Below are 72,089 nucleotides of genomic sequence, written 5' to 3'. Positions count from 1 at the left end.
CAACTTTTCCTGCAGTGCTGGTCTGGTGGTAGTGAACTCCTTTAGCTTTTTCTTATCTGTGAAACTCTTTATCTGACCTTTAATTCTAAATGATAGCTTTGTTGGGTAGATCAATCTTGGTTGTAGTTCCATATTTTTCATCACTTTGAATATTTCTTGCCACTCCCTTCTGGACTACAAAGTTTTTGCTGAGAAATCAGCTGACAGTCATATGGGTGCTCCCTTGTAGGTAACTAATTGCTTTTCTCTTGCTGCTTTTAAGATTCTCTCTTTGTCTTTAACTTTTGCCATTTTAATTATGATGTGTCTTGGTGTGGGCCTCTTTGGGTTCCTCTTGTTTGGGACCCTCTGTGCTTCCTGGACTTATAAGTCTATTTCTTTCCCCAGGTAAGGGAAGTTTTCTGTCATTTTTTCAAATAGGTTTTCAATTTCTTGCTCTCTTTCTTCCCCTTCTGACACCCCAATAACACAAATGTTGGGCATCTTGAAGTTGTCCCAGAGGCTCCTTATATTATCTTCATATTTCTGGATTTTTTTTTTTTTGCTCTTCTGGTTGGGTGTTTTTTGTTTCCTCATATTCCAAATTGCTGATTTGATTTTCAGCGTCCTCTACTCTACTGTTGATTCCCTGTAGATTATTCTTCATTTCAGTTTCTCTAGCCTTCATTTCAAATGGATACTTTATTATGTTATCGATTTTCTCAGTTATTTCCCTAATAGTATGCTTAAACATCTTTATAACCAAAATTCTGAACTCTGTATCTGTTAGCTTGCTTGGATCTATTTCATTTAGTTCCTCTTCTAGAGATTTCTTCTGTTCTTTCCTTTGTAACTTGTTTCTTTGCCTCCACATTTTGGCTGCTTCCAGGTGTTTGTTTTTATGTATTAGGTAGAGCTGCTATGTCTCCTGGAATTTGTAGAGTGACTTTGTGTAGTAGGTTTCCTGTAGGTTCCAGTGGCTCAGCCTTCCCAGTCACCTGAGCTGGGACTTCTAGGTGCCCCCTTGTGTGGGCTCTGTGCACTGTCCTGTTGTAGTTAAGTCTTGGTTGCTGTTGGTGTCACTGAGAGGAATTGACCCCCCTGGCCAATCAGCTGTGAGGACCAGCTGCAACTACAGCCAAAGAGATGCTGTGCTAGAGACACCCCTATGGATCAGGTTTACTTCAGTGGGGCTTTGGTGTTCACCAAGTGCGCTCCTTGAGTGTGTCACTTGTGGATGTGGAAGGGTTGTAATCCAGCGTGGTCGAGTCTGACCACCAGATGCACTGTCTCTGGTGCCGCCCAGGAGGTGCAAAGTCAGCCTCTGCCAGTGCCTTGCCCAGGGCCACCCAGCATGAGCTACACAGCAAACCGTAGTTGGCTGTTACTTATGCTGGGCTTGGAGGTATCCAGGAGAGGCCAAGCTATGAACCAATGCAGGCTGCTGCTAGTGCCAGGCCTGGGGCCACTTATCAAGCCCTATGGGGCACGCTGCTGCTTGTTTGAGAGATTTTAGGAAAGTACTAAGCATGAGGCTTGAGAGGCCCCTTGCACAGAAAATCCACTGAAAATGGCCTGGATGACCTTGCAGATAGGGAGGGGTGGGGCCTCCAGAAATCACCAGGGAGGGGCCAAATGTGTGAGTCAGGTGCTGGAGATTCAAATGTGACACCTGGCTGCTGGCTCTGTGGGGAGAGGGCTCACCAAAGGCGCAATGGCCTCTGCCAGCTTTTCTGTCTGAGAGAAAACTGCCCCTCCAGCTTTCACCCAGATTTCAAGCAGGCTAGTTTCTCCCCTAGCATCCCAGGTTCCTTTCCAGCTGCTTCCCTGTGCTGGGGCTTTGAGGGAGCATGTCTGAGTGAGCCCATGTGAGGGCCCTTTAAGAAGAGCTGCCTGGGACTCCTGCACCCTCCGTGACCCTCAGCAATAGTCCCCGCTGGTTTTCACAGCCTGAGATTGTGGGGACTTCTCTTCCTGGGCCTGGAGCCCTGGGCTGAGGCCTGATATAGGGCTGGGATCCCTCACTCCTCCGGGCAAACCTCCGGCATCAAGATGTCCCTCAGGGCTTAAACCACAGCACCAGGTGTGGGCCCATGGCCGTGTCTCCTGGACCCAGCCCCGATCCACCCATGTGTCTGCCCCTCCTCCCGGTCTCAATGCTTCTTCAGTTCCCTGGTTGTGGGGTTTCTGTTCAGCCAGATTTCAGGAGGTTCCGAGCGATGGTGGTTCTGTATTTTAACTGTACTTTTTATGTGGTTGTGGGAGGTGGCGGGTGCAGCTGTTACCTACGCCACCATCTGGTTTCTCCTGTATTTCTTATTAACTTAAAATAAGATCTAAATACTTGATGAGGTTCTACTTTAATTTTTTATAAATATTTTACAGATGGTGGTTTGTACTTCACAGTGCATCACATCAAGAAGTTCATTCCTGGCTGAAAGACTTGCAGTGATGCTGAAATAGATCTATAAGTTAAGATGGGAGCATTCCAATTCTCTACTGTGTAGTCCTCCATCAAACTTTACCCTAAAGGGTAAGAGAATAATCAATGACTCCAAGAGAGATGGCTAAATAGTAATTTTCTACTTTTATCATTTCTTCTACTGTTATTAACTATAATTCTTTCATAAAGAAGAACTTTACTTAATCAAATATATCTAGTTAGATATTTTGCCAAGCAATTTTTACAGGAAAGACAGGAAATGTTCTTTTTTTCATTTTAATTACTAGTTTCCAGAATAACAAATTAGAGCTCTTGCTATCTCCAATGATTAGGTCATGTTTTCTTACCCATTCAGCTACCCTATGTCTTTGGATTGGATCATTTAATCCATTTACATGTAAGGGTATTATCGATACATATTTATTTATTGCCATTTTTATTCTTTATGTCTATGTTCCTCTTTCTCTATTTTCCTTCTTACAGTAATCCCTTTCACATTTCTTGCAATGCTAGTTTTGTGGTAATGTATTCCTTTGGCCTTTTTTCCTTTTCTTTTTTGTTTTGTTTAGTGTTTTTGTTTTTATTTTGTCTGGGTAGCTCTTTATTTCACCTTCAATTTTAAATGATAGTATTGTTGGATAGAGTATTCTTGGATTGAGCTCCTTGTTTTTAATTTCTTGGAATACTTCATGCCAATCCCTTCTGGTCTGAAATGTTTCTGTTGAGAAAGCAGATGACATTCTAATGGGAACTCTATTGTAAATAACTTTTTATATCTCTTTTGCTGCCTATATGATTCTTTTTTGTCAATAATGTTTGTAATTTTAATTATTATGTGTCTTGGTGTGAGTCTTTTTGGGATTCATCATGATCGGGACTCTCTTTCTCCTAAACTTTTGTGACATTTTCCCTTCACCAGGTTAAGTAAGTTTTCTGTCGTTAAACAGATTCTCTATCCCTTGGTCTCTTTCTTCTCCTTCTGGTTCCCCTTTGATGCAGTTATTGTTATGTTTCATCTTGTCCTAAAGTTTCCTTAAACTTTCCTGCTTTTTAATTTTTTTTTCTCTTGCAATGGTGTGTTTTTCCGACCTTGTCTTCCAAATCAGTGATACATTCCTCTGTTTCATTCAATCCTCTTTTCATTCCTTCCAGTATATATTAGATGTTGGATATGGAATTCTTCATATCAGTCTAGATCTTGTTCATGCTTTCTATTTACTTTTTCATACTGTTGTAGTTTCCACTAAGTTTCTTCAAATTCATTCCATTCCTTGAGCATCCTTAACATACTTTGAACTCTACACCTGATAAATTGTTTGCCTCCATTTCATTTACTCTGTTTCTGGAGTTCCTTCCTTTTATTTCACTTAGGGGTTGTTTCTTTGTCTCCACTTTTTAGCTCTCTCTGTGTGTTTGTTTCTATGCATTAAATAGAACTGCTATGCTGCCCAGTCTTCATGGGGTGGCCTTATGTAATAAGTGTCTTGTAGGACTCAATGATGCAGTCTCTATGATCTGCTAAGTTGGATACTCTAGGAATGTCCCTTGTGTGGGCTCTCCTGTTGTAATCAGGTCTCGATCATTGTTGTCCCATTCATGGGTGAGATCTCCTTCAGGTTGGCTGGCTGTGAGGCTCAACACTAACCATGTGTGAGCTTCTGTTCATGTGCTGACAAAACAGAACAAAACGCAACAAAACAAAAACATACAAAAACCCCAACAACAAAAACTACCACAAAACAAAAGAGAATTAGGAAAAAGAAAATAGAGCAAGAATAATAAAAGAAAAGAAATATAAGAAGAGGAAAAAAGGGTAAATAAAAGAAAATTTGAAATTAAAGAAGAGAGAAAGATAAGAATAAAGGATAGGAAAAGAAAAAAGGTATAAAAGAAAAGAGGAAGGAAAAAATTATGAAAAGTTAAAAAGAAGAGAAAAAAGCAAAAAATTAAGGCGAAAAAGAAGAGAAAGAAGGAGAAAGAAAAAGAGTAAGAAAAAGAAAGAGAAAAATAAGAGATATGAAAGAAAAAGAGAGCCAAAAATAATAACAATGCCTTAAAAAATAGAAAAATAAGGAAAATAATGCAAAATAAAGTGAAGTAGAGTCTGTTGGCTGAGCACCATTTAGTGCCTCTCAGGAGATCCCTTTTGATCCTGCTCTTATGCTGACAGGCTGTTTTGTCTGCCATTTTGGGGTCTCTCAGGAGGTATCTTATTTCCCTGGTTAAATGTATAACTAGGTGTTTTATTTTTGATGCTATTGTAAATGGGATTATTTTCTTAAATTTTATTTCTGATAGCCTGTTATTGGTGTATAAAAATGTAAACAATTTCTAAACATTTATTTCATATTATGCTACTTTACTGGGTTCATTTATCAGTTCTAGTAGTTTTTTGGTGGAATCTTTAGAGTTCTCTCTATATGGTGTCATGTCATCCTCAAGTAATGACGGTTTTCTTTCTTTCAGTCATTATTTGTGGATGACATGACATTATATAGAGAGAACCCTGTATAGTAGGTTGGATGCCTTTTATTTCATCTTGTAGTCTGACTGCTGTGACTAGAACTTCCAAAACTATCTTAAATAAAAATGGTGAAAGTGAACAACCCTGTCTTGTTCTTCTTCTTATGAAAAACACTTTTAGTTTTTCTCTTTTCTTGTCATATATAGCTTTCATTATGTTGAGGACTTTTCCCTCTATTGACACTTTGCTGAGTGTTTTATTATAAATGGGTGCTGGACTTTGTCAAATGTTTCCCTGCAGCTATAGATCATATGATTTTTCCCCTTCATTTTGTTTACCTGATATATCACATTAAATGATTTGTGGATATTGAACCAATCTTGCATCTCAGGAATAAATTTCACTTTATCATGATGTATGATCTTTTTAATGTATTGCTGAATTCAGTTCGCTAATATTTTGTTGAGGATTTTAGCATCTATGTTCATCAAGAATATTAGCCTATAATATACTTTTTTTGTAATGTCTTTGTTCGCCTTTAGAATCAGAATAATGGAGGCCTCATAAAATGAACTTGGAAATCTTTCCTCCTCTTGAATTTTTTGGACTAGTTTGAGAAAGATAGGTGTTAATTTTCTGAATGTTTGGCATAATTCACCTGTGAAGCCATCCAGTCCAGACTTACGTTTGCTGAGAGTCTTTTTTTATTACTGATTTGATTTTATTGGTAGCAAACAGTCTTCAGATTTTCTGTTTCTTCTTGATTCAGTCTTTGAGGATTGTGTGTTATAGGAGTTTATCCATTTCTTCCATATTGTCCAATTTGTTGGCTTATAATTATTCATAGTATTTTTTTTATAATCCTTGGAACTTCTGTGGTGTTCATTGTCACTTCTCCTCTTTCATTTCTAATTTCATTCATTGGATCCTCTCTCTTTCTCTCTCTTTTTTCTCTGTCTTTCTCTTTTATGAGTTCGGTTAAAGGTTTATCAATCTTGTTTATCTTTTCAAAGAACCAGCTCTTGGTTTTATTCATGTTTTGTATTTTTTTAGACTCTACCACTTATTTCCTCTCTGATCTTTATTATTTCCTTCCTTCTGCTCACTTTGGGTTTTGTTTTTTAGGTTTTTTCCTAGTTCCTTTAAGTGTAAGGTTAAATGTTTATTTAAAATTTTTCCTTTTCTTGAGGTAAGCCTGTGTTGCTATGAGTTTCCCTCTTAGGGCTGCTTCTGTTGTATCCCATAGATTTTGTGTTGTTCTGTTCTCATTTTCATTTGTCTCAAGGTTTTATTGATGTCTTCCTTGGTCACACTGTTAATCCTTTCATTGTTTAGTAACATATTTAGCCCCTAGTGCTTATGTGTGTTTGAGTTTTGTTTTGTAATTTATCTCTTGTTTCATACCATTGTGATCAGAGAACATGCTTGGTATAATTCCAATCTTCTTAAACTTATTTAGACTTGTTTTTGTGGCTTAATTTCTGGTCTATCCTGGAAAATGTTCCTCATGCACTTGAAAATCATGTATATTCTGCTGCTTTGGTAAACATTATAAAAATATCCATTAAATCTATCTGGTCTAATGTGTCATTTGAGATAATTGTTTTCTTGTTGATTTTATGTCTGGAAGGTCAATCCATTGATGTCAATTGGGTGTTAAATATTCCCAATATGACTGTATTACTTACTGTTGATCTCTCCTTCTGTGTCCATCAATACTTGCAAGTTGGATGAGGGATGATAGCCATCCTTCTAGCCTCATGGAGTCACCAATATGGAGTGAGTGGTGTTCACTAGGTTAATATAGATTCAAATTTGGCACCAGTGCTGGGGCTGAGTCCATAGCAAGAGTCTCAGAGTATATTAAGGCTAGATGCCACCCAGCTGGGGCCTGCAGAACTGTCAGTGGGGTGGGACCTCAGGGAGTCATCATGGTTGAGCTAGTAGAGTTCACCATGCTAATGAAGATTCAAATTTGGTCATATGTGGGCAAGGCTCAGTATAGAGACAATGGCAGCCATCCTTCTAGTCCTCACCTTGAAGCCACACAACTCAGTATGTCTTTGGCACCCCTGAGCTTGATGGAATTCCTTGAGAGTTTCTTAAGAAAGACTGCAATGTGGATCTATGCTGGTTGTTGCTGACAGAGCTTGGAGAGTTGGGTAGGGTGGGGTCTCAGGGATTCATCAGGGTAGAGCTAATGGAATTCATCAGGCTAAGACAGAGTCAAATTTGGCCCATGGGGTGAAGGGGACAACACTAGGACAATGGTGGCAGTCCCTTCAGCCCTTGCCCTGAAGCCACAGTTCAGTTTCTCTCTGTATGTATTTGGCACCCACCTTATCTTGACCAAATTCTTGGAGAGTCTTTAACAAAGACTTTAATGCAGGCCCAGGCTTGTTGATGATGAGAGAGCCTTGGGCTGTGCATGACTTTGGTAGGGCAGGGTCTCAGGGAGTTGTCAGGGTGGAGCTAGTGGAGCTCAACAGGCTAGTGTAGATTTAAATTTGACCCTTTGAATAGGCCTCAACTCATGAAAGTTGGCAGGGCAGCTAAATATAAGAACAATGATAGCCATCCCTCTATCCCTTCCCCTTAAGCCAAATGACTCAGTTTTTCCCTGTATGTCTCTGGTCTCCCTGAGCCACTGACTGTCCCTGCACCAGAGGCCAAAGTGAGTGCCTGTAAGCAAGTTTTGGTGTGCTGGCCCTTTAAGAGCTTACCTTGGTTTCTAGCAGTCTCACCTGGATGGATGGAATTCCCCTGGTTTAGCCGGATGTTATGTGGGCTCATCTTCCCAACACTGGTATTGCCACTTCTAGAGGGGACCTCTATAGTGAGGTCCAGATTCTCAACTGCAAAATGTAGACGAGGGGCCAACTCATTTCACACCTCTGACCCTCTTACCAGTCTCAACATGGCTTTTTCTTTATATTCTTAGTTGTAGAACTGTTCAGCTAGTGTTCAGATGGTTATCTACGTTGATTGTTCTATAATTTAGTTGTGATTTTGATGTGGTCATGGGAGAAGATGAATGTAGTCAGTGTCCATTCACTCTACCATCTTGATTGGATCCCATCTCTAAGGTTTTATTATTATTATTTTGTTAATCCTCACCCCAGGATATTTTTTTCCATTGAATTTTAGAGAGAGTGGAAGGGAGGGAGAAAGGGGAGAGAGAAAGATGTGAGAGAGACACATCGATTGGTTGCCTCCTGCATCGAAACTGCAACCCACTTACCAGTTGACTGGGAATCAAATCCACAATCCTTTGGTGCACAGGCTGCTGCTCTAACCACTGAGCAACGCCATCCAGACCTAAGGTCTTATTTTAATATTACTTTGTCATCTTCACAAGATATTGAAATAACCATCATACCTGTTATTAAATAATGAACAAATAATTATTAATTCATTCAATAACTATTTCTCTGCTCTTTACATGTGCCAGGCACTTCTAGGAGCTGAGCTAAGCAAACAAAGTAACTTATCCCATAGAGTTTGCATTTTAGTGGAGAAAGACAGGAAACAATCAAAGGGAAAAATATAGAGAAAAATGTCAGATAGTGGCCAGTGCCATGCAGAGAATTAAAGTATGGCAATGTGATACAGTGGGTCTGGGGGAGTATTTTAGAATGAAGTAGGGAAGAATTTCTAAAGAGGTGATAGTTAAGCTAAGATCTGATTGACAGGAAAGAAGTAGACATGGGAAAAGCATTTCCGGCTGAGTGAATGACAAGGACAAAACCTCCAGGTTAGGAACATACTTGATAAAGTCATGGAACAGAGAGAAGGTCAACATGGCTGAAGTATAGTGGGCCAGGGGAAGATGATTGAAGATGAAGTCAGAGAAGAGGGGAGGTGATTTTATTTTAAATGTTAGGAGAAGCAATGTACGTAATCATATATGCAAAGCACTGACAAATATGACATGATATATAGATAGATCATAGATAGATCAAAGATAGATATAGATTAGATAGATGATAGATAGATGATGATAGATAGATAGATGATAGATAGATGATAGATATGTCAATTAAGAGATAAATCAAGAATAACAAAGATGGAGGTGAAACTGTCACATTATTATTGAAAATGCTGGTATTGGAGAATATGTCTTCTGCAGAGAGTACGATTTATTGTTCCTGAATATCAGAATTACAGACTTAACTGTCTAGTCACAGTGGAGATGGAACAGGGCAGACAACGTCCCTGTAAAAATTATACAAGGGATCAGAGGCAGTAAAGTGCAATAAATAAACATATGGACCTTGGAGTCAGACTGCCTAGGCTCAAATCTTGCTTCTGTAATTTACTAGTTTTTTAATGTAAGCTCTGATCTCAGTTTCCTTACCTATAAAATGTGGATCATAGTAATACTACTTCATGTAAGTGATTACACCATAATGTTTTCTGCACCTTGTTCATTACATACACAAAATATATATCAGATATCTTTCCATATCATTGCATTAAGGTCTAACTCATTTTTTTCACTGTACCAAAGTCATATCCTAACTTCATTAAAGGGTCTGTGCCACATAGTCAATATAAAAATGCAAAAAGACCCATCAGTTTAATAATAACTCATTTTTTAATTTTAAAAAACTGGTTATTGCATTCCATGGATTTATTAAAGTTTATTTAATTAATTTTGCTTTTTCCTGATTATCATCTGGCTGGGACCATACAGACTAGGATCATCTAGACTGGCTTCTTTCACTTAATAATATGCATTTAAGTTTCTTCCACATCTTTTCATGCTTGATAGCTCATTTCTTTTTGACATTGAATAATATTCCACTGTCTGGATGTATCAGAGTTTATTTATCCATTTACCTACTGAAGGACTTTTTTTTTTTTTTTTTTTTGATATATCTTTGTTGATTTCAGAGAGAGGAAAGGAGAGGGATAGAGAAATAGAAACATCAATGATGAGAGAGTCGTCATTGATTGGCTGCCTGCTGCCTGCCTCCGATAGGAGATCGAGCCTGCAACCCGGGCATGTGCACTGACAGGGAATTGAACCCTGATCACCTGGATCCTAAGTCGATGCTCAACCACTGAGCCACGCCCGGCAGGGCCTGAAGGACATTTTGTATGTTTCTAGGTTTTAGCAATTATGAATAAAGCTACAATAAACATCTGTGTGCAGGTTTCTGTGTGGACATATGTTTCTTTTGGGTAGATACTGTGGAGGACAGTTGCTGGATCATATGGTAAAAGTATATTTAGTTTTATAAGAAACTATGGAACTGTTTACCAAAGTGGCTGGACCATTTGGCATTCCTACCAGCAATTAATGAGTGTGTCTGTTGCTCCACACCCTCACCATCAATCATTTGGTGTTGTCATTGGTCTGGATTTCGGCCATTCTAAAGGTGTGTAGTGGTATCTCACTGTTGCTTTAATTTGAAATGCCCTAATGACATATGATATAGAGCATCTTTTCTTATGCTTATTTGCTTTTTGTTTATCCCATTTGGTGAGGTATCTGTTATGGTCTTTGGCCCATTTTTAAAACAGGTTGTTTGTTTTCTTATTGTTAAGTTTTAAGATATTTTAGGCAAGTGGCACCCTTAGCAGTTCTAAATAGGGAATTCTTGTGATCATAGAGTTAAAAGCCTGTGACATCAGTCAACAACAATGCAGAAATCCTAAAGTAGCAGAGTCATGGGCCTTGTTCTCTGAATGCGACATGGCAAATATTGTTAGGAAATATCATTAAACTGTATTCAAAATTGCTCTCAGGCTAATTAAAATTTTACAGCAGTTTTTAACCAGGGTGATTTTTAGATGTAATTTGAAGGCATTTATGCCCTAGTATGTAAGTTGGAAATTTGAAATAAAAAGTCTAGTTTCTCTTTGAAATTTATTTTACCTTAAAAAGTTAACAGAAACAGCACACTCTTTAGTTGTGTGGTTTGATCACAAAAGATTTACTTTTCCTGTTCTACCTCCTACAGTTAAGTAACACTGATTTAATAACACTGCAGTGAAAGCTCATTATAAAAAAATATTTGGAAGTTTAATGTTTAAAAGATTGTTTTGGATAAAACTAATCAATATAGAACTCAAAATTCCAGGGAAACAACAAGAAAAATTGTTTAGATTCCTGGTTATAAATAAAAGTGTATGGTGACAGAAGGAGACTTGACTTTGGGCGGTGGGCACACAATGCAATATATAGATGGTGTATGATACAATTGTACACTTGAAATCTATATAATTTTATTAACCAATGTCACTGCAATAAATTTAATTAGAAAAAAATAGTGATTCTTAATGTTTTGGGATTAAGATCCCATTAAAACCAGAAATAGCTGCAAAAACACAGATCTATATATATAAATAAAACTTTGTCTACCATTTTAGTGTTCATGGACTCATGGTTTCCCATACATAGTTACACAGCAAAAACCGTATCTTAGATGATATGATATGTTATGGGGGTTAATTTGGGGGAGGAGGGTGCTTTTATCAACATACCTGTTAACTAACCTAGCCTTCTCACTCCCTAATGAATCTGGCCTAAACTCAAGCTTCTCCTAATTCAAATTACTAAATTTTCTCAACATACTCAAAAGTAGTTAAACCAGGAAAGAAAGTGTTGTTTCATAGTTACTAGCCATAACCCCTTGGTAGCACCATCATTTCCTGTACTGAGTGACCCTGGTTCCTAAAAATAACTCCAGTGCTATTCAACTGTTTATATTTGGCATAGTCTTCATTCTTATTTAGGAAGGCACACTCTCCCCTCCAGCCGAAGAAACTCAGTGTCTGAACAGAGCTGCCTAAAAACACTGTTCCCTTTGGGCTTTTAAAAATGTTCAGCATCTGAATGTTGGCAGGGAGTGCACACACCCAGTGGAGGCAATACTCCATGACTGGACAGGAGAAAAGGGGGCTGCTATATATGGAAAACAAAGCAGAACCAGTTGAGGCAGCCTTTCATAAGTGACCCATATTCAAAGCCATAATCCAGCAACTACTAACGATCTAGAAAAGGAAAAGAGTTAATGGCTAGCCTAAGCTAAAAGGGATACACTGCGAATCAAGCCAGACTATTCTGACGTTTTCCACCTTATTTTTAAAAAGCCTCAGGGCAGGCTAGTCAAACTCACTGACATATACCATACATACAGAGTTGGTGGTTGCCTTGTAGCAAACTGAATTTTTTATGGTTCCTCTGTCAATTATATGAGGATGTTGAGAAGTGTTCACTAAATCAAAGCTCTCAAGCCAAAAATTAAAGGTTGCAAAATAAATAAACTTCCTGTTTCTCCGCATTATGATTATTTGCATGTTATTTATGTATTTAGAGACAGAAGGAGGAGTAACTGGAAGGTTTGTCTCACACTTTCTTGTTCTTCAAAAATGTCAATGATTCCCAAGGCTGCATTTTTTTTTTTTTTAACTAAAGCACACATATTCACATTTATTTTTTTTTTAAGAAATTTTTTAAAAATATGTTTTTATTGATTTTAGAGTGAGAGGAAGGGAGAGGGAGAGAAACACTTGACCAGATATTGAACTGGTGACCTCGTGGGGCATAGGACAATGCTCAACCATCTGAGCCACACAGGCCAGGGACAGATTCACATTAATAGAGAAAGTTTAGTTTCTTTAAAAAAAAGGAATGGGTTATTTATGGTTTAGAAGCACCTCCATATCAGCATGATAAGACATTACCAGAGACTTCTATTCCTTCCATCTCCATCCACTCATCTTTTTCTTTTTTTAATATTTAAAGGAGTTGTGTTCAAAGCAGCTGGAGGTGGCAGTTGAGAAAAATACTTCTGATCACTCTGTAGAAATAGTTCTTAGGAAAGTACTGAAGACTTATCTAGCTATTGTCAATCAGTTTGCCCTGGAAGCCATAACATACATTTACATTATTTAAAACCAAGCCTTGTTAGTCAGCCAAGCAATTTTCAAGATTTTCCCTAATTAAATCTCCTGGTAGGAAAATTTCCTCGCATAGGGACTGCCTAATTCAGCACACTAATCCCCACAGAGCTTTTTTCTTTATCAGTTTTGGAATTGGTCTTTACCTATATACGTGGAACCTAGTTTGCAATGTTTCCCTGTGCATCCCCTTCGAGTTTCTAAAATTACTCTTCTTATTCTTCATTGTCTGGAGACTCTTATTTATAGGGTGACTATATAATCTATCCTCCATATGAGGATGTATTTTTGAAAATGAAAAGGAGTGCTATTAATAATTATGTTTGGACAACAGACAAACTGGGGCTAGCTTGGGCATAGTGGGACACAAAGTCACCATTTATTTAAAAATGATCTGGTGTGGATTGTGCCAGAATGTGCCAGTCTATGGCCAACACCAAGAAGAATTTGGTCTTGGGTGTACACTTCTATTCTCACAATACAGGTGTAACTGAATGAGGTAATATTTTAAAGGCTCAGTGCCAAGAGTGGTAAAACCACAAGAGAAGGACAGCTATCCACTCCTGAAGCTAACACTGGCTTATTCTCACTCCCACTGTTCAAAAGGGATAATCAGGGTTCTAGTGAAGCCTTTAGCCATTTCGTACTTGACTAAATATTAGTAGTTCCTTTCATTTATGTAAGCTTATACTTTAATTATAAATAGAAATAGGAATTAAATACTGATTGAAATGAACCTGAGCATTCAAAAAGTATTTGCTGGTGAGCAACTTTGAAACTTTACTTTGGAAAACAGTAGATGAATTAAAGATAGATTTTGAAAAGCGCATAGTGGTATTGTGCTAAAACTAATAGAAAGGTCAACTTTTAAATATTTAACATAATGACTTATGGGATCGCAGAAGAAACTTTTTAAAAAAATATTTTTTTATTGATTTTAGAGAGTGAGGGAGAGGGAAGAAGAAGTAGAAACATTGATGAGAGAGAAACATTGATCAACTACCTCCTGCACACCCCCTACTGGGAACTGAGCCCACAACCTGGGCATGTCCCCTGACCAGGAATCAAACTGGTCACCTCTTGGTGCATGGGACAATGCTCAACCACTGAGCCACACCGGCTGGGTGGCAGAAAAAACTTTATAATAATTGGGAGACAGTATAGGTAAAGTATGATTTGTCTTAAATTCAAGGTACTAACAGATGTTTTATTATGATTTGATTTAGCAATGAGACTTGCACTTTTCTACTTCCTAGGATTTCCTCTTTAGTCTGGTAAGCCTGACCATCCTTGTTGAGAGTGTTCATAAATTTTATAGTTAGACAATTGTCCATCGATTAATATTTAATCACAAGTAGAGTCATACTCCTGACCAATCACTACTTTTCTTAGAGAACATGTTTCTTTAATTTCTCTTTTTCCAAAAGCTCATGACTTCTGTACACAAATTGCTTACACTTCAGTTTAGCCCAATGCTCTGGCCTGGTTCAAGGGGAGCAAAAGGATTCATTTATTCATTAATCAAATATTAGCAGAGCCCCTATTATGTGTCCTGGAACAGTGTTTGACTCTGAATTAAAAAGATGATTAAACTCTCCTTCAACAAATTTTGTTTAGGGTTGTGCAAATGTAAACTTCATAAAATTCTTGTGGCAGATTGTCTCCTCAAATCTCCTACAGGGAAGAAAATTCTGGGAAATGTAGTGCAAATCAACCATGGATCAATTATGTGTTTTGTTTTGTTTTAACTGATCTCCTACGCTGAGATCAGGTCAATCCTGATTAATTTTGAATAGTGGTATAGCCAATATCTTTATTTATTTAGACAGAATTTAACAATTTGTTTGAACATATCACCTAATATTTTGTCTTTTTAAAATTTTTTTACTTTCTTTAAATTGAATTTATTGGGGTGACATTGGTTAATAAAATTATACAGGTTTTTGGTATACAATTCTATAATACATCATCTGTATGTTGTATTGACTTGTGTTTACCATCCCAAGTCAAGTCTCCCTCCGTCGCCATTTATCCTCTCGTTACATTCTTCTACTTCCTTTTATGCCCTCTTTCCTCTGGCAATCACCACAGTGTTGTCTATGCCCATAAGTCTTTTTTTTTTTTTTTTTCTTAATCCCTTTACCCTTCTCAGGCAGCCCCCAACCCCCTTCCCTCTGACCACTGTGAGTCTGTTCTCTGTATCTATGAGTCTGTCTTCACTTTGTTAGTTCATTTTGTTCATTAGATTCCACATATAAGTGAATTCATGTGGTATTTGTCTTTCTCTGACTGGCTTACTTCACTTAGCATGATACTCTCCAGGTATCATGCTGTTGCAAAATGTAAGATTTCTTTATTTTTCACAGCTTATAGTAGTATTCCATTGTGTAAATGTACCACGGTTTTTTTATCCACTCATCTACTGATGGGCACTTGGGCAGCTTCCAAATTTTGTCTATTGTAAATAACACCGCAATGAACATAGGGGTGCATGTATTTTTCAAATTATTGTTTTGGGTTTCTTTGGATATATTCCCAGAAGTGTAATTTCTGGTGTTATACCCAGGTTACACGAGACTAATTCATACAGAGACCAAATTGAGTGTTTGGAGATTTATTTAGCCGGCAGCTACGAGCGGGCTCATGCCCTAAACAAACTTGCAGTCCCGAACAGTCTTTGCAGGGAGACTATAACGGCATAAACCACATTCTTGGTTGGGAGGGGGTATGCAGGTGCAAGCTAGTGAAGCAGTATACAGAAGCTAAGATAAGCATTAATCAACCTTCTTTGGTTAGCTATTCTCTGGAATTTTGTGTGTTGCAATCTTTTACACAGCACCAATAAAGGAGAAGAGGTCATTGTTTCTACGTAATAAATTTTGTTGCTCTTATCTATCTTAAAGTAGCTGTTGTCAAGGCTGAAATGGGAGTGCTATACTTTACTGGGTCATGAGGGAGTTCCAGTTTTAATTTTTTTGAGGTAACTGCATACTTTTTTCCCACAATGGCTGCACTAGTCTGCATTCCCACCAACAGTGTCTGAGGGGTCCCTTTTCCCCACATTCCCTACACCACTTGTTTATTGATTTACTGATGATAGCTATTCTGTTTTTGTTTTTTGTTTTTAAATATATCTTTATTGATTTCAGAGAGAGGAAAGGAAAAGGAGAGAGAGAGATAGAAACATCAATGATGAGAGAGTCATTGATCAGCTAGCCTGCAACCCAGGCATGTGCCCTGACTGGGAATTGAACCCCGATGGCCTGGAACCCAGGTCCATGCTCAACCGCTGAGCCACGCCTGGCTGGGCAATGATAGCTATTCTGAAAGGTGTGAGGCAGTATCTCACTGTGGTTTTAATTTGCATTTCTTTGATGATTAGTGACATTGAGCATCTTTTCATATGTCTATTGGCCATATGTCTGCCCAATTTGGAGAAGTTTCTATTCAGGTCTTTTGCCCATTTCTTAATTGGTTTGGGTTCTTCTGGTGTTGAGTTTTTTAAGTTCCTTATAAATTTTGGATATTATTCCCTTATCAGATGTATTGACTAATATGTTCTCCCATTCAGTGGGCTCTTTTCATATTGTTGATGGTTTCCTTTGCTGTGCAAACAAAGGAAAGTTCGACCTAATCCGGTTTGTTTTTCTTTTGTTTCCCTTGATGGAGGAGATATATCAGAAAAGAATATTGCTACCAGAAATGACTTTTAAAATCAACAATGTTGAGGTCTGGTGGCAGCTTTACCATTGGGATATTAATATGATGACATTATGTAGCCTCTTAAGCTTGGTCATCCATGAAGGAAGTGGGGAAAATCATGCTCATTTCTTAGAGGTGTTCAGAGATTATCTAACCAACGGATTTGATTTCACTAGTGAGCAATGTGCAAATGTTCCACAGGTGGGATTAGTTTATTTTCTTGTGTCTAAGATTGGCAGCCAAATGGGGATCCCAGCTTCTACTCTTGGGCATTTGAACCACTACTTTTCAGTTTCACAGACCTCATAATTTGAGCTCTGTTCCCAACAGTGTGCTGCAGCTTGCCAGCAGCATATTCTGAATTAACTAGGTTTCGGTATGATGGTGGTTGGTACAGGTTTCACTCCTCTTATCAAAATGTGCCCAGCCATTCTCATAAAGAATGTTACCCTTCCCTTTTAAATGTTCCTTCTCCAGCCCCTACATCCACTACTAAAAAAAGTGAGGATAAACACAAACTCTATTCTTAAGGGTGAAACTTCCTTCTCAACCCTGTTTCCCATAAATGGGCTGCCAGATTAATCTAAAAAGAGCAGCTGCTGCCCAACTTAGCAGTTTTTCTCTAAAACGAATTTCCTCCTCTGCATCTTTCTTGGCACCCATCTCCTTTCCAAGCATTCCGTTCTCACAGACACAAATCAATAAAACGATCACTCTGGAAAAACCATATTGGCTTAGCTAACTTCCTTCCAAAAGGGAAACCCTTGGGCTCCACGAAGCACTGCAGGATAGGGGACCATCTAGATGTTCCTGGAACTCAGGGCGCTCCCGGGGCAGCCCTAGGCAAAAGGGACCGTTGGCTGCACAGACCCGCGGGAGAGCCGCGTCTCCTCTCCGCTCCGGGAGGGCAGTAAGGCTCTCCAGAGCCTTGGGCACCCCCGACACCCCGCTCCTCCGGCAGCAGAGGAAACCGAGGGACCGCGCAAGCTGCGGCGGAGTCCGGGCCGCTCCCCGCCCTAGGGCCGCTCCCGACCAGCGCGGGGCCTTTCCCTGGACCTCGCGCTTCCTGCCGCCTCCTCCGCGCGCCGCCTCCCGCCCGGGGCGCGGCTGACGCGGCCGCGAGGAATGCGTTTCCGGAGGGAGGGGACGCGGCGGCAGCCGGACGAGCGGGCGGGGCGCTGGGGAGGCAGGGCCGAGGGGGTCGTTTCTGGCCCCGGAGCGGCTCGGGCCGCGAGTCTCCGCCTCCCGCCCCCGAGGAGGAGGAGGCGAAGGAGGAGGAGGAGGAAGAGGAGCAGCAGGAGCCGCCGCCCTCCGCGGCCGAGACCCAGAGGCAGCGCCAGACTGTGGGAGAGGCTGAGCGGGAGCCGCGGAGAAGCAGGCCCGAGCCGAGCGCGCGGGGCTGGACGCCGCCCGGAGAAGGTAGGGGCCTGGGGTGGGCGGCGGCCTCCGGCTCCGGTGCGCCGGCGCACCTCGGGTGTCCTGCGGAGGCCCAGCAGTGGCCTTTGTGATGGACGGCGGGGCCGGGTGGTTACCGCGACCGGAGCGGAAGTGCGGGCCTCCCGCGTCCTCTCGGACTTTCTCCGCCGCCCCCACTTCCCGGCCGCGCGAGAGCGCTGAGCCCGTCCCGCCGCCATCCGAGGGCAGGGTCAGCGGCATGGACACGGTCACTTCGGGCCTTTGGGGGTTGCTTGCGGAGTACCCGGACGCCACACCGGCCACTCTGACTCCTGCCATTCCGAGCGGTCGTCGCGGGACGCGTGGCCCGGGCTCTGGTGAACTAGGGGCCTCGGGCGGAGTGCTTTTCATCGGCCGACTGGGCGTGTGCTGGTGAGGGAGCGAGTGGAGGCCGCTTCAGCGCTCACTGGGTTGCTGGCACTCTGACCCGTCCGGACCCCGTCTTTGCTCCGGTCTGTGGTCGACTGCTTTTCCTTTGCGCAGCCTTAGTTCAGTGGTTAGCTTCCACGATAGGGGAATTGTTCAGCCTTTCTGGGTGCAGCGCCTGTGGCAGCCCTCCGCTTGGACCGGGTGAGTGGGCTGGGTCCGGCCGGAGAGGGCCCGGAGGGCCGCGGGGGAAGGCGCAGTGTGGGCGCACGGGCTTCCCGTTTTTCGCTGAGTATGTGTGAAAGCCGCGCTGGATTGTCTGTCGAATGCCTCGGGCTCGGTGGCGGGCGCCGGCCGAGGCCCGACCGAGCGCGTTCTTGCTGGGCGGCCCCCGGCTCTCCTCGTGATTTAATGCCTGAGGCGGCCCTAACCCAGTATACTACGTCTCGTTTCTTGTGCTTCGTAATGATAAGTGGTGTTTTAAACAGTACAAGTATATTATGCCCAAGCAGTTTTTATTTTATCCAGTTTGTGCTTTTGAGTCAAAACCTAGCACTAATTGGTGTGATCACTGGTAAAGGACACTTTTCAGCTTCCGTTTCCTCATCTCTAAAATGGGAACAAAAATACCTACACTAATAATAAAAGTAATAATTACGATAATAACGACAGTGAGGGCCATGCTTAGCTCAGTGTACATAATATATGTATTTTCTTATTTAATCCTGGAACCCATCTAATGAGGTAGGTGCTGTTTTATCCGCATTTTACAAATGGACTGAGGCACAGGGAGCATGAGTAATTTGCATGTGGTCTTCCAGCTAGAGTGGAGAAACAATGGGGCCTAGTTCCAGAGCCCTTGTTTGAATCACAGGTTACAGTATAGTTGTGAAAATCAGATGTAAAATGTTAAACACGTTGAGTAGATGCTCAAAAGTTGACTCCCTTTCATCCCTTCTTGGTATATTAAAAAGATTTTTAAAACTCTCAGAATGTAATTTATAACCTTAGGAGTAAGGTTTCTTTGAGTCTGCATACCACATAGCTATTTAGGTGCATAGAATTGCTTGGCTGTTTTTGACTGTTTTGATGGCACAGAAATAACGTGCTAAGTGAATTTTGATTAGACATCTTTCTTGAACTGCATATAGCCTTTATAATAGATTGCACAATTGACTACTTTTAGGAATGATTAAGAAATTTTAATTGGAAGTTACCTGGTCTACATTTGTGGACATCGAGGTCCAGAGGGGACAAGGACTCATCTAAGAGTCCCACTATAATGTTCATATTTTCAAATAATGTTGGTTCATTGACCAATATTAAATGAGTGACTGAAGATGATGTGATAAAGAGAAAAGAGATGAAATAAAGTGGTATTTTGATTACAGGCATTTGAGGAGAACGTCATTTTACTTATTCTAAAGTTCAGTTTAAAATGGAAGATGTTATTAGAATAGTAGTTTTAAAGACGGGATGTGGTTAATACTTCTGTAAATAGAAAGCAAATAAATTCTGACTTAAGTCATCTATGTTGACTTCACAGACCTCAGTTTTTAACTTTTTATAATGTTGATTCTTTTAAAAAGAGTAAGTTGTATGTTAAGTTTATTTTGTAATCTCCCTCAGCTTTCTGCACATGAAAAGTATAGAATCAAGAATATTGAAAATCACTGGATTTAGTAATTTTTAAAAGCTTCTTAACTTTCTGGTCACTAATCAAAATCTGCCCTCATTTACCCTCACTGAATGAATACTTAGTTCTATATTGGTGTCAATAAATTCCTAATTCTTGTAGTGACTCTGGGGATGGAGATCTGGTCACTTTATAAAATGAAAATTAATCAAATAGTTTAATATCCTGCTGGTTTTCATGGAATGCTTGCCACTTAATATCTTTATTATTTGGCTTCTTGCCAAATAAAATGTGGCTCTTAGCCGGGGGAAGTAGTATAATATTCTATTTGAGGAAAACTTTAATGTCCTATAAGTGCACTGGTTTACTCTTAACTAGACTCCTGTAGTGATGGGACTAATTTAAACATGTAACTGCTAAAAGTTTCACCACTTTGTGGCCTGAGAATTTAAATTTCTGAATGGGTAACAAGCTGAACTTACCTGAGAGGATTCACATGGACTGTTGATGGGAAGTTAGGATCTGTCTTGTGGGTAACATCCTAGAGGATTATATTGTGCAAACATGTAAGTATCTCCTGGTATTAGTAGGTTTGTCCTGACTTTGGTTGTATATTGTGGGATTTTTGTCTTTTGTGTTATTGCAGAGGTGGGAGTCTTGGGTAGGGAGGATGCCTTGACAGGGATAAGGGTAGGGAAGAGTAAAGGGTCCTGAAATAGTAACAGGATCTATAGATGTAGAAAACTGAAAAATATTACAGTATGTACCTTCATTAAAGAAGATGCAGCCCATAAAACCCAGAACATTAGCAGCCTTAGAATATTTCAGTAGGTAGTGAAAAAAATGTGGTATCTCTTTCAGGAGCTGTGTGCAAAAGGAGCCAAACTGATAAATTTCTCATCTTTTTGAAGGTAGCTAATTCTAAGACTTTTATAGAGTTAAGTTTTAATAATAGAATAATAAAATGGAGGTTTTTAGAAGTCAGCTGCCTTTAAACTTTACTTTTTGTTTGTGGCTTTAGAAGATAAGGTTAACTATACAGTATTGAGCAGTATGTCAGAGCATGTGTATATCATCTCATCATGAAATATGTGTGTGGCTATGGCTTTTTGGAGTACAAGAACTACTGTATTTAGGAGGGAGAATTGATAAAATTTGGTATCTGAGGTAAGAGAGATGAGAGAAATCCAAGTGACACAGGTTTCTGGTTAGATGGTGCCATTGGCCAAGATAGGCAATATGACCACAACGGGGTGGGTGCTGGTTGACTGAGGGAGGGGAAGTGATAAATTTATAATGCTGAGGTTTTTTTTAAGGTGAGCATGTGACATACATAGGTAGAAATGTTTAGAGTGTAGAATGGTAAGCTAAAGAAAAAAAAAGTCTAGCCGGGATATATAGATTTGGGAATTCTTAGTCTATAAGTGCTAGATGAAGCAATAGGCTGCAGGTTAAAATACCAGTGGACACCATAGAATGGAAAGGGGCCAAGAAGAACCTGGGAACACTTAGCAGTTGAGGTCTGGGTAGGTGCAAAGGAGTTTAGAAAAGCGTTTTCTTTCCCCAGGTTCTAATTCCTTTGTGTGGCAGTTTAGCGAGTGACTTGGGTATTTGTGAGTTTTCCCTTTGATTGGCATGTATGAGGGAAAGACAGACTTATTAGTCTTTTGAGACAATTAGAGAAGCAGTTTGATGCAATCAAAGTTTCTCGATTGTGAAGGGGGAAACATGGGTTTCAGTGCAAGCTCTGCCATTGACTTTCTCTGTAACCTTAGTGGAAATACTTCACCTTCTAAGGCTTCAGTTTCTGCATTTACACCAGCAAGTAGTAGTCTCTACTTTCCCTCATTCTGTGAGTTGAGGGTAGCTGCTGCTTGACTGAGTCCTGCAGAGTGCAGCTCTTCTCTTTCTCCCATGAACAACCAGTTTTTTGTATCATCGCCATAGAGGGGGGAAGTGCTGTGCCAAGTTATCATTTAAAGGAATCCTGCCACCTTGGGCAGTGTGTCTCAGTTGGTTGAGCATTGTCCTGTACACCAAAAGGTGGTGGGTTCAAATCCCTGTCAGGGCACATACCCAGGTTGTGGGTTCCACCCCCAGTCCAGTTGCATGATGTTTCTCACATCCTTGTCTCTCTCTCTCTTCCTCTCTCTAAAATAGTTAACAAACAAATAAACAAAAACAAGCCTGCTACTGCTGACCAGCCAAATCTGTAGCTCTGTTGTACATTACATTTTAATCTGTATATTGAGTGCCAAGTTTCCTGAAAAATGCTGTGCTGAGTGGGTATAGAGCAAGAAGTTGACATGGACCTTGCTGTTGAGCATATTGTGGATTTGGGAGAAGTTGTGTTCAGTCTAGGCAAACATAATAAATACCAAATAATATTTTACTCAGTGCACCATACAAAATAATATTTTCTAATAGATTTTGAGAAAAAGATCAGCACTGGAGTAAGTGGTTTTGGAAGGTTTTATAGAGGAGCTTGCAATGTTATGAGCAAATATATGGATGACAGATGGGTGCTATATTCAAAAGACAGTGTAGTAAAGCAGAATCTAGTCTGGTTTAGCAAATATTGTTTGACTACTTTTAAAATTGAAGACCTGAATACTTTTAAAATTGATTTTTTGTAACTTTGTAGCATTTTAGATAATGCGTTTATACTTTTTGTGTAGAGTAAAAGGATTGTGTTGAATAAATCTGGGATTAGGATGCCAAAAAAAAAAAAAATTGAAGACCTGGATTCTTGCCTTCCAGTTCTAGTCTGGTGAGGTTCATAGACAGAAATACAATTAGTTATAATAGAAGTTCTATAATAGAATTAAAATAATACTTTATTATTGAGCGTTACTAAAGGTTTGTCATTCACTATGCTAGGCATTAGGAAGGTGATGTTTTGGGATCACAAAGAAAGGAGTAGTTAATTCTGCTTATTGTGGTTGGTGAAGAGATGAAGAGCCAAAATAAAGCCAGAAAGGTAGAAGAAAAATTAGGATTTAATTTTGTTGTAGGGAATGTAGTTTCAGTGAAGTGATGAGGAAAGTATTTACATGAAAAAATTTGGAGGAATGCACCGTTTGAAGTATGCTAGTCACATGTCAAGTGGTATGTTTATTGAATGAATATGTAAATGACTTAGCTTTCATACTCTGTGAAATTAGGAATAGTAATTTTTTAGCTCTCAAATATTGTTCAGTTTATGTATGATATATTTCATATGATTTCAGTGCTGCTTAAGAGGGGTGGTGGTGGGTCATATTTGATTATTGGAGGAAGAGGTTGTAGTTTGAAAAAGTGCACTTAATGTTATGCTATATTAGGAAAACACAGCAAAAAAAACCCACAGTAGGTTTTAAAAGACTGAGCAGTCTTTTATTAAGTAGTCACTCAGGTTCTTATGTTTAGAAGCCTGTGACCAGTGAGTGAATAGGAAACTAAGAAGGAAATTCAGTAATCAAGTAAACTGTGATCTGTACATTAGTATAAATATATGTGTTTCTCAGAGCTTTCACATTCATGGTCATATTTTATACTTATAACAGTTCCAAGGTAGATATTATGCCCAGCTTAGTGCTGAGTAAAATGAGAGAGTGATTTCTCCCTATGTTTAGTTGGTTTTAAAACATTTATTATACGTTTAAACCACATCTAGCACTGCTTTTTCTACTCCACTACAGGGCAGAGAGGAAAAGTGACAAATGATATGGTCACCATTTATTAAAGTTTTGATCAAATAAGAATTTTGGAGTGGTCTACCTAAAAAAGGTGGATAAAATTACATAATTTGGGAACATAGTCTATAGTTCTCCTTAATTGAAATTATGTGGAAGAAATCTTGTTTTCAAGTGCTTACTGATACCACTAATCAGAATGGATAACCTTTTTTGCTAGACCCATTAACAATTATTTTTGTAAACTTGCGTCAAAGTAAAATTTTCCAACTTTACAGTTACTGACTTTTTCTTTTCCCCTCATAGGGAAAGGCAACATCTATAGACATAGCAAAAGTATAAAGAAGGAACAGCTCACTAGGCTGGTTTGAAGAATATCAATTGCTTGGTAATGTCTTACTTTTGAGTGGAAGGAGGACCAGCCCTTAATAAAATCTTTTATAGCTTTGTTTAAAGTGTTTATTTTTCTGCTTGTATTTCAAGTCTGCCTTTCTGCAGTCTTGGAGTTTATTTTGTGCCCCTTCACCAATTTTTTTAATTTAATGCTTTTTTCCCCTTTACATAAGACTGTCCTTTTTCTGGGAGTGGTGGTGGTATACCAGTTGTCTATTTATTAGATAATCATTGATTGTATACAAATGTATCTAATTGTTTTGTATTATTTTGAATTCTGTGTGGCTTAAGCCTGCTCTTCTTGTCTTATTGATTCTGTTCCCTGTATTTGTAAGTTCTACAGAGGATTTCTGTGCAAATTTCCTTCCTTAGCTCTGTATACTTTTCCTCCAGTTTTGTGGTCTTACTGTTTTTTTTTGATCATATAAGATCTACTTGAGATTTCCTAAATTCCTTGAAGAACGTAATGGATTTATGTAGAAGATTCTTCACTTACTTTCATTTTTTGTCCTGTCAAAGTTTTTCCTAGTTAAGTTTTATGCCCTTCCCTCCCTGCACTTTCAGTTATCTTTGAAGCTTTTTATTTGCCAGTATGCAGCATATCCATTCTTTATCTTTCCCTTGCACTTGTGGTCTGGGTAGTGGGTGGTAATAATTGATCTTCCATATGCTCATTTTCCTGGAGAAGGTGGGTATTTTGTCTTCAGTCTGTTATTCTATAATTAAAGTGTGTGGTGGTGTTTTGAGCTGTTCTCAGGTTTCACATTATTTTGGGCACCTGTAGCTTTGGAGTCGAAAAACCTTTGTTGTTGGAGCTCATTAGTCTCAGGCTGATACTACCATTGGGTAAGAAGGGGTCTGCTCATAAAAAGCCTTTTTTCTTCTGGGTGGGAGTATTGAGTTTTAGGGTTTTCTAGTTCAGGGTACTGTTCTTTTTATCCACAGTGGATGGAAAAGTACTTCAAATGAGGTGTTAGTTGCATCTTTGCCTTGGAATACATCTTCTCTTTTCTGTTCTCTATTTCCCCCCCTCCTTCTTCATCCTTTCTGCTAAATTTTTGTTAATCATTAATTCTAATCTGTTATTTGGGCTGTAAACACCTCCATGGTCACCACCACATACCTTTTCCGGCCAGACAGGGGGCAAAAAGTTTGAGTTTTAATTGTTCTTCCTGTAAAGGGAAAGGTGCTCTCGCCCTGGATGAATTTGCCCTCAACTCTCACCCTCACATTTGATGGTATAGTTAGAGATCAGTAAGATTTCTCAGAGTTCCCTGTATCCCATCTCATTGCTTTCTGTGTGGGGGCAAGTGGGATGAAAGCAGATCCTCCAGCCCCAGGCACACCTTCAGATGACTGTAGCCCCAACTGCTGGCTTGACTGCAGCCTGGAAGAGACCCTGGGCCAGAACTACCAGCTGAGATACTCCTAGATTCTTGACTCTCAGGAACTACAAGATATAACAGATGTTGTTGTAAGCTGCTAAATTTAGGGGCAGTTTGTAACAGTAAATAACTAATGAGAGAGGCATTTTCCACAAAGTAAGAGAAATTAACAGTTGCACCTGATATGTGGCATCTAATGAACAAAATAAACAAAATAGAAACAAATTCATAGATAGAGAATAGACTGACAGATATCAGAAGGGAAGTGGTTGAGAGACTGGGTGAAAAAGGTGAAGGCATTAAACGGGAAAAAATACTGCATAGACACAGACAACATATGGTGATTACCAGAGGGAGAGGGTGATAATCCTACTTAGGTGTGGAACCTAAAATTCATGCCTAATTAATGCAATAATTAGCATTTGATTAAACATTATTATGTATTATAATAAGGTTGTGATAGTGTATCAAAATAAGTACTATATGAGTGGTAGTAATAATCCACATTGTCTGTTTATAATTATGATTGAAAAAAAGCTAAACATTTAAACAGTTACTGCCCAGCTGGGCATGGCTCAGCTGTTGAGCATAGACCTAGGATCCAGGCGATCGGGGTTCGATTCCCTGTCAGGGCACATGCCCCAGTTGTGGGCTTGATCAGTGACTCTCTCATCATTGATGTTTCTATCTTTCTCCCTCTCCTTTCCTCTCTCTGAAATCAATAAAGATATATTAAAAAAAGATAAACAGTTACTTCTTTATTCAGTTAAGTTGTTGTTGAACTCCAGCTATAATGTGTATTAATAATGATAACAAGCAGTACTTAGGCAGTACTTAAAATATGCCAGAAGTTGTTTTACATTTATTAACTTAATTAAACCTCACATAACCCTATAACTTAAGGAATGTTGTCTCCAGAGGAAAGTGAGGCACAGATTAAATAACTTGCCAGTATCACCTACCTAGTTAGTCATTGATCAGGGGTTTGAATTCAGGCATCTGGCTCCACAGTCTACACCAGTGATTTTCAACCTTTTTCTTCTCATGGCATACATAAACTAATTACTAAAATTCTGCAGAACACCAAAAAATATATTTTTTGCCGATCTGACCAAAAAAATAGATGTAATTTTGATTGATTCACACTGGACAGCTATTGTTGTGTTGGCTGTTTTTCATTTTTTTAATTTAACAATCTAAGGGAAAAGAGGTCAGTGCTCCTGACTTGTCAGTTATATTTTAAAAATTCTTGTGTCATGCCAGTTGAAATCACTGGTCTATACTTTTAACTCTGCCATGACAGTTGTGGGCACAACTCATTGCTTGCCCTTGTTAAGCTTACTGGGGTTTTTTTGCTGTTGTTTTTTGAGACCTCAGAATATTTCCAGTTATCTTTATAATTTCTTCATTTATTGAATATTAAGGTACCATGCTAGATAAGCAAAGATTGTTTATATTTGTTTTAATATATGTATATGTTTCTATGTGTGAATCACATGGTTTAAATCAACTTCCCAATTCTTCTCATCATTAGGGGCCTCAAGAGTTTATATGAATGATACTTCTCATACTCTAGTCTAGCAGTTTTCTTGACCTATTCAACTCCAGTGGCCTTTGAGTACTGTATTAGAAACCTAATCTGTCCTCACATCCTCTTGGCCTCCCCTATGATTCCAGCCACTGCTGTTGGGAACAGTTCTGTGACTCACTGCTCGCTGGGACTGCAACTTCCTTCCAGAGCCTCCATTATTTCAACCTCTGGGCCTAGTCTCTAGCAAGCTCTCTTGTCTGTGGCCTTTGGTAGCAGCATTCCAGGCAAATGGGCTGTAGTTCTTGGAAGTGCGGGGGAGCTAATGTCCCTTGGGACAAATTTATCATTGGGGACTGGAATTGACAAAATGCACTTCTGTGCGTTGACCCTCCTTTGGAAAGACTTTGTATACATTTCTCAAAACTTCCCAGCAAGATCAAGCCCCCCCTACACCCACTATAGTAAATGAAGTATTTTGCTGTTGGCTTTTCTCTTTTTCTTGGTTCACTCTCCTCAGCACCCCTTTCTTGGGGTCACCTTCCAAGTACACTGCTTGCCTGGACTCCTGTTCTTGTCTCAGGCTTCCCTTGGGGGAACAACCCTGGCTGCAACAAATACTCATAGCTATAGCCTCATTAGATCTTCTTACCCAAGACTATACTGGTCTGTGACATTTTAAGCCCGCTAGCGTATTTCACAGCTCTTCTCCCTCCTGTGTTTACTTTAGCCCCTTTTCTCTCACCTGCTTGGTGTAGTCTCTAGTCCTTGGATTTTGTCCTCTTCTTTGTTAACTTTTTGTCAGTCCCACTTTTTGGTGCACCCCCACCCCTTCTGCACTTGCTCTGTAAACCAACCAATGGGTTAATTCAGTGATTTCAAATTGGTATCTGAGAACCCATGGGAGGTAGTCTGGGTGATTTTGAGCATTTCTAGAAGATTTAAAAAAACAATTTTGTGCTTTTGTGCCAATAATTATAGTAGTCAACCAACATCTGGATTATACTGATTACTAGTTCAGTGTCTATGTGCTTGTATGTGTAAATTGATTTTGGTTTATAGTGTATAAGAACCTATATCTAGCTTTCAGTTGAAAATTGTTATCAGTAGGGTATCCACAGTAACTGTTTTCTATTAAAAGAGGATCTGCACATTCACTAATCTTAGAAACTCTTCTTTCCTCTGACAATGTCAGAGAAAAATACCATACAATATTTGAGCATTTACTTTGTGCCAAGCACTTCGAGGTGCTGTAAATGAACAAGACACACCAAGGCCCTGTCTTCTTGGAGCCTAGAACCCATCAGGGAACAGGTATTAACAGATATTAACAGGTAGTTTCAAGTGAAGTGGATGTTACAATTGTGCCTTTATAAATTAGGATGTCATTACCTGCTGGCCCCTCAGCATTGCTCTATAATCCTATTGGACTTTCCCCAGCCTCATCTCCTTTTCTCCCAGGGTGGCCCTTACTTCCTATTTCAGAAAAACCATAGGCTGTTATGCATGAATGCTCTCAGCTTCATACCCCCTACCCTGACTTAGAGAAAAGAGGCTGCACCTCTCTTTAGGGTAGTACACCCCCTAATGCTCTGGATGCCTTTCCTCTTTCCTCCAAAGTGGCCTGGGTCCGTCAGTTACCTTTCACTCTCTTTCCTGTGTCTTCATTTCTTCAGGTCTGCCTTCAGCTCTTTTCTCTTCCTAAGAATCTTCACAATCTCATTCACTTTCCTAATTTCAATTCCCACCTATATAGTGAGAGCTCCGAGTGTGTCTCCAACCCTGATGTATCTCCTGAGGACTAAAACCCTGTGTCTTAATTTACCAGTATCTTCCCTAGATTCACATAGGCATTTCACAGTCTACATTTCTAAAACAAAAGTTATAATTTTCTCCCTTAACTTCTTTCTTTGAAAGTGATGATTCCTTTTTTTTCCCCCAACAACCATCAGATCCTGCTGTTGCTACCTCCTAATCACTCATTTGTTTTCTTGTCCATTGTTCCTACCTGAATTCAGACTTTATCATTTCTTTCTTGGCAGTAAATTTTGTACTTTTCTTGTGGCTCCTCTCTTGTCATTCATCATCTACCTCACTAATTTTCTGCCAAATACATATTGTCATGTTACTACCCTGCCCCAATTTTTTAAATTTCCCTACTATATATAGAATAGAATCTAAACTCTTTTAGCATGGCTTTGAAGGCTTTCTGCAACCTATCTCTTCCTGCCTTGCTGATCTCAGTTTCTGTTATTTCACACTTATAATTTAAGCCTCAGAAATAGTTAAGTTTTATTTTAAGGTTCTTTTTGGCCTTTATGATACTTTAAGATTTTAACATAATTGATACTTATTGTAGAAAATTACAAGGATAAAATCACTCATTTCACCAACCAGATTTAACTACAGATAACATATAAATATGTTTTTTTCTGGTCTTTTTCCTCTAGAAATAGAAATAGTGAAGCAGTTCCATTTGGGAGGATGGGTAGTCTTATTTCTAAACGTGTTTAGAAATAAGATTGAAATATAATTCTTCTCAGGAATCCATGGCTGTGCATGTGCAAACCTTTTGCCTGGAAGATTTTTCCCCATTTGCCAACCCATTTCCTATATGTCTGTAATTCTGGCTGAAACATTGCCATCTCCATGAAGCCTCTGTATTTACCCAGGCAGGTTTTGGGTCCTCAGTGCACTTTGTTCTTATCTTCATTATAGAAACCATAACATCATGTTGATTGTTTGCATTTTTGTCTTTGAACTGAAAATTCCTTGAGATAGTGACCTTTGTATCTCCAGATAGGGCACAAAATGTACATAGTTGTCTGAGGAAGAACTTTTATAGAAACCAGTAGTCCAGGAGAATAGTGTGTTTGAAGGAACAATGGTGAAATGTATTAAATGTTGCTTTGTGTAATTTTTGTAGTTGGTAAGCTGCTGTATCTCCTCAAGTAAGAGCAGTTGTACATGCATGGTACCAAGTGGACACCAGTTATAGCAGAGGGAGTAGGAGATTATGAAATGGAGGTAGTGTAGAAAACCATTTCTAGACCTTTGATTATGAAGAGAATGCAAAAGATAGGATCAGGACAATACCTGAAGGCATCTCTTCTGGTTGGCCCCTAATATAAACTGTTCTCTGTGGAATGTTCTTGGTAGGAAACGCCTTAGTGCACCTTTTCTCAGTATAAGAATTCCTGGAAGCATAGTATAAGCCCCAGTTCCCGAGATCGTGGTTTTTAGGCATGGAGTGGGCACCCAGGTAAATCTGATGCAGTTGTTCCCTAGACTACACTTTGAGAAGTCCTGTCTTAGGAGGTTTGAAATACAGGAAGCTCTTGGTGTGTCCTTCCCCATACAGGTGTAGAAGTATCGGGTACCTTTAAAGACTGTCAGGATTGGGTGAGGAGGATGTTGAGTCTTCTCTGCTACTTCCTCTTCACTATCCAGCTCTCTGCTGCTGACTTTCCTGGTGGCCACTCTAACCATGCTTTCTTCTAAACCTTGTTCTCATAGCTCTTCTTTATTCTTAATTGCTGTCTATCTTCTCTGGCTTCTGTTTCCCTGACAGAAAGCCTGGTCGTTTACATCACCAGCCAGTGACTGTGCCTCTGTTTTTGCCAGTAGACTCACCAGTCTAGGAGAGCTGACATTTGTCTTTGAGCTGTTCCTGGCTGTTGTCCTTGTCTTCTCAGCTGTGCTTCAACACTTAAAGCCTTGCTTTGTCTGCTTCTGGGTTTGGAGCTCTTCCAGAGGCCTGAGGGTTTCAGAAGGCTGATCTTTGGCTTGACAAGGTTCATAGAAGGACAGTGGCATTTGAAGTAACATTTTAAAACTGCGTAACCTAAGAATGTTAGGAAACATTTTCTGTTACCTAATAACTTTATCTTAATGGTGATGCTCTGAATTATGTAATATTTTAAGAGGTTTCTCAAGGTAGTCTAGTGGTCCTTGAAATAGCCTGTGAAGTATCCCTAAGAAACACATATCAGTCCATATATGGCCTTTGTGCAGAAACTGCCCTTGATGCTCCATTTGTCACAGTCATGCATTTCCTTGGGAGTCTTAATGTTCCAGCTCCTTTTAGTCACAGCTTTGGAATTGATAACATTTGAGTTGCTTAGAATTATGCTCTTCATGGATTTATTACATATTGCACCTTTTAGGCCTTAAAAGCTGAACTGTTAGGAACTTTACACTTCTGTGACAGCTTTCTTGATCTTTTGAATGCAGCCACAGGGATATATAAGCAAAACTGGAAGCGCCTGGCATAACAGAACTTGGCTGACCTGAGCACAGTTGCAAAGTGGATGACAATGCATGTTGTTATCGCTTTTTTCCTGGGAAGCCAACAGAGAAAAGGGGAACAGCAGTTAACAGCAGAGGAAATGCAAGTATCTGGGGTGCTGTGAGACAACTTTGAAGCACTATCTGGGAGCTATGGGAATTGCATCCTAGAATGTAAGCTCTTGAAGATGGAGGTTTTTAAAAGAAATATGTTTGCCAAACGAAGGAAATTTACTAAGTGAACAATTCCACACATTTACCCTTCCATAATTGTTTTTTATTAAAAAAGCAAAAAGACTATACTAGTTTAAAAACAAATAAACCCATTGTCTATATTTTGCTTACAACACTTTGTCATTTCCAGATCTCTTTGGTTACTTTCTATACTGTTATTTTTGCATACCTGTCATCTTAATGTGTACCTTGCATCCAAAATTATTCTATAAACCTTCATTGATGTTACTTCATTTTATTATTCTTACAACTCTAATAGGTCCATTAAGTTGGTGCAGTTTTCCATTTCCCTATTTTTGGGTAGAGGATGTTTGCATTTTTACCTATTGTAAATATACAGGGTTGGGTAAAAGTAGACTTACAATTATGAGTATGGAAACACAGAGTTTATTCTTGTATTGTTATTTATTAATTATTGCTTTATTTTCCATACAAACAACTGTAAACCTTTCCTACCCCTGAGTTCTGTACTGATTGTGTATCTGTGTGTGTATCACCTTTTATATTTTTAATTATTTTCTTAGGATAAATTCCCAGTAGCTAGATTGCTAAATCAGAGGGTAGAAACATTTTTTTATGGTTTTTGATGTAGGTTGTTAAATAATTTCCCACCAAATTCTACTAGTTTACAGAGCCCTATCTGGTTACTCTCAATCTTCTGCAGTAAGTTTTGTTAGGTTTTAAAAGAAACAACACTTTTTTTTTTTTGCTTGCTAGTTTACTTTATATTGCTTTCATTTCTATTTATTGGATCACTAGTAAAGCTTTCCTTTTTTTGGTCTAGGTTTGTTTTTGTTTTATATTTGGGAGGGGCAGATATTTATGTATAATTATTTGACTGGCTGCTAGTCTAAGAGCATAAAGTAGTTAAGGGATAGGGTCAGTGACCCATGGCTATAGCCATCTTTGACAAACTCTGGAAAGTTATAGATTAATATAGTGAAAACTTCAGTTCACAGAAAACAGTTATGTATATATAATGGTTTGAGCTATTCTGCTTAATATACAGAATATTACTTAATTCTTCTTTAGAAATTCTAGAAGACTTACTCAAGCCTCTTTTAGGTTTCTTATGGCCTTCCCCACCTCCCTTTTTGGGGGTCTAGTTTCTAGATCTAGAAATTGTAGGGAATTAAACTGAATATTTTGCCAATTCCATGTATAAAAGTTGATTTTCTTAAAAAAAGAAAAAGAGAGAAATAATTATAAAAGATCAAACTCAAAAGTTGAGTTAGGGCCTTGTATGGGGGGAATTGGTCTTAGCCTGAGGAAAAATAAAAACTATTGGAAAATTGTGAGAGGACATTGCAATCAGGATTTTGACAAGTTCACTCAAACAACATTCAATATTGACCCATCTGAGGCATCTGGATATGCCTGTTTGGTTCCCTAGGAGCCACTGACAGTAATAGAGATAGATATTTCATGGGACAAAGACTGTTAATACCTTTTGTGGTGTTAGGGAATGCCTGACACTGTTATCCTTCTTTGAAGCACTGTTAGTTAAGTGTTAAAATGTGTTTGATTTGGAGAACAGCAAGAATGGATTCTGGGGATCTGGTACGAAAGTTACTTTAGTTAATGTAGGTGAAAGATGAGATACTTGGAGAGGAAAGGTGGGTATTGGGGTGTGGAGAAAGGTCGGAGAAAAAATGGTTTGATATTATGTTTATAAAATCAACAGAAGATAAGGTGGGAGGCAATGTTTTATGTATTTTGTTATTTTTTTAATATAATGTACATTTTGTATTTCAGATGAATTTACACCCAATTTTCTGGATTGGACTGATCAGTTCAGTTTGCTATGTGTTTGGCCAAGCAGGTAAAAAAAAATTCCTATTTGCCTTTTCATTTCAATATCTTGTATTGCTTTTTGACCAGTTAGGTTCCAGGAAAACCTAAATCAGATCATGCTGATCCATCTGAAAGCCCTGCAATAACCTCACTCAGAGTAAAGACAAGATCCTTACAGTGGCCTGCAAGGCTCTTCAGCAGGTGCCCCTCATCTCCGGCACCCATAATGATGATAGGCATGTGGGCCAATGAAATGTTAAAATGATAGGATACAATACAGTGCTGAAAGACCTTTCCAAGTAAAGGCATGTAATATATTTAGAAGAAAAGAAAGTAAAAGTGTAGAATGGTGGATTATAAACTGTCCCATTATGATCTAAAAAATGAAATCAGGAACAATTGACTCTCTAGAACATGTTCCTGCTCTTTGATCAAAAAGCCTTACAAGATAACAGCCTCTGGGTGCTTTGAATCTTTGCCTAATCTGCTTCTGGACCCAGGGCTTGGAAAAGCAGACCTTGGTGCGCATCTTGGAAGTGTCCAAACGCACCCAGCCCCACCAGAGGGAACCACAGGCTGTGGAGTGCAGAAAGCTTCAAACAGGGTACTCAAGGCTAGTCACAAGCAGTGTCTGATATTGGCCTCCACTAGAGACTGCCCAAAAGACTGGGAGTCCTAGCAGATCTATCTAATACATAGAAATAAATCCAAACAGGCAGCCAAAATGGGGAGGAGACAAAATACAAGCCCCAAATGAAAGAGCAAAAGAATTCTCCAGAAGAGCTAGATGTAATGGAGATAAGCAGTTTATCAGATACAGAGTTCAGAATACTGATCATAGGGATGCTTAATAGCATAAGAAAAGAAATGGAAACTATGAAGTAAATTAAGAATGACATAGTAGAAATAAAAAAAAGTTGAAAGGAATAAACAGCAGATTAGAGGAAGCTGAGGATCAGATCAGTGAATTAGAAGACAGGGTAGAAAAAAAATCACTCAATCAGAGAACCAAAAAAAAAACACAAAAAACAGGAGGACAGTCTAAGGGAACTGTGGGACAACATGAAATGTAACAATATTCATATCATAGGAGTGCCACAAGATCTAGAAAGTAAGCAACAGAGATAACCTGTTTGAAGGAAAAATGGCAGAAAACTTCCCTAACCTGGTCAAGGAAAAAGTCACACAAGTTTAGGAGGCACAGAGTCCCAAGCAAGAAAAACCCAAAGAGGTCCACACCCAGACACATCATAATTAAAATGCCAAAAATTCAAGACAAAGAATTGTAAAGGCAGCAAGAGAAAAGCAATTTGTTACCTACAAAGGAGCTCCCAAAAGTCTGTCAGCTGATTTCTCATTGGATACTCTACAGGCCAGAAGGGAATGGCATGAAGTATTCAAGGTAATGCAAAACAAGGATCTGAAACCAAGAATACTCTATCCAGCAAGGCTATCATTCAAAATAGATGGTGAAATAAAGAGCTTCCCAGATAAAAGGCTAAAGAAGTTTCTCACCACCAAAAAAGCATTGTAAGAAATATTAAAAGGACTGCTGTAATAAGTTGAAATAGAACAAAAACATAGGCATAAAGAAATAAAATGGCAATAAATAAGTACCCATCAATAATAACCTTAAATGTAAATGGATTAAATGCTCCAGTCAGAGGACATAGGGTACCTGAATGGATAAGAAGATAAGACCCAAATATATGCTGTCTACAAGAGACCCACTGTCAGGAACCAGCCTGAAAGACGAACAAACCTGAGTTCGAGCGGTGGGAATTAAAGGGACAAACACAGTTATGGGATCAGGAGGGCTGCCCTCCAATGAAGTGTAGCACCAAATGTCTGCAAAGCCTTTATTATATAGTGAGTAACAAACAATTAATAATGAGGTGAGGGTGATACAAAGTAGTTCCTTCAAGGCTGCATGAACGCTCTTTCAGAGTAAACACCCTGCCTTCTGCATGAGCCCAGACCTTGGTAATTATCTTTATTTCGGCTCCTAACGGGAACTTGTGGGGAGGGTTGAGTCCTTGGCTCCAGAGCCTCAGGCTATGTGGACCATGTCCAGACACGTATCGGGCTCTCAATATCAAGGGTCATTGTGGGGAGGGTCGAGTCCCTGACTCCAGACCCTCAGGTGGCGTGGACCATGTCCAGACATGTCACTGGCTCCCAACAACCCACCTCAGAACAAAAGAATCATACAACCTGAGAAAAAAACCAAAAAACTTCTGGAGGACTTTAAAGGAGAGATGGACAACAATATAATCACAGTAGGGGACTTAAACACACCACTGACTACTGGATAGATATTCCAGGCAAAAATCAACAAGGAAACAGTGATTCTAAATGACACACTAAATCAGATGGATTTGTCATTTACAGAACATTCCACCCCAAACCTGCGGATTAGGCATTCTCCTCAAGTGCACATGGGACATTCTCAAAGATAGACCCCATGTTAGGACACAAAACAAGTCTCTACAAGTTCAAGAAGAATTGAAATCATACCAAAGATACTTGGTATGGAATGCTATGCAGCTGTAAAAACGAAGGAATCCTTACTCTTTGAGACAGCATGGTGGGGACCTGGAGAATGTTATGCTAAGCGAAGTAAGCCAGTTAGAGAAAGACTCATTCATATGTGGAATCTAATGAACAAAATAAATCCAGAGACATAGAAGCACAGGAGGGATCTCAGAGGGAAAGCGGGGATGAGTGGATGAATGGGAAGAGATTAACCTAAGAACCTATGTATATGTGTGTGTGTGTGTGTGTGTGTGTGTGTTTGTGCATATATATATATATGCACAAACACACACAGCCATGGACACAGACAATAGTGTGGTGAAGGGGGAAGGGATCAATGGGGGAAAAAGGACCTTTGTAATACTTTAAACAATAAAGATAATTTTTATTTTATTTAAAAAATTTTTAACACTTTATTAAATGTTTTGGGGTGACAGTGGTTAATATGAACATACAGGTTTCAGGTGTGCATTTCTATGTTATAAGATCTGTATATTGCTCTGTGTTCCTACCACCCAAAGTCATATCTTTTCCCGTCACTGTATATTAAGACCCCCTTCACCCCCACTCCCCACCCTCTTCCTTGTGGCAACCACCACACTGCTGTTTGTGTTCAGGAGTTTCAGAATAAAGAGAAATTAAAGAAAAAAAAAAAGTCTTGCAAAAATGTTGGCATCGTTAGAAGAGGAATGAAAAATCAAGTAAAAAATGTATTTCACCCTTTTATGAACCTTGGTACATTCATACCTGAGGTAATAGAATGCCCAGTTCTATTCTCCAAATCTAAAAAAATGCACTGCACAGGGCAATTATTTGATCTCATGATAGGAAGGACTTACACAACACACAAAAATGAAGAAAGAAATCATAAAGGAAATATTGATAAATTGGAATTGCATAAAACCAACAACAACATAAAAATCCCCAAATATCTATATGTTGTAACAACATCAACAGTAAGAAACTAAACAAGGGTTTAATTTTCTTATCATGTATAGAGATCCAATTAAAACAGATGAACATAATAGAAAAATTTGCAAAAGACAAAACAAAATATACAGATGATATGCTCAGTAAAAATACGGGAAAACGAAACCTTAAATAATTGAAAATTGAATTGATAGTCCAATTTATACTTGTTTAATGAGTAAATATTTATATTAAAAAAGTACTTAGTGCTGTTGAAGGTGTGATGAAATGGTATTTGTATATTGCCTATGGGAATAATAATTCTGGGTAGAAACTGATGTGTATTGAGAATTTTAAAAACATTAATCTTCAACTCATTTTTTAAATCTATGATAAAGAAATAGAATTTTACGTTATAAGAATGGTCATCTAAGTGGGTGCATTTATGTATATGTATGTGTATATGTGTGTTTTGGGGGTTTGTGTGTGTATTTGAGCAAGCATGTGTATACTGCACACATGCAATTGAACACAGTTTGTTTAACACTAAATAGGATGTGATATAATGAAATATGCAATTATTAAAAACCATAGTTTTGAAGAATTTATAATGAAACAGGGTAAAGTGTAAAAAGTAGTATACAAAATGTATATCTTCAATTTTTTTAAAATAATGTCTGTATATTCATGCTTCCTTGCTATTTTTTTTAATCTATCTGTATAAAAGAAATACTGGAAAGAAATATACAAATTATTAATAGTAGTTACCTCTTACAAGCAGATGGTGGGTGAATTTTAGTTTTTTCTTTATATTTTTATGTATTTTTCAAATTTTCTATAATGAACATAATCAGAAAAGACACATTGGAGACAGTCCATATTAGCGCTTACCACATGAAAGGCACCCTGATACTTAGGCAGATTCAAAGAATTATAAGACATACTTTGAACACAGAGCTTAAAAATCATGGGATTGTGGCTTGGGTGAATGTGGACTTTTCAAATATTTAACTTAATAAAAATGAGGGGAAAACTGCTTAGGATGCTTACAGGGTATGGTTTTGGTAGTGTGACTTAAAAGAAATAATACTTTGCCCAGTTGTAAGAAAAGTGACAGTTATGACCAACTTTATAGATCTGAAATTATGTCTTTGACAAAAAGGATAAATGTACATTACTAATGGTACCTAGTCTTTGTTATAGAAGACAAGAAAGATAACTGTCTTTTTATGGTTCTGTGTCAGGGTAATCCAGAGTCTTCTCTCTTTAGGGCTTCTTTGGGGCATGTCTAGATCTTAGTATTCGTATTTAACGTTCATATATATTGGCATTATCTGTCATTGTGATCCTGCTCTATTTTTTTTTTTTTCCTGACAGATGAAAATAGATGTTTAAAAGCAAACGCCAAATCATGTGGAGAATGTATACAAGCAGGGCCAAATTGTGGATGGTGTACAAATTCAGTAAGTAAGATTGCACAAGTTCTTTCCATCTATTCTCTAGTCATTTAGTGTTGCACAAACCTGTATCCTTGGGAAGAGCTAGATAGGAATTTTCACTTAAATCAATGTTTGTTGAATAAGAGCCAACTCTGTGTACAGTATAGTGTGATGGTCTAAAGCTGTGCTGTTCAACACAGTAGCCTCTGAGCACATGTGGCTTGAGCACTTGAAGTATGGGTAGTCCAAATTGAGAATTACTGTAAGCCTCAAATAAATACCAAAGTTCAAAGACTTAATGATTTAAAAAAATATATATTGAAATGCTAATATTTTATATATATTGTTAAAATTAATTTCTCATTTCTTTTAATATAATTACTAGACAATTTAAGAATACATATGTAGCTCACTTTTGTGGAACGTATTATATTTTCTTTGGACAGCTTCCCCCAAAACTAGCCATTTAATTTCACTATTTTAGGTTTTTCCCTTTTATTGATGGGAGAGGTATAAATTAACCTTTCTAATTATATTTGAGTTAAGCTAATATGGAATTGATTTGCATCCTAATTAATTTGCAACCCATTGAGGCTAAGGTTTAAATTTTATTTTATTCACTTTTGTCATCTTTATACATTGCCTAACATGGTATATTCCACGAAGCTTACTGAATGTTGAATGAGTAAAGGAACAAGCAAACCAACGAATGAATGAATGAGTTAGAACAGGAGGTGAAGGAAGGTAATTTTGAAAATAAATAATTTATTCACTGAATGAATCTTATCAGGTCAAAGCTTATTATTTGTTTTTATTCAGGCATTTGACCCCCACATTTCAAGTACTGGTTTTGTAGGCATAACTGGTCAAATATGGTTTGACCATATGAAAGAAAAATGAGAGGTTTTTGTTTTGTTATTTCAAAATTTTTCTAATGGTGCTTTCTGTTCTCCTAAAAATGGTATTCTGGAATTAAATTAGAGATAATGGAGGAAATAGGGAGTGCTGTGTGTGTCTCAGACTCGGCTTACTTAACTAAAACTCTTAGTTTTCTGATCTGGAAAATGAGCATAATAATACCTGCTTAGTGTTGTTATAAGAGTTATGATTGATTGAACTTAATGCAGTTTCATTTAGAAGGTTCTAAATGAGTGGTACCTGCTATCATCAACAATATCCATTCTATTAGGGTTATAGTTTATCTGGAATTGAAGGTTATCATACCCAAACTATTTAAGTAGTTTAGTTTTTGATCTTTGTGGCATAATTCTTAAATTATTAAAGGCTGTTTTGGAATATGTTTAGTGAAATTTTACTGGAATGTTATGATTTTAAAGTTTCCTGGATTGGCTATTGTTTGGAAAGTAATAATGTGCCAGTATTATTTGGGCTTTGGTAGTATTTTAGGTGTGATAATACATGAAAGCAGTGCAGCTTTGAACCATATGATCCATGGCATGTCTTTCCATTTGTTTCTCTAATTGTATAAATGCTCTCATTTAGGGTTATGTTTTCCTTTAAAAATAACTGATCAAAACCACTGTGTATTTTTCATATTTAAGTGTTCTCACTTACTATGTACAGCATCATCAAGTTGGTTGATAATAAAATATCATATCAGTGAACGTAAGTGACCCCAAATAAAAGGCATTCTCTCATTTTCCCAATTTTAAGGTTGAAAAAATTTTTGGCCTACTAGATATAAAATTCTTAGGGATATATGTCAAATGTCTGTTATAATAATTGATTTAGTTATATGTACACATTTTAAAATGATACACTCACATATACTGTCATTGTTTTTTTCCTCTCACATTTTATGAAAAATTTTTATTCACAATCTTTATTTACTTCTTAAAAGCAGTGTTTTTGTTTTTACTAAGGTACTTCTTTGGTCATCTGATGAAATTTTTATTTCCATCTAAGCTGTTTGCGCTAGAACACATTTTGCTTTTTTTATTTTTTAAAAATATATCTTTATTGATTTCAGAGAGAGGAAGGGAGAGGGAGAGAGAGAGACAGAAACATCAATGATGAGAGAGTCATTGATCGAGCCTACGACCTGGGCATGTGCCCTGACCCGGGATTGAACCCCGATCGCCTGGATCCTAGGTCGAAGCTCAACCGCTGAGCCACGCCCGGCCGGGCCGTAGAACACATTTTGAAATCATGTCAGTACTGGAAATTTTACCCCAAACCACAAGTACCATTTACATCCATTAGGACCTTTTTTATTTTTTAAATTCACCCTATGGAAATATATTCATAAACCGTGTCATATAATCACTTACTGTATTGTTTTAAAAATAAACTTTAAAAAACTTTTACAGTAACAACCAGTACTTGAACATTTTTCAAACTTCCAGGAATACTAAATTTGTGCTAGATTTCTTAGTCTTCTCTTTTGAAATAACATTTAATCAAAATACTTTTAGGATAACGTGTTTTCCATAAACATTATTGTTCAAGATATTGTGGGAGAGAATGCTACATAATATGAGAGACTTTTAAGGATTTTACTTAGGGGAAAATATTTGATATTTGGTTGTATATACATTACTAGTGGCTGTTAACCATGCTGAATAAGTGATTTCACTGAAGAAATTTTTTGATTAGATACTCTGAATTTGAAGGTGGGACAGTTAAAATGTATACTTAAATCAGTCCTAAGTATTATTAAAATAGTAAATTATTAGTAATATATTAGTAAAAAAAGTATTACTTTCAAGGAAAATATTTTATTTATAAACAAAAGCACTTACGGTTTGGATGAAGGAAACATTTTGTTTAAAAACCAGAAATTAAGTGCATTTGATATGTCACTTGATTTTTGCAATTTAATTGTGTATTTACAAGATTTGACCAGTAGCTTTTTATTTATACCTATATTTTATATGTCGTTTAGACATTTTTACAAGAAGGAATGCCTACTTCTGCACGATGTGATGATTTAGAAGCCTTAAAAAAGAAGGGTTGTCATCCAGATGACATAGAAAATCCCAGAGGTTCCAAAGACATAAAGAAAAATAAAAACGTAACCAACCGTAGCAAAGGAACAGCAGAGAAGCTCCAACCAGAAGATATCACTCAGATCCAGCCACAGCAGTTGGTTTTGCAATTACGATCAGGTACAGAAATCTAATTCTGGAATACCTTTGTTTCTTCTTGAGCTTTTTGACAGCTTTATGTAAGCCTCTTACCAGTTTCTGTTGAGGGTTCATTTTCATATGTGGACTGGCTCTCAAGTAGAAATGTGGAATACATTAAATTTTAGAAATTTTTTCAGACATAACAATTTGTGAGACATATACTTGAAATAATAATAATAAATATTGCCTAATGTTCAAAGTAAATTCTGTTAAAGATTAAGAAAATATTAGATTTAATGAGTTTTAAAATTAAAAGTGTTCATCCTCTGGTATAATTACGTAATAAAAGACAACATTTTAACCTGTATTTTTCCTTTGTATATATAAGTTTAGTATTAAAATATTAAGATTTTCATAAGAATCTGTAGCAGTCTCCTATCTAAAAAACAATAACAAAAAAGAAAACAAGCCCTCTTCCTACTCCTTCCAGCTTCCATCCCCTTTTTCTCAAAACAATGGTACACATTGATTGTCTGTGACTTCCACTCCCATTTACTCTTCAGCCTGATGCAGTCAGACTTCTGCTTCTAAACCTGTTCAGGCACAGTTCTACCATCACCTTGCACCACCATGCTTAGTGTACCTTTGTCAGGGAACTCTATTTCTTTTAACCTTTCTGTGCCAAGTAATGCCTTCGAGCCTCTTGAAATGCTCTTTCTCTTCGTTTCTATGGTATCACTGCTAGTTTTTCTTAACATTGCTTTTCTAATCTCTTTGTGTCTTTTTTTCTTCCTTTCTCTTTGCAGTCCACTTAGTTGTAGGCTTTCATCTCATGGCTTTAAAACCATTTGTATACTGGCACACAGTTTTCTCTTAAGCTTCAAACACATTTGTCGAACTGCATACTAGAAATTTACATAGAGATAATCTAGAAGTTAAAAATTTAATGATTTTTTTCACCCAAACCTTCTCTTTCTTGTGTATTTCCTAAGTGAATTATACATATACGAACACCTTTTACACATCTCTCCTGTCCTTTCTCATTGTTTCTATTGAGACCTTCATTGTATTCTTAGATTTTTGCTATTGTTTCTTAACAAGTCTCTTTGTCTCTATATAAGTCATTTTTAAAATTTTTTACCAGGTTTTCTAAAGGAAAAATCAGATTATGTTATTTGCATATAGTAGGATCCCATTCAACAGAGAACAGTCTTGACTTAGAACTTCAAACCCTAAAAAGTCAGATGTACTCTATAATGTGTCCTCCCCAACCACCCCACTCTTATTTATGTTGCTTCATCTACCTGTTTTCCTTTGTGCTATTTATAAATCAACCATTTTTGTCTGTCTTATCCATTGTGGATTGGGGATATTGTCTTTTTCATCTTGTTTCCCCAGGGCCTAGCATTTTAAGTATTTGTGAATGAAATTGAATACACATCAGTTGCATTACCTATAGGATTCCCATAGTTTTTATAAATACTATGGTAATAATACATTTCATTTTATGGTTTTACCTTGTAAATACAATTTATTTGGTTTTTCTCATTGCTTTTTATTACTGTAAGCTAAATTTATTTTCTAATACCTGTTTAATTAGGGGAGCCACAGACATTTGCATTAAAATTCAAGAGAGCTGAAGACTATCCCATTGATCTCTACTACCTAATGGACCTCTCTTATTCTATGAAAGATGACTTGGAGAATGTAAAAAGTCTTGGAACAGATCTGATGAATGAAATGAGGAGGATTACTTCAGACTTCCGAATAGGTGGGAATATTGAGAAAATAATTTGCATTTGTATAAATCTTGGCAGTTTTGTTGTTCATCACATACTTGTGAGATAATGCCAGGTTTTAGTCTTTGCTTTCAAAGTGGACTGGTAATTCTTGTCACACATCTAATAAATTTTGTTTCCTTATTCTTTCATTACGTATACTACCATGTTTTTTGATACAGATTATAGATGTCCTTCATAGTCACAGGGTATTGGTTCCAGGACCCCCTGCAGATAACCAAAATCCAAGGGTGCTTAAGTCCCTTATATAAAGAATGATATTTGCATTTAGGCAACAGCGCAGGGTCACTTTAGTCACATGGATTCATCCTAGTGCTTGGTGCATGACAAATTCAAATTTTGCTTTTTAGAATGTTCCGAGATTTTTAAAAATATATTTGATCTGCAGTTGGTTGAATCTGTGGATGCAAAAGCCATGGATGTGGAGGACTGACAGTCTACCAAATGGATAATGAAATGCTTGCTTGTGTTCACAGGAACTTACTCTTTCATTTGTCGATTTATTTTGCAAATATGTTGCGTATTTAGATTCTGTTTCATTACTAATTAATATGATTGCACCAGCCAATACAGCTTACTCTCACTTCAGACCTGGATATTTCATATTATAATGATCTCCTTCTCAAACTTTACTATTAAAACCTTATTATTTCTTATTAAGGAAAAAGATTGACTTACATGTGGTAACATTCTTGATTTCTTTTTTGTAAATGCAAGTTCATCCATCCATCCATCCATCCGTTTCTCTTTATGTATTTTTCATGCACAGGGTTTGGCTCTTTTGTGGAGAAAACTGTGATGCCTTACATTAGTACAACACCAGCTAAGCTCAGGAACCCTTGCACAAGTGAACAAAACTGTACCAGCCCATTTAGCTATAAAAATGTGCTCAGTCTTACTGATAAAGGGGAAGTATTTAATGAACTTGTTGGTAAACAGCGCATATCTGGAAATTTGGATTCTCCAGAAGGTGGTTTTGACGCAATTATGCAAGTTGCAGTTTGTGGGGTAAGTACATTCATTTTCTACAAAGAAATATTACTTGTATGAATTTTAAGTGTGATTTTACTATCAGTTAATAGAAAAAAAATTACCTTTATTACCATACCACACTCAGTTATTCCAGAGAAGTACAGATTTTAGTCCCTTAAATTCCCCCCAACTACAAGTGCTTTAGAAAAGCATATGTAATCATTATGTCCCTATTTGAACCAGGCACTTAGTTCATTTATACAGGGTTTTAAAAATCCAGAGTGCTTACCATTTGAAACAGTGGGACACTTTAGCTGGTGTTCAAGGTTTTTAGAAGAGACCCAGGTGTCCTGACTTTCTGGCTTTGTGCCAGAGATGGAATTGAGGTCATTTGAGGTATCACAAGAGCATTGAAAGTGCTCAAATGGAGCAGTTTCTCAGGTGTTATTTTCCTTTGCTCAGTTTTCTTCTGCTTATCATATTTAAAATATGCCTTTCCCTAGCCCTGGCCAGTGTGGCTCAGTTGGTTAGAGAGTCATCTTACGTGCCAAAGGGTCAAGGTTCGATTCCCTGTCAGGGCACATACACAGCTTGCAGGTTCGATCCTTGGTCAGGTCATGTATCAAAGGCAACCAATTGATGTTTCTCTCATCGATGTTTCTCCTAATTTGTAAGCCAAGAATGTGTATTTTGAGAAGACATAATATTTGTAATTTTAATTATAAGATTTTCAGTAGTAGCAAGCTCATCTTCATTGGACTGGTGATTAGAATCCATTTACCAGATTAAGATTTTGAGATGACCTTATAATGAGGTAGCTGAAGCTGGAATTAAAAAATATTGTGAGGTAGATAAAGTTTGTCTCTCTTTTTTTTTTTTTTAATTACAGTTTACATTCAGTATTATTTTGTATTAGTTGCAGATGTACAGCATAGTGGTTAGACAGTCATGTACTTAATAGAGTGGTCCCCCGACCCACCTGGCCCCATATATAGTTATTAGGATATTATTAACTATATTCCCTATGCTGTACTTTACATCCCCATGGCTGTTCTGTAACTACCAATTTGTACTTCTTAATCTCTTCACCTTTTTAACCCCGTTCCCCAACCTTCTCTGTCAACCATCAGTCTGTTCTTTATATCTATGAGTCTGTTTCTTTTATTTGTATATTTTGTTCTTTAGATTCCACCTGTTAGCAAAATCATATGGCATTTGTCTTTCTCTGACTTTTTTCACTTAGTATAATACCCTCTAGGTCCATCCATGCTGTCCCAAATGTTAAGATTTCATTCTTGTTTATGGCTGAGTAGTATTCCATCGTGTATATGCACCACAACTTTTTTATCCACTCGTCTATTGATGGGCACTTGCGTAAAGTTTTCCCTAAGTACCTACTACTGTATCATTTCCTCCCTGCCTTTTTTTCCCCTTGTAATACCCCTATTCCTTAGACGTCCTTCCTTGATTCCAGATGTTTCTTAATGGTTACTTTTCAACCAGTTTTTTGCTAGGGTGCTGACTGATATGCAAGGTACTAATATGGTATAACATTATGGTATAGTGGCTAAGAAAACAGTCTTTAGACTATTAAGACATGGCTTCAGATTTTTCCATCACTACTGATCTTAGGCAATTGACTTAGCCATTCTAGAGGTCTCTTTCCTTCTTTTTAAGAAGGGGTAATAATAGATAGACCTCATTAGGGCTATTATGAAATCTAAATATAGTAATCCATATAAAGTGCTACTAAGCACTCAGTAGATATTAACTAATACATTATTATTACTTTTGACTTCTCTCTGGGTAGTTGCAATTTAAGGATAGCCTGCTTTTAAAGGGAAAGAAAGAATAATATTGTAGGAGCTGTTCATTTGTGATCCTGTTAGCAGCTCACTGGTGAGAGAGCATTCTCTGGGCTCTCTCTAACTATGCTTCATTCAGCCTGTAGGATTAAAACATGCCTTAGCATCCATAGACACTATCTTTCTGATAATTATGCTGAGAGTAACTATTCTACCTACTTCTCTAGATGCAAAAGAGATACACGTTCCACTGAGTTGCCAGCATTCATAAACTTAATTTCTGCCTTCAAGGAATTTGCAGTCTTATGAAGATATAAACAGATGTATTGAGTAAATTTAGACAAATATAATTACAAAATTACCAAGAGAGAAAGGAGATTTTACGGCTACATTAAATTCTTTGTTGAATAAGATGGAGAATAAAATAAACGAACAAATAAATAGTACTGATGTGTTAGAATAGTGGAATTTAGCAGAACAATTCTTTGGAGAAGATTATTATTCTTCTGTAGTTAAAAAAGGAAGGCCTAATATGAAGGGTCATAAAGGATGTATATGCTATAAAACCAGCAGGGAACCTTTTTTTTGCCAACGGCCTTTTGGATAGTTATAACATTATTCTCGGACCATACAAATTATCAACTTAAAAATTAGCTATGAAAAAAGCTCCTAGATTTATTGAATTTCTAGTCCTGCCTGAGGTTGCCTTGGCAGGGCCATACCAAATGATTTTGCCCACGGGCCAGATGTTTCCCACCCCTGCTATAGAAGATAGAGCAAGGATGGAGGATGGAAGGGAACAAGACAGCAAGACAGCAGCAGGAGGGTAAAGTAAAGCATGGGCTGAGATATTTTTATTTACCTAGCAAATACATGTGAAGCACCTACTGTGTGCTAAGCACTGTGCTAGCTGATGCATATACGAAGATAAGCAAAACCAGATGTGGTCCCTACCACACATGGAGTTAGTTAGCTTACCTTCTGGTAGGGGGAGAGACATTGATTTTATTTTATTTATTTATTTATTTTAAATATTTTTTTTATATCTTTATTGATTTCAGAGAGAGGAAGAGAGAGAGACAGAAACATCAATGATGAGAGAGTCATTGATCGAGCCCACAACCCAGGCATGTGCCCTGACCGGAAATCGAACCCTGATCGCTTGGATCCTAGGCTGACGCTCAACCTCTGAGCCACGCCCGGCCGGGCGAGAGACATTGATTTTTAAAAAAACAAACAGTTTTTTAAAACTGAGAAATGGACAGCCAGGCAAGATACAGTTTTACAGTAGGATGGTTTATAGTTTATTCAGTGGGCTCTGTGTGTTTTATCAACAGGAATAGTATTAGAATTGTGAAAAGAGAAGGTAAAGAGAAGATACAGGATAAAGTTAAAAGTGCAGTGGTAGTGTATATGAGTTATTGTGAGTGGTAGTTTAAAATTATAATCCTTTTCATTTTAAGTCATTGATTGGCTGGAGGAATGTTACACGGCTGCTGGTGTTTTCTACGGATGCTGGGTTTCACTTTGCTGGAGATGGGAAACTTGGTGGCATTGTTTTACCAAATGATGGACAGTGTCACCTGGAAAATAACGTATACACAATGAGCCATTATTATGTAAGTGCTTAATTCTTTACACCTTGAATGGATTCATGTTGATTTTAGTGTTTAATGCTCAGAGTATTGTGGATGACAGGCTTGTGGGTTTTTCAGGATGTCAATGTAAGAAACATTCAAACCTATGAAGAATTTTTGTGAGTTTATTTGAGCCAAACTGTCTACAATTGCCGGGAAGCAAAATCTCAATGGATTGAGATAATGCTCCGGAGAATGTCAGTTTTGCACTTTTGATGCATTACAATCAAAAGAGGAGATGTAAGTGAGTAACATGAAATCCATTGGTGATTAGATTAGGGAAGTGGGTGAAAGCAAAGCGGGGAAACCTGGGATTGGATAAAAAGTAAAATGATAGACACATACTTCTTTTACATAGGTGGATATAGGATAGTTAACAGTCAACAATTAACTCACTAACAGTGAGGGGATTTGTAGTCTCTGCAGAGCAATGCGTGTGCTTTGAGGGGTCTTGAAAAAGGAAAGTTACTTTGACATTCCAAAGAAATGTCATCATAGATGCAAAAAGACAATAGATAGGCTCAGTTAAGGTAAAGATTGACTTTTGTCAGAGAAGATACCAGCCTAGGACAGGACTATTCACCATAGACTGCTTTGAGTTAAAAATTTTTAATTTCAGACCATCTGATATGGTTACTTTAGGTCTCTTGAGTTTGTAAGGCCACCACACAGGCCTCCGCTGAGCTTGTCAGGGTTAGTATATGGCCCCTTTTTGCCCACAAGGGTTTGGGGTTTTATTATTTTGGTAAGTATGTGCCCTAACCTAACATGCAGGAAAGCTGGTATTGTTTCTATAGAAGTGGCTTTGTGCTTGCTCTTCCGTGCACTTACAGACAAGGGCCTCAGTAAGGTGAAAGGAGCTACTTTGACACATTTACTCCATGCCTGAACCCATAGCTGCTTCTCCTTTCACTTGCATGCATCATTTGTTAGCAAATTTGTTATTATTTATAAACAAATAATTTATAAAGTCTTAACAGTCCTTATCTTGTTTACATGTGAGTTTTATAAATAGGCACTGTGCCTCTACTAAAAATAAAGATTGGCAAATTATTTAGGTCTGGAAGAAATTTAAACCTTGGTGAATCTTGGTCTTTTGCTTAAGTAATAGATAAATACAACCTTTAATTACTGGCAGTTCTTTCCATTTAATATACATAGATAATCTTCCTTTATAAAATCTTTTTATTATGAAAATTTTTATACATACATAAAGAGAAAAGAGGATTAGAAACCCACACGTAACACCACTTCAGCAATTATTTGTGTTACTTCAAGTGGTCTTGTGTAAATGATCCAGTTATATATGCAATTCATTATGATTTTCAAAAGGAACTGAAAATGTATTTATTGGATGTAATTACATACTAAATTTTATTACTTAATTTCTTAGGATTATCCTTCTATTGCTCACCTTGTCCAGAAATTAAGTGAAAATAACATTCAGACGATTTTTGCAGTTACTGAAGAATTTCAGCCCGTTTACAAGGTGAGATAAGAAGAACAAACTTCTAGACCCTTTTTTTAGCTCATTAGAGGCAAAATCATGTCTGAATTCAGGTGTGGAAAAATGTCACCAGCTAGACGGACTGGGTATTACAAAAGTGGTTTATATTAATTTTTAATACATATTGTAAAGCTAGTTTTTATGTTTTTTTTCAGGTCTGACTTATGTTATTTAGAAAATTGTATAGGGAACTGGTAATTAAAAATAAGTAGTAGGTACTCAGTAGGGGCTTACTGGTTGAATGATTTGTATTTTATCTGTTTTTTAACTGCAGGAACTGAAAAATTTGATCCCTAAGTCAGCAGTAGGAACGTTATCTGCAAATTCCAGCAATGTAATTCAGTTGATTATTGATGCATACAATGTGAGTACTACATTTTAAATAAGATCTGTTTGGACAATACCCTGTTGAGAACACTGTGCTCAAAGAAAATAAAACTCTCTTCATATACAATACAGCAAAACCCAGAAGACAACATAAAATTTAAATTCTATATATCTGGAGGAAAATCTCATATTTTCTTTAAAAAGTGTAATTATTTATGTAGTCTAAACAAAGCAAAAATATGGAAAAGGCGTATGGGAGAACTTCTGAGTATCTATTCGAATGTCATTAAGTAATAAGTCTTCTTGTTGGAAAGCAATTGGGAAGCATAACTCACATTTAGATTTATAAGATTGCCTCAATCTTCTTTTTCCTCTCCAAATCTCCTTTATAGACTCATCTGTTTTGATGAATTGTACTAGAAAAGTTTTTTTGCCAATTCTTTTCTTGCCATATATTTTTCTATTCTCAAGAAGGACAAGTACCATAAAATATATATACAAATGTAAAGTTATGTATGCCTTTACCTATTTTAAAAAGATTTATAAGGTTTTTTCCCCTACACATGGAAGGAAGTTGAATTGAAATTAAAGAGGAATTGTTTGTTTCGTCTAAAGTTTAATTCAGACTACCTTTAATAGTACTCATTAAATATTGATTGATAATCATTTTAAGTAATCTGAAGGCATTCATAACATTATGGTAACCATTATGTGTTATATGCACCACCTCTGCTTCTCTTCCCTTGACAGGTTGAATTTTAGATATTTGTTAAAATTCACGTCAGGGGTTCCCAAAATATTTTAGGAAGACCCTACCCAGAAAGAGAGAGAGGTTTTTACAAAGATTTTCAAGATTCCAGTTGTTTCATGTCTTCCTCATCGTTGTTCTCCATCTTAACAGCATACATTCCCATCCATGTAGGGGTATGTACAAGTGATAGCTTGCTGCTGCAGCCTTTTGCATTTTCGGAGCAGTCTGATATTCTAAAAAAGCACTGGTTTGAATCCTTCTTACTTGGAGCTATTGGGTTTTTTTTTGGCCAGGACTACCAAAGTTTCTAAGCATGTCTGTTCCCAGACTGTATAGTTGATTGGAGTTCTTGGGACTCCTCATAATTGATACCAGGATTCTGTGCTATATGAGTATTAATATTTTAACTCAGATATTAAAATACATATATTATAACTTTTCAATCATGTACATTATTTTGAAGAATTAGTCCTTATTAATTAGAGCCTGTTTCTTTAGGTTCTGTGTTTTCTAGACACTCAGGATTTGGCTTCAAATATTTTATTTAAATAATACTGTTTTCTTAATGGTTTATTGTACCCATTGGTTTTATGCATTCAACTTATTTTATAGCAGGATTTTGTTTGCCTCTCCTCTGTATAATTAGTCTTGTTTTAGTCCCTTTCCTCAGAAGTAATTTTGGAAAACAGCAAATTGCCAGAAGGAGTAACAATAAATTATAAATCTTACTGCAAGAACGGGGTGAATGGAACAGGGGAAAATGGGAGAAAATGCTCCAATATTTCTATTGGAGATGAGGTAGGTTGCATAAACATTTTCTGAAGAAAAGAAAAAATTGCTTTTTTATGTAAACGGTCTAGTTTATAATTTGAGAATAAAAGAAATGAGGAGCTTTTTGAAGTATTTTTTAGTAGATTTAAATCACTTAGTTAACTTAAAACTTTATCTTGTTTTTTCCTTTAAGGTTCAATTTGAAATTAGCATAACTTCAAATAAATGTCCAAATAAGAATTCTGAAACTGTTAAAATTAAGCCCCTGGGTTTCACTGAAGAAGTAGAGATTATTCTTCAGTTCATCTGTGAGTGTGAGTGCCAAAGTGAAGGCATCCCTGGTAGTCCAAAGTGTCATGAAGGGAATGGAACCTTTGAGTGTGGAGCTTGCAGGTAAGATGGAGGTGGTTGGAGAAGGATACAGAGAGGTATTGATTGCTTTGGAAAGATACAGGCAGGCTGTGTTTTGGGACATCCAGAGAAAATCTCTGTATATGGAACAAATAAATGTTTTGTTCCAACAGGATCAGTTTTATGATTGTGTGTGTGATATTTATAGAAAGTTCTTCCTTGCCTTTTTTTCTTAAGACTGCTCTTTAAAATAAAAGTTTTTATAGCCATCCAAGATGTACTTTTAACAAACTGTTAAGGTAGCATTTGGATTTTTCTCTCATATAATAGCAATCTGAGTTTTCTAGAGCTACATAAGCTTATATAAATACGTTTATAAAAAAATGCTTTGGAAAAATAGATCAAATTTATAATGGTGATTTTATCTGGGAAATTGAATTAAGAGGCAGTAAAGGATGTTCGTTCACCTTTCATTACATATACTTCTGCACTGTTGTAATGATTTTTAAAAATGAATACATTTTGTAAAATTAAAAAGAAAACTGTATTTCAGAACTTAGAATCAAATTAACTTTAATCAAATTATTTTAAAATTTATTTTTACACTGTGGCTACTTTTTAATTAAAAATTAAAATTAAAAATACTCTGAATACAGCTTTCTCCTTAAAAGAGTAATAGGAAACGGGGAGAGTATTTTGATTAAATGTCAGCCCCAAATGACTGGGCTCTTAAGGATGTTAATCATGAGAAAAATAAATGGCATTATTTCATCATCAGCTATTAACTACTATTCTAAATAGCAATTAAAATGTTACATTTTTATTTTTCATGTACATATCCTGATTCATATAGATCCATTTTTAGGAAAATATCATTTAACTAAAAAGATTATCTTGAAAATGTTTTGCCTCCCTTCCGTTTATATATTTACCAGATACAGAATTATTGTATTCACTATCTATAAGCATTAGGTGTTTTAAAAATATACAGTGTGTCTAAAAAGTCTGGACCCATAAGATGCATTTATTTTTAAACAGTATGTTACTTCTATTTTCAAGTGATATGCTCAGTGTTTTTCTTCAACTTCCATGCACTTTTGGGATGTGTTTATTGTACTTTACTGTACTTTTTGAGATTAATAATTGGACCATGGCTTTAAATTTAGAGAATACTTCACCTTTAGAATAGCAAATGTAATAGGGTATCATTCGTAAACATAACATACTCTTTAAGTTTATCCTATTTCCAAATGTATTATTCACTTGTTTATTGCTGGATTATATTTTCATTTTAGTTAAAATGGTTACTCTTCTGAAGAAAGTTTCTTTCCCTAGACCCTTGCATCTATTCCATATGAACTTGAATGGCTGGTATGTGTGTGCATATGTACACTTTTGTGTATATGAACACTCCCATGTAATATAATTGTAGCTTTAAAGACATTGTTCACAGTCTTATTTCCTCTCCCATTGTTTCTCACAGCTTAACTTGCTGTTCTTTTATGTGATTGAAATTTTGGACTCTTTCTTTAGGTGCAATGAGGGTCGTGTTGGCAGACATTGTGAATGTAGCACAGATGAAGTTAACAGTGAAGATATGGATGCCTACTGCAGGAAAGAAAACAGTTCAGAAATCTGTAGTAACAATGGAGAATGTGTCTGTGGACAGTGTGTTTGTAGGAAGAGGGATAATACAAATGAAATTTATTCTGGCAAATTCTGCGAGTGTGATAATTTCAACTGTGATAGATCCAACGGCTTAATTTGTGGAGGTGAGAAAGGGATCAGAAAATGTGATTCCCATGTAATACAATAAAAATGTTCAATGTGCTTGGTGAATAAATAGAAAATGGACATCACTGAGGGTCAATTCATCCCTTAGATACACTTTCTTTCGCATTACTGCTTATTTTTACTTTTAAGTCAATTACCTGATTTTTATGTTTTACCACTGTTATGAGAAATGATATTTTTTATTGCAGGACAAGGTGTTTGCAAGTGTCGTGTATGTGAATGCAACCCCAACTACACAGGCAGTGCGTGTGACTGCTCTCTGGACACGACTTTTTGCATGGCCTCAAATGGACAGATCTGCAATGGCCGGGGCATCTGTGAGTGCGGTGCCTGTAAGTGCACGGATCCCAAGTTTCAAGGGCCAACTTGTGAGATGTGTCAGACCTGCCTTGGCGTTTGTGCTGAGCATAAGTAAGTATTCCTAATTGCTTGAAATAGTTGGTATTTACTGTTTGTTGCCCTATCATCACTAGATCTAGAACTGTACCTACAGTAGCTTATACTGTAAATAAGCTGTCTGCCACACAGAAACCATTCTTTAAATCTTAAAATTTTTTTCTCAATAGCTAGTGTTCAATGATGTTGAAATGTGTCATAATGAGGATGATACTGTTATTTTGATCTGAATTTGTTATATAATTCAACCTGTGTGATAACCTTTGTTAGTTAGCATTGAAGGTTTTGCCCCTTGAAGAACTGTTGTATCAGTAACACACTGTTTAAATTACTTTGGTTTTATGTTATATATTTAATATCTGATAGGGCAAGTTTTATTTTACTATTTTCTTTTTCAGGATTTTAGTTTGACCTGTAATAAATTATAGTTACACTTGGGAAACTAGCATCTTTATATTTCGTTTCTCATTTGAGAAATGTCAGATGCCTCTTCATTTATTCAAATCTTTCATAGCTCTTGGTTTAATTTGGTCAGATTTTGAGTCTAGACCATAAAATAATCTTTAAGCAAATATTTATTTTAAGTAATAAATTTTAAATGTAATAATTTGTGTTTTAACAGAGAATGTGTTCAGTGCAGAGCCTTCAATAAAGGAGAAAAGAAAGACACGTGCGCGTTGGAATGTTCCCATTTTAACATTACCAAGGTTGAAAGTCGGGACAAATTACCCCAGCCAGGCCAGGTCAATCCCCTGTCCCACTGTAAGGAGAAGGATGTTGACGATTGCTGGTTCTATTTCACATATTCAGTGAATGGGAACAATGAGGCCATTGTACATGTTGTAGAAACTCCAGGTAGAAATCTGATCATTTCAAAATGCTTATTATTTTTCTTTTATGTCTTGATTCTACTACTTAGGCCTATTGGCAGTTCCTTTAATAACCAGGAATGGCTTCCACCTTGGTGATTTTAGGTTCAAGTTGGGACAGGTTTAATCTCAAAGTTTAAAATAGTATTTAATTAACTATATAAGAAATGAGGAAAAGAGAACACAAGTTTTAAGTTTATGAGGAGTTTGAAGATTAAGTGCAATAATCCACACAAAGCACTTGGCACAATGCCCAACACTTAGTAGGTACTCAGTAAGAGTTATATCATTATTGATGATATCTAACTTTGAGCTTGAAATAGGCTGGGACACTGGAAAAGATAATTTGTTAAAGAATACTATAAAGTGTGAATTTGTTCAGCTTCTCAGGAGATAAAACATTTTTTGGTGTTTCTGTGCATTTTTTTAATATAGCTTTGATTTTTTGTGGGACTATAAGTTTTCTCTTGGATAAATATTAGGAATGGATTTGGGGAGCATATGTTATTTATATAAGGAAGAGCAAAACTGGTTTTTAAAGTCTCTGTACTGCTTTGCCTCTTCAGATTTGTGTTTTGCAGTAGTGTCTTCCAGTTTTTTCCTCCTTGTCTTTTCATTTTCTTGACAGGGTTTTTTGAAGACCAGACCTCTAATTTTTTTTTTTTTTTTTTTTTTAAATATATCTTTATTGATTTCAAAGAGAGGAAAGGGAGAGAGAAAGAGAGATAGAGATAGAAACATCAATGATGAGAAAGCCATTGATCGGCTGCCTCCTGCACGTCCCCAACTGGGGATCGAGCCCGCAACCTGGGCATGTGCCCTGACCAGAAATCGAACCCAGATTGCCTGGATCCTGGGCCGACGCTCAACCGCTGAGCCATGCCCGGCTGGGCAGACCTCTAATTTTAATTGAACTACACATTTACAGTTCACCAAATTTTTTTTTTTTATGTATCTTGCTTTTGTTATTTTATCTGAGAACTCTTTGCTTAACTCAAGTTCATATGGATTTTTCTCCTGTGTTTTCTTCTAGAAGCTTTATAGCTTTGGTTTATTTATTTAAGTCTGTACCCCTTTTGGCTTAATCTTAGTATATGGAGTGAGGTTTAGTTTTTGCATATGAATATCTAGTAGTTCTAGCACCATTTGTAGAAAAGACTGACCTTTCTTAACCTTTGTTGAAAATGAGATAACCTTATGTGTGTGGGCCTATTTATGACTACATTCTATTCCATTAATCTATGCAACTGTCTTTTAGCTAATATTACACTGTCTCAGTTATTGTCGCTCTATACTACTCTTGAAGTCTGGTATTGTGAGTTGTCCAACTTCGTTCTTTTCCAAAAGTGTTTTTGTAGTGCTTTCTTAGTTCTCTGCCTTTCTTATATATTTTAGAGTTAACATGCTGATATCTACAAAAATCCTGCCAGGATTTTGATTGGGATTGCATGATCAAATTAGAGGAGAATTGATACTTTAATAATATTGTGTCTTTTCATGGACAATGGTGGGAAGAGGGACTGGGGAGGAGGTGGTACGGAGTGAAGTGGGTCATTGGGGAGAAAAAAGGACATCTGTAATATTTTAAACAAAATTTAAAAATAATAATAATAATATGTGTCTTCCAGTCCCACAACATGGAATAATTTCTTTCATCAGTGTTTAGTAATTTTTAACAAATACAAATGTTGCACACATTTTGTTGGATTTATACATAGCTATTTTATGACTTTTGAAGCTATTGTAGAAGATACTATTCTAAAATTCAGTTTCCAATATGTAAAAATAAATTTCCTTATATAGAAATACATAATGATTTTTTATCAATCATGTATCCTGTGGCCTTGTAAACTCATTAGTTCTAGTGTCTTTTTTATAGATTCTTTGGGATAGTCTATATTCACTTATTTTTCTATAAGAGACTGCTCAGTCTTTGTAGTTTTGGCTGTACTCTGTACACATTAATCCCTGGTGTGCTCAGTCTTTTGTTCATACTTGTTCATACTTTACAGAGTGCCCCACTGGTCCAGACATCATTCCAATTGTAGCTGGTGTGGTTGCTGGAATTGTTCTCATTGGCCTTGCATTGCTGCTGATTTGGAAGCTTTTAATGATAATTCATGACAGAAGGGAATTTGCCAAATTCGAAAAGGAAAAAATGAATGCCAAGTGGGACACGGTAAGTTGCAAAACATCTAAAGAGCAAGGTCAGTCATAAAGTAAATGTAACACTTCTGAGATTTGTTTATTAACTCTAAAACTGATTATTAAAGTCCTCATTAAGTGTTTTATTCCTCCATAAGTTCGTTATTCAGAGAACTCACATCTAGTGAAAAACAAAACATCTTAAATATATTTCATTAAAACAAAATACTATAGAATGTATTTCCTGGTTACTGTAGTCAATATTTTTATTTTCTTAGTAATTTTGGTCTTAAATCTACTATTCTGCCTTTCTGCTTCATGTAAAGTAGAATCCTATTCAATGGAAAAATTTTTCTTTTTCTTTTTTCCCCCAACAAATAACCTTAAGTGGAAAGCAGCCAGACCTAAAAGGCTACTACTGTATGATTCCATTTATGTGACATTCTGGAAAAGGCAAAGCTATAGGGGCAGAGATCAGATCTGTGGTTTCCCAGGGCTGGAATGGGGGTAAGGGGTCATGAGGGATCTTCTTGGGATGACCTTGATTGTGGGTGTATTTATGCATCTGAGAATTTATGGAACTGTACTTTAAAAGGATATATTTATCCTCTGCAAATTATAACTCAGTAAACCTTGCTTTATAAAAAAATTTTAAAAGCTGTTAGTCTCTGAAAGTTGGTGCTAGCATTTAGGCCTTTGAAATTTGGAGTCGGAGGTGGGGTAGCCAGATGTTGGCCCTTGTGTATATTTTGAAATAGGAAGTCTGTGACAGTTTTCAGTATTTTTAAGTTATAAATGAATTTTAGTCATTTGCATTCTAGTACAGTTTGCTTGGGTTTTTAAAAAAATAATGAATTTTAAGAAGTATAACAATAGTAAAGTTAGCAAAATAGTAAAAATTTTTTTATAGTGTTTAAACACTATGTCAATTTTCTGATGAAATCATTAGAAACTATTTTTTTTACTTTAGCAAGAAAATCCGATTTACAAGAGTCCTATTAATAATTTCAAGAATCCAAACTATGGACATAAAGCTGGTCTCTAAGTTACCGTTCGTATTTTCTTTCATTTTCTGTCTTTGCATGTGAACTTTTATTCTTTTTCATTGCACTGTGTGTCCTTTATCACTATTGCTATTTTTTAAAAGTCTGGCTTTATTTATATGACTATATTATGGCTTTTCTTTTTGTGTATTATTTTAGAGTTAGTGTTTAAAAGGGCTTTAAAGCGTAATGGCCTAGAAGCAGCATCTGTGTTGTAGTGAAAAGAGAATGTGCTTTGTGGTCAGACTGACTAGGGTGAAATCCCAGCTCTTCCACTGAGTAAGTAGGATAGTGGTGAGTCGCTCACTTTACAGAACTTGAGTTTTTCATATCTTTAACAAGGAGTCAGTAATAATGTCTTCTGTGTGATGTGGTGGTTTTTGGCTGACAGGATACCAGCATGTCAGTTATAATCCTGACTACAGACCAATAGTTTTTGTTTTGTTTTGTTTTTTTAAAAAAATACACCTTTATTGATTTCAGAGAGAGGTAAGGGAGAGGGAGAGAGAGAGAAACATCAATGATGAGAGAAAATCATTGATATGATGTGCTGCCTCTTGCACGCCCCCCCTACTGGGAATTGAGCCCGCCACCCTAGAATGTGCCCTAATCTGGAATCGAACTGTGATCTTCTGGGTCATAGGTTGATGCTCAACCACTGAGCCATGCCTGCTGGGCCAGACCAATACTTTAGATGGTATTATCTTTATAGAACAAATTATATGTAAGTTTTAGGGTGAAATATTGAAAAATGAATGTGAAGTCTAAATTTTTAGCAAAATAAAAAATATATAAATGTAACCTCGCATAACTTTTATTGTTTCTAGAACTATTTTGAGATTCTTTATTCTTGATTGTACCTTGATATTCTATTAAAAAGCAGAAGACCTTTGGTTTATATATACACATATATTTCTTGTTAATTTTTGAATGAGTGTAATACTCAAATCTAACAACCTTTTTGAAAAAGCTAACAAAGACTTTAAAAGTTTTATTACAGCCCAGCTGGGTGTGGCTCAGCAGTTGAGTGTCGACCTAGGATCCAGGCAGCCTGGGCTCGATTCCCAGTTAGGGCACATGCCCGGGTTGCGGGCTCGATCCCCAGTCGGGGACGTGCAGGAGGCAGCCGATTAATCACTCTCATCATTGATGTTTCTCTCTCTATCTCTCTTTCTCCCTCTCCTCTCTCTGAAATCAATAAAGATATATTAAAAAATAAAAGTCCTATTACAGTTTTAAACGAAAACTTAGAAAATTTCATAGTTATAATAACACTTGCTGATCACTCTTTAAGCTATTTTGATGAGTCTATGTTTTCCCTGGATGACGAATTTATCATTGTCTCTTATCAGTAGTGGACACAATTCTTATATCTGAATTTTCATGAAATGCTTCTAGCATATTTTACTATAAGCTCCTAAAACTCTGTAATGAAAACATTGTGATTAGAACAAATTCTTCTGACTGGTGATCCAAAGTTCTTTTTCCCTTTTCCAGCTATTTTCTTATTTCACACATGAGAAAATGGAGGCAAATGAAGGATTAGGTAACTTGACCTAGGTTCATGCCTGGTTAGTGGAAGAGCTGAGATTCAAACCCAGGCATTTGGGCTCCAGGTCATGGTATCTCTACATTGTACTGGTATCAATCACATATTCTTCAGGAGACTGTTACCCAATTAGGAAGAGGTAGATGTAGATCACTCTTTGTAGAGAATTACAGCTTTTTGACATTTGTTGTAACTTAGAGTAACACTACTCTGTTGGGCAAACAGTAATGGGGAAATCACTTTATTACATAGAAACCAACACTAGTTTTGCTTATAAAGTAATAACAGTATCCTAATACAGAAATGTTTAATATTTCCAGACATATAGGAAGTATCAATAAAATTAAAAGCCATTGCTGATTTGATTTTTCTTTTATTTCTAAGCTAATTTTAAGACTTTTGAAATGGCAAAATTAAGTTTGATGGCGGGAAATTATAGTCAGATGCATATATGGCCAGGTTGTTCCATTTTCATGTTAGTCTGAGACTTGTCACATTCTTTTTCTTATCTAATACTTTCCAGAAAGTCATTTTTAGAAGGAAACTGTTGCTTGGATTCCTCCCCCCTCCCCTCCCCTCCCCTCCCCTCCCCTCCCTTCCCCTCCCCTCCCCTCCCTTCCCCTCCCTTCCCCTCCTCCCTCCCTTCCTTCCTTGGTAGTCAAAAACAGTCAAATATTGACAATTTCAATATGGTTACTTCTCATAAAAGAAAAAATTCTATATGCCCTACTGAAAGGTGACTGAAAGGTGAAATTTTCAGCTTTGCTGTATGTTAAATTGTACTTTGAAGGAAATTATTAATAATAGTGAACTTAATGTCTGTATTGCTAACTTAATTTTTGGCTAAAATGTTACCTTTTCAGCCAAAATAAGCATTTGGGATAATTCTAGAAGCAAAAGTAACAATGTCTTTTATTCATTAGTGAAATCCCAACAAACTGACAGCTATGGATTATTTTGAGTTGTTTTCTCAAGAAAAATTAGAGTAAAAATAAAAAGTAGAAATTAATGAGCATCAAGAGATTAAAATAAATCCTGACTTGTAAAGCACCTTTCTGATATGGGACCAAAGTTTGCCAGTCAGTTGTTTTAACATATTTTGTATAATGGGCAGCCACTGTAATTATTTCAGTACATAAGACTCTTATGTAGGGACATTAGAAAAATCAAATTATCAACTTTATAATTGTTAAAGTGGATTGAAAAATTGTCTAGTCTGTCCTCCTCTACTGTTAATGTGAAAATAAATGGATTCCTAATCTTCCACAGTTGTGGATGATCTAATATATTTTATAGGGGCGATTCTGTAGCTGCCCCTGTCAGCCATTCCAGAGTGAGCACAAAGATGAAATTTTACTGAATACAGAGGATTTCATTTCTGAATATAACCCTTTTGATTAAAATAGACTGCATTTTCGTTGGGGTAGAGGTGGGGTTGCATTATGAACAATGAAAACTAATCTTGAATTAATTTAGTTTACCTCCAATTTAAAATGGTTCCTAATGCAGATAATTTGATTTTACCTCTAACCTTGCATGTTGGATTTTTGTTTGAATGGACTTTGAAATAATAAATATAAATGTTTGTCTATATGAAAAGGCAAACTTTTCTCCAAAGGTAAGTTCTGCCATATAAGTTATATTTTGGGCTCATTAATAGTAAGTGTTTTTCCTCCTTTGTTTTTTGTTTCCTGGGTGTTTTTTTGATACCTCCTTTACAATTTTTTTTTTTTTTTTTTTTTAAACATATCTTTATTAATTTCAGAGAGAGGAAAGGAGGGGGAGAGAGAGAGATAGAAACATCAATGATGAGAGAGTCATTGATCGGCTGCCTAGCCCAAAAACTGGGCATGTGCCCTGACGGGGAATCGAACCCCAATCTCTTGGATCCTAGGTCGATGCTCAACCGCTGAGCCACGCCCGGCCGGGCTCCTTTACAATTCTTAAGTATTAAATATTAGATTTACCTAATGTATTTATTTTAAATAAACTTAAGCAAATAGTAATTTATTTTCCAGCATATTTGAAAGAATGGGCAGTACTATCATATGCAGATAAGAAGATATAAATAAAAAGTATAACTTGCTCATACTATATAACTTATTAAGAATATAGTTGCTGTGATCCAGTTTTCTGTCTTCATTGTGAAATGTCTGCAGTAATTTTCTCTGATAATTATTTGGCTGTATTTCTCACTTGGCTGTCAAGCCTACTTCCATTTATAAGAACAGGAGAAAAAAGAATGCTGTAGCAGATATTTTGAATATATCAGTTAGCATGAGACTTTTTAAAGAAAATGGAAGTGTTAGGTTGTACAATATTATTTTCCTTTTTTATTTAAAACTTTTATTAACCTGAGCTGCTCATGAATTTTTTTTTCTCTCTTGTTTTCTTTCCTTTTTTTTTTTTAACATTTTTTTCTTAGTTATTTTTCTGCTTAAAATATCACTCAATATATTTTTGGATCTTATTATTATTATTTTTTACTTATATATCTTTATTGTTGAAAGTATTACCAATGTCCCCCTTTTTCCCCCATTGATCTCCTCCACCCTGCATCCACCCCATCTCTAAGGCCTTCCCTGTACCAATGTCTGTGTCCATAGGTTATGCATATATTTGTGTATCTTGAAAGATCTTTTGTGTTTATGGCTTGAACTTGTTTACTGGACTTAATTTCAGTACTCTTTATTAAAATATAGTATTGCAATAAAAGTAAAACACTTCACCAGTACAGTGTTGAATAATAATAATTATTTTGTGAAGAATGGTAATTATTTTTTAACATTCTAAGCAAATTTGGCAGTGTGGTGACTTGGAGGCATAGTACCCTTAATGACACTGACAACCTTACCCAGAACTGTCTAAATCAGTAACTTTTGTGAAAGAACCTCAGGAGAACACCTCCCTCCCTCACAGAAATTAAGACAAGGATTCCCATTAATTATCAAGCACCTTCTATGCACAATAAAGAGTTAAGAATTAGGCAGTTGATTTCAAAAGAGTTAATTCTTTCTTAAGACACGTATTCAAAACTAGCTAAAAGAGAGAAACCGTGACAGCACATTCTCTGCTATGGAGGACATTCTCTGCAGTAGAGGATGATCTCAAGGATGAAATAATCGCCAGATACCAGGGCCACTTTTAGACCTGTAGAGCAAAGCTTTCACTTTCCATATTTACATAAACTTTTATTAGTACCTTTTCAAAGAATTGAGTGTGATATCTTGACCAGTAAAATGGAAACGATTTCTGAAAATGACCATAGCTTTTAATATTGTTTTATAAAATAATGTTACATGATTTTTAGTACAGTAACTGATAATTTTTCTCACTTTTCTTTTTTTAGGGTGAAAATCCTATTTATAAGAGTGCCGTGACAACTGTTGTCAATCCGAAGTATGAGGGAAAATGAGCATTACCTATACCAATTTTACAACACTCAATACAAAGTAGTGAATTTCATAGTCACAGAGTAAGGTAGCTTTAGGGCAATATCACCATGGATTTTACTTGTGTAGGTTTTGAAAATGTACTATATGTATAATCTAAAAATGTTTTAATTATTTTGAAAATAATGTTATAGTCAATGCCAGGGACTGACATAATACTTGAGACAGGATGTGTTATCCTTGTCACCTAAGGTCTTGTTGTGCCTTTTTGATCTTTTCTTCCTGGACTATTGAAATCAAGTTCTTATTGGATTAAATGATATTTCTGGAATGATTGAAAAGACAGTAGTGAAAGTATGATGAAAGCTTCTGTTAATCAAGTATTCAAACTGATTTTTAGCTTTTCAAATATGTCAGTTTTCAGTTTTAAAAAATTCAAAGTAAACGTCTTACTAGCTAGCTTAGAATTGTTTTAAATTTATTTTACTACTTTCCTATTAGACATGATTGATGAGATGAGTATTTTAGGAGTTAGTTGTATAAAATAGTTTTGAAATATTTTATCTACAAAGGCCATGGGAAAATGTCATAATTAGGAAGGGCAAAACAGCTTTAAAATCCAAGTGCCACTTTAAGAAGTACTTAACTTGGAACATTTATGCTTTCTCTTTATAAATTCAAGCCTTGGATAAAAGTATTGGAAAAATTGTCTGCAAAAAGTCCTTAATTTAGCATTATTTACCGAAAGGCCTTAATTTGCATAGTATTTTTTGAATTGGGGACTTTTGGGTGAGTTTATTTTGTTTTATTTAAAGCCTGGTGCTTTTTATCACCACTTGTAATCATTTAATGTATTTATAATTTTGAGGTAAGAGTTTTTTAAATCAGTACTTTTTCTTTGATGTTTTAGCTGTAAATTTGCCTTTTTAATGAACATGTGAAGTTCTGTGTCTTAAGGAACAGCTATCACTATCCCAGTCATACTTTCAGTTAGTGCTAAATAACAGACCACTGTATATTTACTCCCCACTATTCGAGTTGCAGTTTATGTTTCATACTAGTCACATTCTTATTTTAAGTGCCTTTTAATTTTAACAGTTTACTTTTTACAATGCTGTTTACTGAAGTTATTTATTAAATAAAAATGCCTAAAATAACTTAAATTGGATATTTTTATTCTATATCCAAATTGGATATTTATTGGATATATTTTCTCTCTCTGCGTGACATTTTAATAGCTTAAGAAGGTTGATGTAAAAGATTTCTTGTTGATGGGTATTTCACATAAGAAGCTAAAACAGCCCTGGCCGGGTGGCTCAGTTAGTTGGAATGTCATCCCATACGCCAAAAGATTATGGGTTCAGTTCCTGTTCAGGGCATATACCTAGGTTGCTGGTTTGATTTTTGGTTGGGGCGTGTACGGGAGGCAACCGATGGATGTTTCTCACATTGATGTTTCCCTTCCCCTCTCTTTAAAAATCAATAAAAAATATCCTAAGGCAGGGTAAAAAGAAAAGCTAAAACACAGTATTCTTTAAAAGAAAAAATAAATAAAAGATGTGCTAGGAACATAAGTGTTTCCAGAGAATCAAATCCTTCCTTACTGGTGGGAGTGGTGTTCTAACGATATCTTTAGAAAAATAATTTTCTGAGTGGTTCCAAGATGGGGGCAGATTAAGTGGAAGCTAAACTGACTCTTCCAAGATCATACTAGAATTACAGCTAGAATATAGAAAAACCATTCTGAATGATCAACTGAAGACTGGCTGGAGAGCACCCTCATAACCAAGGACATAAAGTAGAGACCACATAGAAAGTAGTAGGAACTGCAGAGATGCAAAAGGGCTGGCTAGGGTCCCACAGGCAGCAACTGAAGGTCTGGAGGGATATCTCAACTGTGGGAAGTTCCCATTGAGAACACTGGGGCCTAAACTCCCCAGCTAAGCACCAGAACTGAGAAAGGTGCCCACACATGTCACCTGGCTGTGAAAAGCAGCAGTTTCTCTTTACCAAGGAGAGACAGCTGGAAATGTAGACACCCTCTTAAAGGGCCAACTCACAAAGTTTCGTGAACAGTCACTCAACTTGGGCTCCAACAGAGGGAGGGCAGAGTGAACTACAGTGGTGTGAGAAATGAGTTGTGAGCTCTGGAGATAGAGCTCAGAGGGCAGCCATCTGGATTCCTGTGCTGAGTGATTCCCTCATACTGCAGAAGACATCTTTCTCAGGCAGACCACCATCCAAGCACCTAAGGACCTCAATAGAAAGACAGTAACCTAATCAAAACGACCTGGTATTGGTACAACAACAGGCTTATAGATCAATGGAACAGAACAGAGACCCCAGAAATAGACCCACGCCATTATGGTCAGTTAATATTTGACAAAGGAGGCAAGAGTATCCAATGGAGTAAAGTCAGTCTCTTCAATAAGTGGTGCTGGGAAAATTGGACAGATACATGCAAAAAAAATGAAACTAGACCACCAACTTCCACCATACACAAAAACTCAAAATGGTTAAAAGACTTAAATGTAAGTCACGAAACCATAAAAATCCTGGAAGAAAACATAGGCAGTAAAGTCACAGACATCCCACGTAGTGGACTTTTCACTGATACATCTCCTAGGGCAAGAGAAACAAAAGAAAAAACGTGGGACTACATCAAACTAAAAAGCTTCTGCACAGCAAAAGAAAACTGCCTCAAAATACAAAGGAACCCCACGGTCTGGGAAAACATATTTGCCAAGGATGTATCTGATAAGGGGCTAATTTCCAAAGTGTACAAAGAACTCCTACTACTCAGCAAGAGGAAGACAAGCAACCCAATTAAGAAATGGGCAAAGGACTTAGACACTTTTCCAAAGAGGACATAGGGATGGCCAAGAGACACATAAGGAAAATGCTTAACGTCGCTAATCATCAGAGAGATGCAAATTAAAACCACAATAAGGTATCACTTCACACCTGTCACAATGGCTGCCATCAACAAATCAACAAACAACATGTGCTGGCGAGGGTGTGGAGAAAGGGGAACCCTAGTACACTGCTGGTGGGAATGCAGACTGGTGCAACCACTGTGGAAAACAGTATGGAGGTTCCTCAAAAAATTAGAAATGGAGCTGCCTTTTGACCCAGTGATTCCACTCCTAGGAATGTACCCTAAGAATCCTGAAACATTCATCAGAAAGAATATATGCACCCCGATGTTCATAGCAGCAGAGTTTACAATAGCTAAGATCTGGAAACAGCCCAAGCGCCCATCAGTAGATGAGTGGATAAAAAAACTGTGGGACATTTATACCATCGAGTACTACGCAACTGTAAAGAAGAAGAATCTGATACCCTTTGGGACAGTATGGATGGTCCTGGAGAATATTATGCTAAGTGAAATAAGCCAGGCAGGGAAAGACAAATATCACATGATCTCGCTTATACGTGGAATCTAAAGAACTTAATAAACTGATGAACAGAATAGATTCAGTGACATGGAAGCATAGATGAGACTGACGAATGTCAGAGGGGTGGAGAAGGGCGGGAGGGTGGAGGGGGAGAGAGTAACCAAAGAATTTATATGCATATATGCACAACCCAAGGACACGGACAATGGTGGGGAGAGGGACTAGGGAGGGGGAAGGGACGGGGTGGAACGGGTAATTGGGGAGAAAAAGGGACATCTGTAATATTTTAAACAAAAATAAAAATTAAAAAGAAATTCAGTAACCTACAAAGGAGCTCCCATAAGGATGTCAGCTGATTTCTCAACAGAAACACTACAGGCTAGAAGCGAGATGCAGTTCTCAAGGTAATGAAAGAAAGGATCTGAAACCAAGACTACTCTTTCCAGCAAGGCTATCATTCAAAATAGATGGTGAGAAATAAACAGCTTCCCAGACGACAAAAAGGCTAAAGGAGTTTGTCACCACCAAACCAACATTGCAAGAAATGTTAAAGGGACTTCTGTAGTAAGAAATAGAAATGGAGAAACATAGGCATAAATAATTAAAGCAGCAATAGATAAGCACCTATCAATAACTTTAAATGTAAATGGATTAAGTGCTCCAATTAAAAGACATAGGGTAGCAGAGTGGGTAAGAAAACATGACCCAAATATATGTTTACAGGAGAACCACCTCAGAACAGAAGACACACAGGATGAGAGTAAAGTAATGAGAAATTATTTTTCATGCAATTGAAAATTTTTAAATGCTGGGTTAACGTTACATATAGCTGATAAAATAGACTTCAAAATCCAGGCCATAACTAGAGACAAGACAGGTTACTATATGATACTTAAGGGATTAATCCAACAACAGCATATACATATATGCACCCAATGTAGGAGAACCTAAATTTATTTTTAAAATTCTAGAGGACTTTAAGGGAAGTAGCGGCAGCAATACAGTCATAGTAGGGAACTTTAACACCCTACTGACTTCCAGACAAAAAATCAACAAGGAAACAGTGACCCTAAATGACACACTAGATCAGATGGGCTTAATAGACATTTACAGAACATGCCACACAAAATCTGCAGAATATGCATTCCTCTCAAGTGCATTCGGGGCAGTCTCAAATGTAGACCACCTGTTGGGATGCTAAACAAGTCTGTACAAGTTCAAGATTAAAAGCATCTTCTCGGATAACAATGGCATGAAATTAGAAATCAACTATAAGAACCACTAAAAAAACATTCAAACACATGGAGGCTAAATAGCATGTTACTAAACAATGAATGAGTTACCAAAGAGATCAAGGAAGAAATAAAAAAACTTCCTGGAAGCAAATGAAAATGAACACACAAAAACCCAAAATCTGTAGGACACAATGAAAGCAGTCTTGAGAGGGAAGTTCATAGTACTACAGGCCTACCTCAAAGAAACAAGAAAAACTTCTAATGAACTATCTACCCCTACAACTTAAAGAATTAGAAGGAGAAAACAAAAAAAGCCCAAAGTAGAAGAAAGTAATAAAGATCAGAGCAGAACTAAATGACAGAGTAAAAAATAATAATAATACAGAAGATCAATGAGACCAAGAGCTGGTTCTTTGAAAACATAATTAAGATTGATGAACCTTTAGCCAGAATCAAGAAACAGGACCCAGGTAAAATCAGAAATGAAAAAGTTGAAGTAACAACTGACCCAATAGAAATACAAAGGATTGTAAGAAAATACTGTGAACAACTATATGCAATCAAGCTGGATAACTTTAGACAAATTCCTAGAAAAATACAACCTTCCAAAACTCAATCAGGAAGAGTTAGAAATCCTGAATAGGCCAATAACTACTGAAGTTGAAGCAGTAATCAAAAAACTACCAGTACACAAAAGCCCTGGTTCGGATGGCTTCACAGGGGAGTATAACCAAACATTCAGAGAACTAACATAAATTTTCATCAAACTATTCCAGAAAATCCAAGAGGAGGGAACACTTCCCAAGATCTTTTTGTGAGGCCAGCCTTAGCTTAATTCAAAACCAGATAAGGAAATGACAAAAAAATAGAATTACAGGCCAATATCCCTGATGAATATAGATGCTAAAATCCTCATCAAAATATTAGCAAGTCAGATCCAGCAATATATTAAAAAGTTCATACATCATGACCAAGTGGGACTTATTTCAGGGATTCAAGGCTGGTACAATATTTGAAAATCAATAAATTTATACATAAATTGAAAGACAGGAATCATATGATCATACCAATAGATGGAGAAAAAGCATTCAGCAAAATCTAACACCCATTTTTGATAAAAACTCCCCGAAGTGGGAATAGAGAGATCATATCTCAACATAATACAGACCATATATGACAAACAGCCAACATCATACTCAATGGGCAAAGACAAAGAATTTCCCCTAAGAATAGGAACAAGACAGAGGTGTCCACATTCACCACTCTCATTCAACATAGCACTAGAAGTCCTAGCCACAGCGATCAGACAAGATGAAAACTTAAAAGGCATCCAAATTGGAAAGGGGGAAATAAAACTGTCACTCTTTGCAGGTGACTTGATATTGTACATAGAAAAATCCTAAAGACTCCACCAAAAAACTACTAGATTTAATAAATGAATTCTGCAAGGTAGCAGCATACAAAATACGCAGAAATTGATGGCATTTTTACATACCAATAATGAGCTCTCAGAATGAGAAACAAAAAAAAAAAATTGCATTTACCATTGCAACAAAAAAATAATATACTTTGGAATAAACTTAACCAAGGAGGTAAAAGACCTGTATTAGGAAAGCTACACAATGTTTCAAAAAGAGATGGAGGAAGGTATAAACAAGTGGAAGAATATACTGAATTTATGGATTGGAAGAATTAACATCCTTAAAATGTCCATATTACGGAAAGCAATCGATGGATTCAATGTTTCCCCTATTAAAATACCAACAGCATATTTCACAGATCTAGAACAGACACTTCAAAAATCCATATCCAACCAAAAGAGACCCCGAATAGCCACAGGAACTTTGAGAAAAAGACAAAGTTGGGAGGGGTTCAGAATACCAGATACCAAGCTATACTACAAAGCCACTATGATCAAAACAGCCTGGTACTGGCGCAAAAACAGACATAGAGATCAATGGAACAAAAAAGAGAACCTAGATTCAACCCCAGGCATTACATGCAATTAATTTTTCACAAAGGAGGCAAGAACCTACAATGGAGTAAAGAAGGTGTTGGGGAAATTGGACAGGTACGTGCAAAAAATGAAACGACCACAAACTTACACCATACACAAAAATAAACTCAAAATGGATAAAAGGCTTAACTATAAGATGGGAATGCATAAAAATCCTAGAAGAAAACGGCAGCAAATTCCCAGACATCCCTGGTAACAATACGTTTGCCGATACATCTCCTGGAGCAAGAGAAACTAATGAGTAAATAAATGGGACTACGCCAAAATAAAAAGCTTCTGTAAAACAAAAACAAAAATCAACAAAAGTGAGCCCACTGTTTGGGAGAACATATTTTCCAGTGACACATCTGATAAAGGGTTAATATCCAAAATGTATATGGAACTCATACAACTTAAAAGGAAGACAATCCAATTAAAAATGGGCAAAGGACCTAAATAGTTCTCCAAAGAGGACATACAGATGGCCAAGAGACATGAAAAAATGCTCAAATTCACTAATCGTCAGAGAGATGCAAATTAAAACGACAATGAAATATCACCTCGCAGTTGTCAAAATGGTTACCATCAAATCAACAAATGACGCGCGCTGGCGAAAATGTGGAGAAAAGGGAACCCTAGTACACTGCTCGTGGGAATGCAGAATTGTGCAGCCACTGTAGAGGACAGTTTGGACTTTAGTCATAAAATTAAAAATGGAACTGCCATTTGACCCAGTGATTCCACCTCTATGAACATATCTTAATAATCCTGAAACACCAATCACAAAGAACTCGTCCACCCCTATGTTCATAGCAGCGCAATTTACAATAGATAAGATCTAGGTAAGAGCTGTGGCACATTTACACTGTGGAATACTAGGCAGCTGTGAAAAAGAATCCCTTCCCCTTTGGGACAGAATGGATGGAACTGTAGAGTATTATGCTAACTGAAATAAGCCAGTCAGCGAAAGACAAGTACCTCATCATCTCAGTCATATGTGGAATGTAATGAACAAAATAAACATGAACAAAATAGATTCAGAGACATAGAAGCATGGTACAGACTGAGGGATCTCAGAGGGAAGGTGGGGGTGGGGGAGTGAGTGGGGAGATATTAAAGAACCTTTATGCATAAATGCATAACCCATGGACATAGACAATACTGTGGTGAAGGCCTGGGGGGGGGGGGGGGCAGATGCGGGGTAGAGGGGAATCAATGGGGAAAAAAAGAGGGTAAAAATATTTTTTTTCTAATCACATGGGAGAATGAATGGTTTTTATTGGAGTGGAATTATATTTCTCGGGTTGTAAAGTCCCATGCCTCTTAAACCCGTCCCATCCAGTAGAGACAAAAGGAGGGTCAGTGTCCAAAGTGCCTTTTCCATGTTGGAGCTGGGTCTAGTACATTCAGTCGAGAATCAGTCCATTTTGTGGGTCCCACATAGCCGTGAGCCATGTTGGAGAATGCAGGGCAGTGTGCGCCCTGCAACAGGAGTCACAGGAGCGCCTGCAAGCAGAAGCAAGAGCCAAGAGAGCCAAAACAGTGAACTTCCTTTGTTCAGAAGTTTAAATATTCAGGTTTCAGACTTGCAGTGGCCACTCATTTTCTGGTCGATTACGTGTTCTCGGGTGTGAGTGACACACAGATAAGCACCCTTCCACATCACTCAGTCACTCAGACCTTCTTGGGAATGCATCCATACTGCCTCTGTCCAGTCCCTTTCCTTAGCAGTCAGTGGAAAAGACTTGAAGAGTGTTCAATTAGCAAAATTGTATGAGTGGCATGTGTATATTATCTAGTTTTCCACTTTACTCCTTTCCTGTTAAATAATAACCAGATTATTATAACAGAATCAATAAGTAATATGGTAAAATGGATTTTAAGGCTATCTTTGAGCCCTCTAAATAATATTGGATAAATCTTCATCTCTTCCTCTCCCTTATCTACAGTTGTATACTAGGAGATAGCTTTCATCCCTACATTAAACAGAATTAACTTCTTTTAGTTTTTCTTTTTTTTAAAAAAATTCTTTTTTAATTACAGTTGATGTGCAATATATTAGTTTTTTGTTTACAACCATATGATTAGATAGAATTTATGAAGTGATCACTCAGATAGATTACCCATCTGACATCACATATATTTATTACAATATTATTGACTATAGTCCCTATGCTATACTTTACATCCCCATGTCTATTCTGTAACTACCAATTTGTAATTATTAATCCCTTCCTTTTCGCCCATCCCCTCACTCCCCTCCCATTTAACAACCTTCAAAATGTTCTCTGTCTCCATGAGTTTGCATCTGTTTCTGTTCTATTTGTTCATTTGTTTTTCAGATTCCACATATAACTGAAATAATATACTTATTTCACTCAGCACAGTGCCCTGTAGATTCATCCATTTTTTGCAGATTACAAGATTTCTTTTTCTTTTATGGCTCAATCTATTCCATTGTATATATTTATAATTTATTTATCCATTTATCTATTGATGGACACTTAGGTTACTTCCATGTCTTGGCTATTGTAAGTAATACCACTCTGAATATATAGATACATGTGTCTTTTTGATTCAGTGTGTTGTTTTTTTTGTATATTTTTTGTTATTACAATTTAATTTTTTTTCAAAATATTACAGATGTCCCTTTTTCTTCCCTTTCACCCATTCCACCCCGCCCCACTCCCCTCCCCAGTCCCTCACCACACCATTGTCTGTGTCCTTGGGTTATGCATATATCCATATAAGTTCTTTGATTAATCTCTTCTCCTCCACCCACCTGCCCCCCTCCATCCCTCTGAGATTCGTCAATCTGATCTGTGCTTCCATGTCATTGAATCATTTCTGTCCATAAGTTTAAGTTTCTTAGATTCTATATATAAGTGAGATCATGTGATGTTTGTCTTTCTCTTCCTGGCTTATTTCACTTAGCATAATACTCTCCATCTCCATCTATACTGTCCCAAATGGTGCAAGATCTTTCTTCTTAACAGCTGCATAGTATTCCATGGTATAAATGTCCCAGAGCTTTTTTTATCCACTCATCTACTGATGGGCACTTAGGCTGTTTCCAGATCTTAGCTACTGTAAACGTGCGCTGCTATGAACATAGGGGTACATATATCC

The 72,089-nt window shown here is 37.0% G+C and overlaps 1 protein-coding gene across 2 annotated transcripts; it reads left to right on the top strand.

Annotated features, from left to right (window-relative positions):
- The first annotated feature begins 17,897 nt into the window (after positions 1-17,897).
- Positions 17,898-63,494, top strand: ITGB1 (integrin subunit beta 1). Of its 2 annotated transcripts, XM_016197158.2 has the most exons (16): positions 17,898-17,918; positions 33,213-33,279; positions 38,073-38,158; positions 41,040-41,262; positions 42,824-42,994; positions 43,792-44,030; positions 47,263-47,418; positions 48,830-48,925; positions 49,218-49,307; positions 50,679-50,819; positions 50,986-51,185; positions 52,677-52,915; positions 53,126-53,348; positions 53,956-54,188; positions 56,215-56,381; positions 62,289-63,494. In XM_016197158.2, the coding sequence occupies exons 2-16, from the start codon at positions 33,213-33,215 to the stop codon at positions 62,352-62,354; spliced, it is 2,397 nt and encodes a 798-aa protein (XP_016052644.1). In that variant the 5' UTR covers positions 17,898-17,918; the 3' UTR covers positions 62,355-63,494. The 2 variants fall into 2 exon arrangements, with proteins under 2 accessions (XP_016052644.1, XP_087679998.1); XM_087823872.1 differs by lacking the exons at positions 17,898-17,918; positions 62,289-63,494 and adding an exon at positions 57,318-57,861.
- The last annotated feature ends 8,595 nt before the right edge of the window (positions 63,495-72,089 follow it).

Source organism: Miniopterus natalensis, chromosome 1 (genome assembly GCF_054644295.1).
Source record: "Miniopterus natalensis isolate mMinNat1 chromosome 1, mMinNat1.hap1, whole genome shotgun sequence".
Classification (NCBI taxonomy): Eukaryota; Metazoa; Chordata; class Mammalia; order Chiroptera; family Miniopteridae; genus Miniopterus; species Miniopterus natalensis.
Note: the sequence above shows the minus strand (reverse complement) of the source record. Positions and strands in the feature narration are given on the sequence as shown.

Bases quoted from the DNA above. Each gene is read 5' to 3' on its own strand.
- ITGB1 (XM_087823872.1), top strand. From the start codon at position 33,213: ATGAATTTACACCCAATTTTCTGGATTGGACTGATCAGTTCAGTTTGC. The intron at 41,263-42,823 runs GTACAGAAATCT...CTGTTTAATTAG, and splicing joins GGTTTTGCAATTACGATCAG to GGGAGCCACAGACATTTGCA. The intron at 53,349-53,955 runs GTAAGTATTCCT...GTGTTTTAACAG, and splicing joins GGCGTTTGTGCTGAGCATAA to AGAATGTGTTCAGTGCAGAG.